The sequence below is a fragment of the Arachis hypogaea genome, chromosome 7 (assembly GCF_003086295.3).
Source record: "Arachis hypogaea cultivar Tifrunner chromosome 7, arahy.Tifrunner.gnm2.J5K5, whole genome shotgun sequence".
Taxonomy (NCBI): Eukaryota; Viridiplantae; Streptophyta; class Magnoliopsida; order Fabales; family Fabaceae; genus Arachis; species Arachis hypogaea.
The window spans coordinates 16,254,999-16,327,087 of NC_092042.1; the positions used below are offsets into that span (position 1 = coordinate 16,254,999).

General features: G+C 33.1%; 4 protein-coding genes and 1 long non-coding RNA gene across 8 annotated transcripts; 3 read left to right on the plus strand and 2 right to left on the minus strand.

Moving 5' to 3' along the window:
* The first annotated feature begins 1,719 nt into the window (after positions 1-1,719).
* LOC112702634 (anthranilate N-methyltransferase) lies at positions 1,720-4,703 on the plus strand. Its single transcript, XM_025753764.2, has 4 exons — positions 1,720-2,357; positions 2,866-3,179; positions 3,438-3,502; positions 4,220-4,703. Exons 1-4 carry the CDS (start codon positions 1,930-1,932, stop codon positions 4,514-4,516), a joined length of 1,104 nt encoding a protein of 367 aa, XP_025609549.1. The 5' UTR covers positions 1,720-1,929; the 3' UTR covers positions 4,517-4,703.
* Positions 4,704-22,763: 18,060 nt separating this feature from the next.
* On the plus strand, positions 22,764-28,648 carry LOC112702635 (nibrin homolog). Of its 4 annotated transcripts, none has more exons than XM_025753765.3 (14): positions 22,823-22,982; positions 23,169-23,222; positions 23,759-24,023; positions 24,203-24,285; positions 24,786-24,916; positions 25,630-25,676; positions 25,812-25,920; positions 26,221-26,307; positions 26,817-26,988; positions 27,070-27,536; positions 27,782-27,843; positions 27,961-28,063; positions 28,151-28,203; positions 28,318-28,648. In XM_025753765.3, the coding sequence occupies exons 1-13, from the start codon at positions 22,946-22,948 to the stop codon at positions 28,199-28,201; spliced, it is 1,668 nt and encodes a 555-aa protein (XP_025609550.1). In that variant the 5' UTR covers positions 22,823-22,945; the 3' UTR covers positions 28,202-28,203; positions 28,318-28,648. The 4 variants fall into 4 exon arrangements, with proteins under 4 accessions (XP_072055330.1, XP_025609550.1, XP_025609551.1 ...); XM_025753766.3 differs by having other exon boundaries at positions 28,272-28,408; XM_072199229.1 differs by having other exon boundaries at positions 22,764-22,982; positions 28,151-28,648.
* A 4,440-nt stretch (positions 28,649-33,088) lies between these two features.
* On the minus strand, positions 33,089-34,457 carry LOC112702636 (NDR1/HIN1-like protein 6). The gene has a single exon (XM_025753768.2). The coding sequence runs from the start codon at positions 34,175-34,177 to the stop codon at positions 33,404-33,406; it is 774 nt and encodes a 257-aa protein (XP_025609553.1). The 5' UTR covers positions 34,178-34,457; the 3' UTR covers positions 33,089-33,403.
* Positions 34,458-38,194: 3,737 nt separating this feature from the next.
* LOC112702638 (uncharacterized protein At1g65710) lies at positions 38,195-40,874 on the minus strand. The gene is made up of 2 exons (XM_025753769.3): positions 39,525-40,874; positions 38,195-39,281 (listed from the first exon to the last, which is right to left on the minus strand). The coding sequence occupies exons 1-2, from the start codon at positions 40,872-40,874 to the stop codon at positions 38,406-38,408; spliced, it is 2,226 nt and encodes a 741-aa protein (XP_025609554.1). The 3' UTR covers positions 38,195-38,405.
* Positions 40,356-41,528, plus strand: LOC140174465 (uncharacterized). Its single transcript, XR_011863781.1, has 2 exons — positions 40,356-40,495; positions 40,572-41,528. It is a non-coding gene; the product is annotated as an uncharacterized lncRNA (long non-coding RNA).
* Positions 41,529-72,089: the final 30,561 nt, after the last annotated feature.

The following is a 72,089-nucleotide window of genomic DNA, read 5'->3' on the forward strand; positions in this document are numbered from 1 at the left end:
TTTTTTCCACTTTATTTCTTCTTTTATCTGACTTTAGAAGTTTTTTTATTTCTCAATTTTCATATGTCACCACTTTGTTCTTAGCCTTTTATTTTGATGTCTTTCCTCAATTTTTTACTCTGTAAAAATTTATGATAAACACTCTACGTTATATTGATAAATTCTTTTTTGTAATAATTTTACAGTTAGTACAAAATTTTTAATTAACTCTTCATTTTTAATAAAAAAATCAATTTAAATATTTGTCACGCCATTATTATTATAAGTTATAAAATATTTATCTCCCTTCTTAAAGCAAGTATATATTTGTTATAAAAAGATCAAAAATTGAAGAATAGCCCAAAATAATTTTACTCTCAAAATTGATGACCCAAAAATTATAGTCTCTATGAAGTCTTGTATATCAATTCACATTCTTTTTTACATGATCGTTTAAATCTCTTTCTAAAAAAAATTTATCTCCCAATAATTTACTTGGATTAAATTTTTTTAGTTCCTTTAAAAATATTTTTTTATAATGTTCTTCTAAACTTTCTTGTAGTGCATAGGTGTTAATTAATCAGATAAAAAATATCTTTTTTTTTTCAGTACAAATTTTATAGTAAAAATCTGATCAGTTACTTTTTTGACATTATTTACCACATCATTCTTCTATTATTTATCTACAATAATGCCTACTTCATTTCTATTTTATATTTTTTGTACACCATAACTTAAATTCAGAAATATCTAACTCTTTTGTCTTTGTGCTCACCCACTTCATTTTTTAGGTATATAATATTAATCTTTCTTCTTGCATGTTGTTCACCACTTCTATATATAAAGGTTTTTCTATTAGTGTACTTACATTGTTGTATGTTTCAAAATACAATTTTATGTTGTTTAGCTATATTTTTACGTTTTTTTGGTGCAGTTACTTACCCTAATTTGTTCATGAAAATGTGAAAACTTTAATTTTGCTCGTTTTGCACTATATTTAGGTATCAATACAGTAATTGTTACTCATTTGACATTATACTCGAGCCATTAATGCATTACTTTTAAACAATAACCTAACTTTAAGGCAATAACTTATTTGATCTATGTCAAAATTTTATCTTAGTTATCAAAAGGGTAACACAATATTCTTCTTTTGTTGGAGTTTGTGATCAGCTATATAGTATAAGTGGAGTTTAAATATAATTTCAAATAAAATAAAATAAAATAAAATAGATATAAAAAGAGAGAGTGTACATATAATAACAAATTATAAATTAAAAAATTAATTGAATTTGATTATAAAAAATTAATTTTTAATTAATCTCTTTGAATTTGTATAGTTTTAAAAGAGTTCTTAGGTATGGACTCTCTCTCTCTAAATTGAAAGATATTAATAATTTTAAATTTATAAAAAAATAGAAAAAAAATGAGGTAGAGATCTGAGTATCAGTCAGACTAATTTGATTCACACCGTTCAATTCCACATGACAAGTGAAACGCATAAATGATTGTTAAACAATTTGAATATTATATACTCTAAATTCTTATAATGGTATTTAATTAGTTAAATCGTGCCTCACGAGTTATACGGAACAAAGTAAAATATAGCAATCATTGACATCACTTTATATATATATTAAACTAATTTTGGGTTGACCAAGAATCGAACTTTTAACTTTTCGGATCTAGTGCTTTAATACCAGGTCGTGATACTACTCATCCCAAAAGCTTCAACTAACAGAAAAATATAACACTAATGGTTATATCTCTAATACTCCATAAACCTCCATTGTACAAATATTCGATTGGCTCCTCGTACTTTTCCATAATATATACAAACGCCATCTATCATGAATCAAGCAAATCAAACTGAGTTCATAATACACATTTAAAACTACCATAAGCCACTTACACACCACCATCTAGTTTCTCTCCTTTCCGAATTCACATATGGGTTTTGTTGCATCAAGCGATTTCGATGTGAAACTTGAGAAACAAGAAGAAGATGGCTTCTTGATTGCAAAAATGGCATGTTCAATTGTGGTTCCAATGGCTGTGAGGACCACAATAGAGCTTGGTGTATTTGACATCATGGCCAAAGCAGGCGAAGGTGCAAAGCTTTCAGCAAAAGACATTGTGGACCACATTGGAGCCAACAACCCTGAAGCAGCATCAATGTTGGATCGTCTTCTTAGGCTTCTTGCAAGTCACTCATTACTGCGTTGTTCTGTTGTTGAAGATCCACAAAACCCTAATAACTTGCATCACAGGCTGTATAGCCTCGCACCTTGTTCCAAATGTTTTGTGAGTGATGCTCATGGTGTGTCTTTGGGACCCTCATTGTTGCTGTCTCTCGATAAAGTCTTCTACGAAAGCTGGTGTGTAGCGAAAAATTTATAGTAAATATTAATTAAATGAAAATGCAGTCAAATTTATGTAAAATTGATAGTTGAGAGTCGTTAAATAATTTAACTGATTTGACTGAATTTTTGACTCTCAATTATCAACTTTACATAAAATTGATTGCAGTTGAATTTTTATTATTTAATTAATCCTGTTAGGACTAAATTAAAATAGCTATCAAAATTAATTATTAATATAAAAAAATATATATCAAAATATAAAATATATATTAAAAATAAGTTAAAATACATATCTATTTATACTCAAATACATAATAATTAATTTTAGTGGTCAATTTTTTGTACAAATAATATTTTTATATTTTAGTGTTTGTTATATTATATATATCTTACCATCAATAATATATAACCAAAGGCCAGGTGAATTAAAGTATTTTTAACAAAAATAGTATTTTAATCTACATATCTATCTATGGGTAAGTAAATAGGAAATTGTTTGTGACTTTGTGGTTTGTATCATCAGGAATGAATTGAAAGGAGCTATCCTTGAAGGAGGAACACCGTTCAATAGGGCTCATGGCATGCATGTCTTCGAGTATGCAAAGGTTGATGGTAGGTTCAACAAGGTTTTCAACAAAGCAATGCATAACTCCTCCACTGTATTAATGAAGAGGATTCTTGATGTCTATAAAGGCTTTGACCACATCAATAAACTAGTGGATGTTGGTGGTGGGGTTGGGGCAGTTATCAAATTGATCACTTCCAAACACCCTCATATCCATGGTATCAATTTTGATTTGCCTCATGTCATAGAATGTGCCTCAGCCTATGATGATGGTATGTGTGATACTTTATTCTTTGTTTGATTTTAGCCTACCTTTTGTTTTTTTTTTTTTTTTACTTTTATTCTTTATAAAGATTCAATGATTCTTTAGATATTGATTCGTCTAAGATATAGACAATAGAGAAAGCAACACAGAAAGAAGTATATATAATTGTTCAATTTAATTTATTATATTTTTTTCCTTTTAAAGGAAATATTCACAAAATAATAATGACAATAATTATATTTTCTAATAATAATTAATGTTGCAGGTGTGGAGCATGTGGGAGGAGATATGTTTGAGAGTGTTCCAAATGGAGATGCCATTTTCATGAAGGTGTGAGGAATATATATTATTATGTGTTTTGAGCTTTTCATTATTTACTTTTCTATTAATTTGTTTATTATTTGACGTAATTAGTCCTAAGGATTTAAAATCCACTCTAGAAGAAAAATGATTGGGAGTTCTAATATTTTAATTATCTTCCTAACTTCTAAATAAAAAAAAGGTTGAATTTTTTTATCCTTTTTATGCTTTTAAAAAAAGTATTAAACTATTAATGTTTCGCGTACAAGTATTTTTGACTATTAAATCTAATCAAATTGGTCTAATATTAACAAAAAATCATTCTCATCATTTTTACTTACTCAAATTTTATTGTTCAACTTCGTTAGATCTGGTTGACAAAAAAATTTATTATACATGTAACAGTTTTTCTTTAAAAAATAATATATATTTAAATTTATTATTTTTTAAATATTAAGAGAATAATGAGGAGAATGAATTAAAACTTTCTATTATTATTATTATTATTATTATTATTATTATAGATCTAAATTGAACCCGCCCTTTTTTAACATAACTACATATAAACTTAAAAACTCATTGTAATCATTATTAGTTATATGGTAGAATACAACATCCACTTAAAATAAAACGTCATGTTGTATAATTGGCAATAAACACACGAAAAAGACAAGTACACAAAATTGTGATTCACATAAACAATAATTATCATATTATCAAATATTTGTTGAGCCAGAAATTTTGCAGTGGATACTTCATGATTGGGGCAATGATGATTGCTTGAAGATATTAAAGAATTGTTACAAGGCTATTCCCAACGATGGAAAGGTGATTGTGATGGACACAATTCTTCCTACTGTTCCTGAGGACACATCTTCTGCCAAGAACGCTTTTAGAAATGATGTTATCATGATGACTCAAATGCCCGGAGGATTTGAGAGAACCCAACAAGATTTCATGAACTTGGCAAATGGATCTGGATTTAGTGGCATAAAATTTGTGTGTTGTGTCTCTAGCTTCTGGGTCATGGAGTTCTACAAGTAATTCTATGCACCTGTACAACTATGTATTATATTATATATATTTGTATCTCAAATGTTGACACAATAATTTGTTTTGTTAATTAGTTGTTTCAATTGAATAAGTGTTTGTTTGGACCTCATATCTTTTTGTAAGAAATAATATTACATATTATTAATTGTTTTAGTATAAATTTTTGTATATAAATGAAGAGTGTTAGAAGTCAGCAAATTTTACAATTTGTACTCATTAATTAGTTATTATTAGTATTTTTAATGGTGTGAGATTTTGTCCAATAATATGAAATTACTCATTTTTCTTTTACTGATTAAGTGCTGGCCAAATTTTAATAAAAGTGTTACCCCTAAACTTTCTCTTTCACATGTTATTACTTCTTAACCATTCATCTTGTGTATGTTGTACGGCTCATAATATTAATATTTATACAAAATAAATGGCCAATAATGTTAATATTTAAATCTAAACATTTTTTCAAGGATATCGTTATCTAGATTAAAATGCATTTCAGTAAATTATTCAAACAGGTAGTTGACTATTAGGGGTGATGACAATATATATCTTACTTGCGAGTATCCAATTTAATCCCATTTGGTCGGGTAGAGTTGTCAATCTGATCTGCAATAGGTAAGGTAGGGTGTGGATAGAATTTTCGTGCAGATCGGGTAGGGTGCGGGTTGAGCCTTAACCCTATCCGACCAATCTGCACTCTATATATGTATATGTTATATACTTATATAAAAATATGTTTTAAGTAGATGTTGAATCAAAGACCTCTCACTAAATGTAAATGATTTTTAATCATTAAAAAAATCATTAATTGATAATTTATTTTTTTAACATAAAAATCAATTTTATTTTAAATTATCATCAAGTTAATTATATAATAATGTTGTATATTTTTTGTAATCCGCGAGTAGGGTCAAGTATCCATGGATTAAGAGCGGGTAGGGTTAGGATTGGGATATTCTCAACTCGCAAACAGGATAAGGTTAGGGTTGGATCAACAAAAAGAGAATTTTAAATAACATTTGTGAAATATAAATTTTTTTTAAACTAAAAATTATGAGTTCTCAATGTATACATTAGATAAAAAATTAATAAAATTTAAACCTAGTCTGATGTTGCTAGGCTTGGCTTATTTTAAATGAATTTAATTTAAATACACTGTCAATATAAAATTATTTTACACGTATATTCAATCACATAATGCTATATTAATAAAAAAACTACTTTTATATTATTCGCATAAATAATCATTCAAGAGAACAGTTATAATTATACAACATTACATCATAATTAAACTCATTTGAAATTTATTAAAAAGGTGGAAGTACTTACAACATGGGGTTAGAGTAGCACATTTAGAAGTGGCAAATGACATGTTGCTTAGTCCGTATATCAAACAAAATTGCATCACTACAAGAAAAATAACGTTGAATACTGTCGAATTTATCGTCGAAGGTTAGCGGCGAGTTTACTGGTAGATTTACCAGCGAATTTGGCAATAAATTTATCGGGTAAAAAGTTATCATCAGATTCAATTTTCTGACAGTAAATTTGTCAGAAATAATTGGAGGGAGAAAAGAAAAAATTGGCACGATTATTACCATTGAATTTAGGGGCAAAAAAATCCGACGGTAAGGTAATTAAATTAAACAAGCCGTTTTGGTCAAAGGTTATGCATTACCGGCGATAAAATTAACCCTAAATTCGAATTTGTGAGTCCTTCCCCATCATTTGTGCAACATCGCAACCTCATTTTTCTCTCTTTTCTCTTTGTCTCTCGCCGTCAGTCCCATCGCCACCATTCACCACCGCCACCGCCACCCTCACTCACTCTCATTGCTGGTCATTGTCACTCAGTCACTGTCGTCGCCTCAACGTTGTCACATCCTGCACCGCCCTCATTCAACAGCATTGGCACCTCCTGTTTCACGCTTATTCATCACCATCGCGGCCTCTTTCAATCGATTTTTCCTTTCTCTAATTAATTTATTTTTTCTTAACATTTGGAGGTTTAGGGTTTGTTTAGTTGTTTGAATTTTTTTTGAAATTGTTAATTTTCTGAGTTTATATCTTTGTTTGTTTTTTTTAAGGTTCATTTAACTATTTTATTTTCTGTGTTTGTTTGTATATTTTTTAAATTTTGTGAAATTTATTTCCATTTTAAATTTGAGAAAAAATGCTTTGTCTTTTTTTGAATAGAAATATTTTGAGTGTTTCTATGGTTGTATTGAATGTGTTGGCATTGCACATAAGCATATGAGTTACGTGCTCACTCGGTAATAATTATTAGTTAACATACTCTAAGTGATATTTTTATTAAACCAATTATAGTTCTATGGTTAGTATAATTCAAATTGTGTATATTAACTACAAGATTAAGACAAAATAAATATAATTCTTGTACTTTGTTGATGGTGGTATATTATTGAGTAAAATACATTTTTGTTATTGAAAAAGTTAATTGTTTGATCTATCACTTATTCTACTTTTGAAGTTTCAGTTTTTGCTATTTAGTGATTATTGTGCATTTGATTAATAAGGCAGAACTTTCAATTTTAAAACAACTTATATGAGACTTTAATGATGCAAAAAATTGAAAGGAGAGTAAATTTAGAAGTAGCTATATTTAATGGGTCATATTGTATACTATATTTTACCCTTTGTTATAATATCATGGTCACTAAATAAATTTTTAGCATATTATATACGTGTGTGTGATTTATTTCATTCTTATTACAACTTTTGTATTTAATATTTTAGAATAAAAGTGAGATTCTGTTAGTGGTTCAAGAAAATTTTTAGAGCCTAAGAAAGTGGAGGTACGTTTTAAATATATATATATATTAGGGTAAAAAATCCAAATGAGCCAAGAAGAGCTCAAAATTACCTGATTAAGCCAAATCAAAAATTCATACATGAATCAACCAGACGAATTATTATATAATTCGAATCAATATGATTCGAATTATATTTACATGTAATTCGAATTGATATGATTCGAATTACTAGGAAGGCAACAAATGAATGAAGTTCGAAACAAGTTGTTTCGAATTACCTCAACATAATTCGAATTTAGTTAATTCAAATTACTAGGAAGACACATTGTTAAGTAGTTCGAAACAAGTTGTTTCGAATTACACTTAGCTAATTCGAATGTAGTTAATTCGAATTACTAGGTTAGGTTGTGATATTACATAATTCGAAACATATAGATTCGAATTATATATATATAGTGTGAGCCAGGGCTGTATATATATGCTGTGAACTCATGTTGCTCTCAACAAAGAGGGGAGATGGCTAGTGAGGAGAGTTTCCTAGTTCTGGTATATTACAGAGGTCGATTAAGAGAAAAACTCGGTCCGGCGTGAAGTTCACTGATAAGGATCCCCTATGTATTATCGTGACGCCGACAACCACCTACGATGCACTTGTTAGCTCTGTGCTGGAGAAGCTGGGTCTTGAAGGCGTTAAAAGGGTCAAGAAGTTTTTCTACCGCATTCCAACAGCGGTGCTCCATGACACCGTGAAGTTTGATTGTTTCACAATCGGTAGTGACGAGGATTTGCAGGTTATGTTTATTTCTCGTAGGCAGTTTCCCGAGGTAAGGACACCAGAGCTGTTGGCAAAGTTGGTTGATGTGGTATCTAGCTCGGGTGGTTCGAACCGGAATGCCACTACTATAGCCGCGGTTGCCGGCTCGAGCTCGAGACCTGCTGTTGCTTCATCCTCTGCTCCTGTGTATGAGCCACCGATGCAGCCTGTTGCGTCCCCTTCGTTTGCCGTTGATCTGAGCGGCAATGTTGGAGACGAGGTTCGGTATGGGGAACATATTCCCACCGAGGTACATTGTCCCACACCGGCTGTTGTTGGTGATGGTTTGTTTGATGATCCAGATGACGATGACGTGGAGCCGGATATGATCGCTGATGAAAGCGGCGATGATGTTGGAACTACTGTTCCGACAAGGGCTACAGGTGGATCTAGTTCTGGCACACAGCAGTATCCACCCCATTTTTCCTCATTGGACCTGGATGCCATGCGGCAGGACGACAATGCTCTGCAGGCCTCAGGATTTGGTGCTAGAGATACCGAGGGGTCTGCCGGTATGAACGAGTTCCAGGTTGGCCAACAATTTCAGGATAAAGATGAGGCGTTGTTGAGTGTGAAGACGTATAGTATCCGCCGAGGGGTCCAGTACAAGGTCGTTGAGTCTGACTACCGCAGGTATGTGGGAAAGTGTTCTGAGTTTGGGAATGGGTGCACATGGCTAATTCGGTTGAGTCTCCGACAGCGGAAGGGTATCTGGGAAGTGAAGCGATACAACGGACCGCATACATGTCTTGCCAGCTCCATCTCCAGCGACCATAGGAGTCTGGACTACCATGTCATATCCACCTTCATTATGCCGATGGTTAGGGCTGATGCAGCTGTGAACATCAAGGTGCTTCAAAATGCCACGGCCGCACACTTTGGGTTCAGGCCTACGTACAGGAGGGTATGGATGGCGAAGCAGAAGGCCGTTGCCGTGATATATGGGGACTGGGACGAGTCGTACAATGAGCTCCCTAGGTGGGTTTTAGGAGTTCAGCTGACGATGCCTGGCACTGTAGCCGTCCTCAGGACTTGCCCTGTTCGAGTTGGGGGACAGGTTGACGATTCTCAGGTTTATTTTCATAGGCTGTTCTGGACTTTCCCCCCTTGTATCCAGGCATTCCGTCATTGCAAGCCTTTGGTGAGTATTGATGGCACCCATTTATATGGGAAGTATGGGGGAACACTGCTAGTCGCCATTGCACAAGACGGAAACTCGAACATCCTCCCCGTGGCATTTGCACTAGTTGAGGGTGAGAATGCTGAGTCATGGTCTTTCTTTCTTTCCCACCTCCGTGAGCACGTGACACCTCAGCCGGGTCTGTTAGTTATTTCAGATAGGCATAACGGCATCAAGGCAGCCCTCGAGGCTCCGGATGGGGGATGGCTACCGCCTGCTGCGTACCGGGCGTTCTGCATTCGACACGTTGCAGCGAATTTTGCCTTGACGTTCAAAGGAAAAGATGCCCGGAGGCTTCTTGTTAACGCCGCATATGCCAAGACCGAGGTGGAGTTCGACTACTGGTTTGACATTCTGCGCTCTGAGAATCCGGCAATGTGTGACTGGGCGAACCGAATCGAGTATTCGTTGTGGACACAGCACTGTGATGAGGGTCGGAGATTCGGGCACATGACGACCAATATTTCGGAATGTGTCAACTCAATCCTGAAGGGGGTTAGAAACCTCCCTGTTTGCTCGCTGGTGAAGGCCACATACGGAAGGCTAGCTGAGCTATTTGTCCGTAAGGGTAGGGAGGCCGAGGCTCAGATGGGTACTGGACAACAATTCAGTCAAAACCTCGTAAAGTGTATCGAGGCCAACCTGAGAACAGCCAGGCACTTCACGGTGACTGTTTACGACAGGGATAACTCGGAGTACACCGTTGCTGAGACGACTCCGACAGGCTCATTCTCTCTTGGTACGTACAGGGTCTCATTAGGGTCTAAGACTTGTGATTGTGGATACTTCCAAGCACTTCATTTTTCCTGTCCGCACGCACTGGCATGCTGTGCGTATTCACGGCTTACATGGCAGCCTTACGTCCACGAGGTATATCGCCTTAGCTCCGTTTTCGGTGTCTATCAGATGGGATTTGCCCCTCCCATTCCGGAGGGTTTCTGGCCACCTTATGCCGGGCCTACCGTTATACCGGATCCGAGTATGAGGCGTGCGAGGGAGGGTCCTCCTAGATCCACAAGAATTCGAACCAACATGGATGAAGCAGATCCGAACCGGCCAAAGAGATGTGGCCTCTGCAAGCAGCCAGGTCACACCAGGCGTAGTTGTCCACAAGCCGCAGGCCCCAGCGGGACTGCTGGAAATCAGTAGGCGATTTGCTATGTATGTGTTTGTTTGTTAATGTATTAGCACTTGTCTTCTATTTGTTTTTAACTTTTAATGTATTACAACTTGTCTGGAACTACTTTGTTTCGTATGTGTAACGAAACTTGTTAAATGTACCAAATATTTCTGTTGAATGTCTTGTAAATCATTGACATTTATAACTAGAACAAACAACATTATATCATGGTATGACTGATAACGAATAACATAACATGAAACTATAAATCATAACATAAAAGTAGAATACATCGACGTAAATGACAGAACAAAACATGAGAGTACATAACATAAAATCAAATAACATAATAAGAAAGTACATACCATAACAATGATAACCAACCAAAAAAGTACACAATATAAATATGACAACAAGACATACACCACTATCCATGAATCATCTAAACAGGTGCGATGCAGTGCCGCAACGTCGTGGCACCCGTGTCCGGTAGCCCCTACGAATAAGTGGCTCCTCATCCTCAATCGACTCGTCGCTGTCATCCAGAATTGGCTGTCTCGGGGTCATAGGCGCAACATGGACGGGTCTGGATGACGACGGGCCGGCAACTGAGTGTGATCCAATACTCTGCGCCGATGCTGGGGTCCCACCCATGGCAAAAGGATGCGCAGGAGCTACCGTGGCAGGCTCATTCAGATCAACGTCCAGCGGTGCCTGTGTCCCTGTCGTATGAACCCGTCCGGCTGCAGCCTCATCCTCCTGCATGATGGTCCGGATATCCTCAAGGAAATGTGGTCCACCAAACTCGTGCACAATGCCATCACTAGCTAGTAAGTCTCCAAACATCGAGCCAGGACTCACCCATGGAGTACTATCCTGAAGGGTATGATCATCACCGGGAACACCTACGAAGTAATCTCCAAGACCTCCACCACCAAGCCCAGCATCAGTGTGACTCGTGGGATCTCCCATGCCAGATCCAGGGGACCCACCATCATGCCCGCCCTGATGGGCCCTATCAACCCCCGCAACATGACCTCTCCCAGGCATCTGGGCACCCTGTCTAGCAGCACCAACCCTCCTCCTGCCTCCACGACCACGAACTCTCCCCCCACCCCTAACTGGGTCGTCTCCGGCATCCATAGCCTGATCTACCCAGTTCCACTCACGCTGGCTACGACGTGTCCCAACTCGTGCTCTCCTCTCAATACGACGTCTGTCAGGAACATCCTCGACCCGGTCCATGTCTGGAAGTCGGCCTGCACCCCTCTGCGTCGCCTCATCTGGAATAGGAACACCTCTCGGATCCCCCAGTAACATCTCCGGCGACAAAAACCTCTTTCCGTGCTGATACCACCATGTCAAGAACTCATGTGACGGTCCGGGGTCGGGCACGATGTCAAACTGTAGAATATGATCAGCACGCTCCTGCCAGTGAAGATGCCACTCAGGGTACTGTGCCGGGAACCAACGGTCACCTCCTCTCCCGTCCTTCGACATCAGGAAGTCGATGTTCAAGGCGGGAGACGGTATGGGCTGAACGCCGCCAAACTGAGGTAAAACTCTATCAACCTGATGCCACTCGACAACCGCAAAATAAATCAGGGACGTCCTGCATCGCCATAACATCGTATGCCGAGGCTCCAACACCTCAGGATGGACAACCTGGATGACGTCGACTGCGCTATAGGGCATCCATATGAACTGAAAAAATCAAAATCAAATCGTTTGTACTTTCAGTTAAGTGATATAAACTGAAACAATGACTTGAGATACACAAAAGTTCTGCTTACTTACCTGCTGAGGCTGTAACAAGTCGATCTTCATGCGAGCCATCTGTACCCGAGGTCCCTTGTTGCTAATCCCAGGGTTGTAACCAGACCATCTGCATACAAGAAAACAGAAGAATATAGGGCATAATTACAAAATAATAACAAATAGAATATCTAGTACAAAACAATAACGGTACCTCGAGGCAAGGGGCCAGCTGATCTCATCATACCCAGATGGTCTAAGTGTGGGAAACCTCCAGAAGATCCACGACTGTAATAACTGTAACGGGCCAGCTAACTTCACCACATGTCTGTTGGCGACTCGGCACATGCACCTGTACAGCCATGCTAGTGCCGCCGACGCCCAACTGTAGCGACCCATCTCCTCAAGCCGAGCAACATATGGTAGCCATCTGATGTGTATACGATTGCCGGACTTGTCGGCAAACAGCTGCGTACCCAATAACATCATGATGTAGGCCCGGGAAAATCGCCTAACTGTCTCCTCATCTGCCCCATCTGGACACTCTGCGAATGTCTCCTGAAACCAGGTGCAGTTGACTGCGAATTTCTACACCTGGTTCTCCGGAGGTAAAACACCGAGCAACTCATGGAACCACTGCCAAGCAGGTCTCCCACCCTCAATGTAAAGGTGGAAGTCCGTAAGGCAACCACTAACATAATCTCCGTCGACTGGCAACCCTAGCTGGTATGCGACGTCCTGAAGCGTGATGGTGCATTCTCCGAACGGCATGTGGAAGGTGTGCGTCTCAGGCCGCCACCTCTCGACGAATGCGCTGACTAGGGGCTCGTCTAGTCGGAACCATCTGTCGTTCAGTCTCGCAAGATGGTAAAGTCCCGCCATCTGCAAGTACGGGACATACCTCTCATCAAGACGCATCCCCTGTTGCCGCCTAACGCTGGATATGCAACGACGAGGCTGGCCAGTACATAAACCGCATAATTAGAACAGATGCACAAACCACTAACATAACCGATATATTTTATAAGGAACCAGGAAATAAATCATGATGGGTAAAACCATTAACAAAAACCATCAACAAAAACCATTAACAGAAATCATTAACAAAAACCATCAACAAAAACCATTAACAAAAACCATTAACAAAAACCATTAACAATAAACCATTAACAAAAACCATTAACAAAAACCATTAACAATAAACCGCTAAAACAAAACCATTTACAAAAACCATTAACAAAAACCAGCAACAAAAACCACTAGCCTACACTATTTTCCTAAACCATTAACAAAAACCATTAACAATAAACCGCTAAAACAAAACCATTAACAAAAACCATTAACAAAAACCATCAACAAAAACCACTAGCATACACTATTTTCCTAAACCATTAACAAAAATCATTAACAATAAACCGCTAAAACAAAACCATTAACAAAACCATTAACAAAAACCATCAACAAAAACCACTAGCCTACATTATTTTCCTAAACCATTAACAAAAACCATTAACAATAAACCGCTAAAACAAAACCATTAACAAAAACCATTAACAAAAACCATCAACAAAAACCACTAGTCTACACTACTTTTCTAAACCACTATCCTAAACCACTAACAGTAACATAAACCATTATAAAAAACCATTAACAAATACCGTTATCATAAATCGCTTTCATAAACCACTAACCTCATCGTTGATCACACCGGCGATATGAGCTACTCCATCCAAACGATAAAGCCTTCCCGGATCGTCCCCCATCGACAGAAACAGCCGCTCTGCTCGCACTCGTACTGAACGTTGGTCTTCTTCTCTGGGATTTGGTGGGGTTGGAGAATGAGAAAGTGATTCGAATGAACTTGGCTCGAACTCCTTTTATAGCCGAACTCCTTGTAATTCGAATCAAGTTGATTCGAATTACTATGCAACTCAAATTTCACCTAATTCGAATCAAGTAGATTCGAACCTCCCTAAGATCCACTTCTCCTAGTAATTCGAATTAAGTAAATTCGAATTACGTTGATGTAAATCGAAACAAGTTGTTTCGAACTTCATTGGATTCTTGCCTTCCTAGTAATTCGAATCATATCAATTCGAATTACATGTAATTATAATTCGAATCATATTGATTCGAATTATATAATAATTCGTCCTGGTTGATTCATGTATTGATTTTTCATTTGGCTGAATTAGGTAATTTTGAGCTCTCCTTGGCTCATTTGGGTTTTTTACCCTATATATTACTGGTTCTTAAAACTTGATATACAATAGTAAAAAATTTTGGTATCTATTAATTGATATGGTTTATAATGATGCCAGAAATTGGTTATATATTGAATTTTGTTAGTTTATGTATGATGTTATTAAAATTTTGAATTTTATTAATATAAAAATTATTAAATTTAAATATTTAAATTTCTCCACACTTTTTTTCTTATTTTCTGTAGACGGAAAAATCTCATCGTGTTCTGCCCTCGGCCCTTCTTCCATGCTTACAACCTATCGCTCCTCCCTCCATCCAAAATTCCGAAAAATACATAGAATATATATATATTGAATTTTGTTAGTTTATGTATGATGCCATTAAAATTTTAAATTTTTTTAATTTAAAAATTATTAAATATAAATATTTAAAATTATATGTTAAATTTTTAAATAATTTTTTTAAATTAAAATTTAAGTTTATCGTCGAAGTTACCGTCAATTAAATCCATCGATAACTATTAATTTAATTATTAATAATAAATACTATAATATCGTCGGATTTATCGGGAGAAAAATCCGATAGTAATAAGCTCTAGAATTTCGTCAATTAAAAATTTATATCCGCCACTAAATTCGTCAGTAATTAGTGCTGGACAAAAAAATCCGCGTATAAATAGTTACCGACGAAGTTTTACTGTCGAATTTATTTCACTGCTAAATCTGACTATAAATTCGACGACTTTCTAGTAGTGCATGCCCTTTCGAAGCTTTTTTTAATAAACTACTAAAATAGTAATCGAAAATTTACATCGTTGACAAAAAGAATCCTACAAATATTAACGAAAAACAAATTATTGAAAAATTCAAAAACGCGACAAAAGAACGAGATATTAAACATATATTCTAAAAAAAATACTTTAGAAATAAAATTTTAATATAATTTTTGCAATCATTAGAGAAAAATAAAATTTTCATTCTTAAAATTTGATAATTTTATTTTAAGTGATTTTTTAAAAAAAATTGTATTATAAATTTTCAATTTTTTAAAATAATAAAAAAATCTAAAGATAAAATTTTGTTTAAATTTTTTTTGTATATTTTTTAAATATTAGTAAAAGAGTGAGATGAAATGAATAAATTATTTGTTAAATATAAAAAAATTTAATTATAAAAAATATAATAATTATTAATTATTTTTATTACATTTTAAAATCATTAAACAACTATTTTATCGATAACATCAGAATTTATTTGTAAGCGCTAACACTATATTTGGTTTGATAAAAAATAAATAGAAAGAAAATGAATGAAAAGAAAATGAATAAAAAAATGATATTTTTTGTTTGGTTAGCAAAGAAAAAAAGAATGAAAGAAAATTTTTGTGCAGGTTCCACTAAAAAAATTTTTTTTCCATCACAAGCAAGAAATAAAAAGAAAAGTACTATAATTTTATATTTCCAATATTACCTTTAAATTATATTATTATTGACAAATATTAATATAAATTTAGTTTTAATATATTATTATAATAAAAATTTATATTTAAACATTATATGTATTAGATAAATAATTTAAATCAAATATATAAAATTATAATATTTTATAATATTTATAAAATATAATAAATATGAATAAATAAAATATTTATACTTTATTTTAGGGCAATTTACTTATTTAAATAGAATGGGAGATTCCTTTACCTAAATGTGCAAAACTGTTTGTTGTTACGTGCATGTGCAAAAAGCCATTTTTATGTAATCCGTGGCAACCCACCACGGTTTTAGAACGTGCATAAACCGTGGCAGGTTCCAACGGTTTATGGGCAAAAATTATAGAGTGTAAACCGTGGTAAGTCACCACGGTTTACGAAGGATAGATGGCATGCATAAACCGTGGAGAGTCACCACGGTTTATGAGGAAAGTTGATTGCACATAAAACCCGGTAACCCACCGCGGTTTATGTGTGTGTAGCTATATAAGTAATCCGCTGAAGGCAGGGACGGATCATTTGAGACAGCACAAAAAAAAAAGGAAGTCGTTGTTGTGTTAAGAGGATTTGGGAAAACTTTGAAGGTGTGAAGGAGGAGTGGGTGGTGGAGCCAATGGAGGATGAGGATCGCTTGTACCGACTAAATGGCGTCGCTCACGTGGCAGGATATATCGACGAAGAGGTTAGTTACTATTATTGTTATTATTATTGTTATTAAAATTCATACTAATATAGCAATTGATATTATTAGGAATATTGTTAGTAAAAATATTTTATTATGTTTATTTGTATTGTTATTCTGATTAATGTTATTTACATAAAAATTGATATTATTATGGTTACTGTCAATCAAAATGTGAGGCGTTTATTAATATTGTCTACGTAAATGTTAATATTATTATCGGTATTGTTAGTAATGCAAATTTTATCATGCTTATTTATCTTGTTAGTCTGGTAAATAGTATTTTTGTAAAATATTTTATTATAAATGTTAATATTTTATTGAAAAATATTTTTTTCTGTATTTATATTGTTATAATGAGTGCATAGTATTCGTAGCTTCACTGTTTATTACACAATAAGAGCATCAATGAATTTAATGTGACGAGTCTAATAATTTTTACGAAAATTATGTTTGGTGTTGTTTGTAATGGTTGTATGTTAAGGGATTTTGTTACCCACGTTTTGCAGCCTAGTAGGGTTATTAGCGCCGTTAGGCGGCAGCAGAATATGCCCTTACATGACCGGATTATACCGTATCTGGAGACTGCGGGCTTGTATCATCTGGCTAGGCTAAACAGTCAGTGGTTCTGGGTTGATGAGTCTCTCCTTAGCACATTTATTGAGCGGTGGCGTCCGGAGACCCACACGTTCCATATGTCGTTTGGTGAGTGCACCATTACTTTACAGGATGTTGCGTATCAGCTGGGTTTGCCGATTGATGGTGCGCCCGTTAGTGGGTGCTTGACTGAGTTTGAGAATCTGATGGAACACGGTAGACCAGCATGGGTGTGGTTCCGGGAGTTGTTCGGGGAGTTACCTCCACAGAGTAAAGTCAAGCAGATGACAGTGTGCTACACATGGTTCCACGAGAGGTTCCGGGTTCTCCCTGCAGATGCTACTGATGAGACCGTGCGTGTATACGCACGCGCTTATATCCTGATGATGTTGTCGTCTCAGCTGTTTGCGGACAAGAACGCAAACAGGGTACACCTTCGCTGGTTGCCTTATTTGGCATCATTGGACGACTTGGGCAGATATAGCTGGGGCTCCGCTGCACTGGCCTGGTTGTATAGGTGTCTTTGTCGTGGTACAAACAAGAACGTCGTTAACTTGGCTGGGCCGCTACAGCTACTACAGTCTTGGATTTTCTGGAGGTTTCCCACTCTGAGGCCCACTGGTTTTGACCAGTTCGGGTTTCCTCTTGCTTCCAGGCATGGTTTAGTATTTTCCGTTCATAAATTGTAAAAACAGCATGTGTTATGGTTTGTTTTGACATCATTTCAATTAAAATTGTAGGTGGGCTGAGTTTGTGCCGAGGAACGATGCAGGGGCACAGAGATTAGTTTCCGCACGCCTTGCACTGGATCGACTGCGTGTCCACGATGTGAGTCATTTATTTATTACTGATACTTGTACTAGTTTTTCTTAAATGTCACTGTCTCATCAAACTCTTACTGTTTCTATGCAGTTTGTGTGGGAGCCTTATTCTTCTGTTGATGTTGCTGCTGTTATTCATCCGGAGATACTAGCTGACGAGCACCGACGGCTATGGACGGCCGTCACTAGTCTGATATATTTTGCTGCGATCGAGTGGCACCAGGTCGATAGGGTTCTACCCCAGTTCGACGGTGTTCAGCATCTCCCAGAGGGAGCTCTGAACATAGATTGGCTACATGCGAAGGATGGTAGGGGTGGGGACCGGTGGTTTCCTACATATTATCAAGAGTGGCACCAGCTTTGGGAGGACAGGCTTCAGTCAGTCATATGGGTCGATCGAGTCCTCGACCCCGGTCCATCAACAGATTACCTAGAGTGGTGGTGCCGTATGGCGCACAGGTTCCTATCCCCAGATGTAGCATTTCAGGATCCGAGGCCGATTATGTTGACTGAGGAGGCGTCATAGAGGGTCGTCCCAGGCACCTCCTAGAGTGCACGTTTATGACAGACCAGATAACAGACGAGTCGATCAGTGTCGCCGTATAGGGACCCGGACCACCGATCGCGAGTGGAGGGAGTTTGCCGACCGTTTGGAGCAGGACGTTCCTGGAGCTGACCCTGGGGATGCAGTGGACTACCGTGTTCCTCGACGTAGAGGTAGACGGCCACCTGCGCGGCCTAACCGTCGAGGTGCGCCTGATAGAGGACCACCCGAGCAGGGGGACAGCACTGATCACGTGCTCGGTGAGCTGTTTGGGAACGTGAGCCCACATGCTTTTGCTGAGTTTACTACCGCGACTGTCGGGATGGACAGTGCTGATCCTGTTACTGAGTCCGAGTTCTACAGGGACATAGCAGACATGCTTAGGGATGATGATGATACCCATTATAGGCCACAGATGCCTGAGGAGCATGCCCAGTTTGCTGATCAGCAGCCACGTAGTGACGATGTTCAGGCTTAGTTGGCAGTTGACCTCAACGAGCCTGCAGTATCTCCGTCTGACCCATGGTTTGCATTAGGAGGGACACCTGCCTCTGCTTTCAGCGCGGTTCCCGCACAGCCCTCAGCACCAGCGACAGATCACAGACCTAGGCGGGTGAGGCGTCCTCCTTTGTGTGGCACCGGAGGTCACCTGCTTGGCCAGTTCGACGATGATGACAGTGACATCATTGAGGATTCTGATTAGTTATGTTATATGTTCCTGTCCGGTAGGGACTTTGTTAGTTTATGTATTGAGCATGCTACTTAGTATTTATGGCTTTCAGACTTATGTTAAATATTATTTATCTTTTGACCAAGTAGTTTAACCGGTTTCAGATTATTTGATATGTTCCTCTACGATTTATATTATAATGCACAATATGAAAGATGTCCAAAGTGGTTTAATCAAACAGGTAAAATAATAGGAGTTTATTCATCTGAGATTTTTGTGTTAAAGAAACATGTTGACAGTCACATACTTAACCAACCATACATTACTAAGATTATCTAGACCATGAAACAACTGAAACAGCATAGACGGCATGTTACACGACATGAGATCTACGCATCCCCTCCACCACTTTGTCTTCGCTGGTGACAGTTTCTCCGCGTATGCCCAAGTTGACGGTATAGTCCACAACGCTTCGGCTGATTCTCCTGAGACTGATCCATACTTCCGCGGATCCTGGTTGCCTTTGGACGACCTTCCTTTGCACGCCGCATATTAGGGTCAGGAATGATGGTTGGCCCAGCATATGGAGGCCATAGTCCTTCAGGGATAGGTGGGAGAAACCCCTGGTTGTAAACGTTGAACACCTCACTCATACGATACACCTCGTGAATATATGACGCCCAGTTAAGCCGGGAGTAGGCGCAACACGCAATGGCGTGGCAACAAGGATAATGCAGCGCCTGGAAGTGGCCACAGTCGCATCGGTGATCTTTAAGGGAAACTCTATAGCTACCCAGTGAGAAGGTCCCCGTTGGTGTTGTCTCAGCGACGGTGTACCCGGACTGATGCCTGTCGTATAATGTCACAGTGAAGCACCTAGAGTCTCTTAGGTTCTGATCAATAGCCTTGACCAATGCCTGACAGAATTCATGGCCAGATCCGAGTTGTGCCTCTGCTGTCTGTCCCCGTACCACAAATAGCTGAGCAAGCCTCCCGTAGGTTGACTTAACCAACGATGTGACCGGCAGGTTGCGAGTTCCCTTTAGCACGGAGTTCACACATTCACTGATGTTTGTGGTCATGTGCCCGAACCGTCGACCAGCATCCTCATGTTGGGTCCATTTGTCATACTCCATACGGTTGGCCCAGTCACACATTGCTGGATTCTCAGTCCGCATGATGTCGAACCAGTAGTAAAACTCTGCCTCAGTCTTTGCGTAGGCAGCATTCACCAGCATCCTCCTTGAGTCCTTACCTTTGAACGTTAGGGCGAAATTCGCAGCCACATGCCTTATACAGTAGGCCCGAAAAGCCCGAGGAGGCAGCCATCCAGTCTCAGGTGCCTCAAGCGCTGCCTTGATCCCATTATGCCTGTCAGAGATAACAAGGATACCCTCTTGAGGAGTCACATGCTCTCGGAGATTGGACAAGAAGAATGACCACGACTCTGCATTTTCGCCCTCCACAAGGGCAAATGCTATCGGGAGGTGTTCGAGTTCCCGTCCTGAGCTATCGCCAACAGCAGCGTCCCTCCATACTTCCCATACAAGTGGGTACCATCAATACTGACGAGGGGCTTGCAATGCCGGAATGCCTCGATACAGGGTGGAAATGTCTAGAAAAGCCGGTGAAAGTACACCGTGGACTCATCAACCCCACCACCAATCCGAACAGGAGACGTCTTCAGCACCGTGATTGTTCCCGGCATTGTCGCCTGGATCCCTAGCATCCAACGTGGCAACTCCGCGTAAGACTCCTCCCAATCTCCGTATATTTGTGCCACTGCCTTCTGCTTAGCCATCCAAACCTTCCTGTAACTAGGCCTGAAACCGTAATCAGCTTCTGTCGCTTGTTGAAGTACCTTTACCGTAACCGCAGCATCGGCCCTAACCATAGGAAGAATCCTCGCACATATAACGTGGTAATCCAGCTGACGGTGATCACTTGAAATAGAAGTTGCGAGGCATGTGTGTGGCCCGTTGTACCTCCTAACCTCCCAAATCCCCTTTCGTGCACGAAGCGCTACACGAATCAACCAACTACAACCCTTGCCGAATTCCTTGCATTTTCCATGATACTTCAAATGATCTGATTCGATGACTCTGTACTCAACACCTCGCCGGATGCTATAGTCCTTTACACTCAGCACAGCTTCATCTTTACTCTGGAATGATTGCCCAATCTGAAATTCTGTAGAGGATCCCCCCACTTTGTTACCACTGTCTTCCTGTTGACCAAGAGCTTCCAAATTTAGTGTGGAGAAGTGTGGAGGGTACTGATGAGAACCAGAACTTGAAGGCCGATGCTGCGCATCTGGATCGCCACCTGTGTCATCGTCGCTGTCACCATCGATATCAACAGGCTCCTGCTCAGACTCATCGTCACGCATTGCATTCTCTACTTGATCAGGTCCACCAAAGTCTTCGATATAAGGTACAAGGCCACCACCGGTGCCCACAACATGGGGAGGCTCAATGACTGCTGCATTCTCCAAAGGTACAGAACCAACAACCTCCGTTCGGTCTAAATCAGCCGCAAACGAAGGTGATTGAACCGACGGAAGATACGGTCTGACCGCAGGCATCGAACTAGATGCACCACCCGCAACAGCTGGGCAAGGAACTGGAGCGGATGCCCCAGAACTATCGACACCAACCTCCAACTTCGCGAACAACTCATGGATTCTGATCTCCGGAAAACTCCTTACACAGTAGAACAGAACCCTAATATCTTCATCAGCCTTAACCGCAAAGGTTTCATACTGAACACCGGTCGAGACAACCGCCATGGGAATCTTGTAGAATAGTTTCTTCACCCACTTGCTACCCAACACGCCAAGCTTCTCCAAGATGCTGTTCTTCAAATCTGACAAACTCATCGACGAACTGATAAAAATACTTAGTGGTTCTCTGTCGGTAAACTTCACACCTTGGCTTTTGCTTTTTTTTTTCCCAGAGCAATGCACTAGGGCAAGAAAACTCTCTTCCTCACTAGCCATTGTGAGAATGATCTCTTATGGAGCTTGAATCACCCACATATATATAGACTTCCCGTCATAGTAAACCGTGGGAACCTACAAGGTTTTCTGGCCATTATTTACCCTACATAAACCGTGGTAACCCACAAGGGTTTATGTGCAACCATCTTTCCTTCGTAAACCGTGGTGACTTACCACGGTTTACACTCTATAATTTTTGCCCATAAACCGCTGGGACCTGCCACGGTTTATGCACGTTTTGAAACCGTGGTGGGTTGCCACGGATTACATAGAAATGGCTTTTTGCACATGCACGTAACAACAACTAGTTTTGCACAATTAGGTAAACGATTCTGCTATTCTATTTATTTAAGTAAATTGCCCTTTATTTTATGACAAGGGTATTAATATAAATTTTATACTATTATGATTTTCTTTCTTCTCACTTTTCTTTCCATTTAAATAAAAAAAAATTTCTTTATTTTTTTTCTATCTATTTTTTATTCATCCAAACAACATATAAATAACTTCATTTTTTTTATTTTCTTTCCTCTTATTTTCTTTCTACCACCCAAACAAAGTTCAAATCTTACCAAATTGATGGTTAAGTTTTTTTGTTTTTTATTTTTATGAAAAATTCGCCGTAGCCTTTTAAGCTTAATTAAAAATAAAATTCTTAAGTCACCAAAAAAAAAAATTCTTATTCTTCTCCCTATTGTTCCACTTCCGGTGACAGTGATTCACGAAGGGGCGGTTCACTTCTTTTCGAAGGGTTTCAAAGAAGCTAAGAACTATGGTGTGGGGACTCTTCCCCAATGATCCTCTTTCTGGTACTACTTTCTTTTCTTCAAACTTTTCTCTTCTTCTTCTCCTTCTTCCGACGAAGCACTGTGCATGTGATTTTGTGTTCATTCCATAATCGGATTGACAAATAGTACTTTGCATCTTAGCATTTAGGGTTTATTAGTATATTATGGTATTCCATGGGTTCTTTTCTAATTTACTTCTTGTTGCAGGTGAAGATAAGTACTACATTTTCAAAACTGGAACTTATAAAGTTGGTCGAAAAGGTACTTTTTTTTATGGTTCCTACTAATTACTTTTGGAACTGTTTTTTGACCAAGTATTTTTTTAATCTCTTTGGCACAAGTTTTTTGTAAGTAGTTAATGCTTGATGCATGGAAGAAAGAAAACGCAAAAATGTAGAGATACACTTGATGTTGAGCTGAATTTTCAATTTTGTTGTAAATTAATTGAGTTGTCCTTGTCCAACTAACAAACATGGGATAGGCTCTGATGTTATGTTGAAATCCATGGTTATCAGATAGAAAAGAGAGAGTTGAGAGAAGGTCGGAAGAATGAAGATTTGATAGAGATAGAAATTAGAATGAGAGAAGTTGATGTAATACAAGTGATATTGGTTTATGTTAGAGTAGCTAACTAGTAACTAATCTTAACTATCCAACTAAGACAATATTATCTCTAATGATGAGGATCACAGTCCTGAGTAGTTGATCAAAGTGATTCGCATCCAATTTCAGAACTTCAACCTTGGGTTTCATCATTTTGTTTTCTTAAATAAAAAGTTGTTGGTATTTGCTTGCAGGTTGTGATGTAATCATCACTAAAGATAAAGGGGTTTCTCGGGTTCATGCAGAAATAATTGTTAATGCGATGAACCTGTTAAACTCTTTACCGAATGAACGTTCTCTTATGTCACCAAATGTACAGATCAAAGATTGCTCCAAATATGGGACATTTATTAGCAAGAATAATGGACACAGGAAGAAAGTTCATGAGCTTCCAAACAAAGAAACAGCTCTGGACAATGGCGATCTTGTCTCGTTTGGTACTGGTAGTGCTACCTACAAGTATGTTAACTATCTAACTGTTGAAGTTTTCTACTCCTTTTGTTCTATTTGCTTTTAATTAAAATCCTTGCAATGCTTTTGTAGATCTATGTCATATACCTAGATGCAATCTCATGACATCTAACTGTCTTTCACTTACATGCTCTAAAGTCTTAACACTTCTAAATTTACTCTGGCAGGTTTTGCCATGTCCCACTTATGTTTTTCATTTGTTCCTTGGACAAAGTAGATCAATCTATTGAAGAGAAAATTTCGTCAATTGGTTAGTGACGAAAATCCTTATAAAGGTTCTTCAATTCCTATAGTTCATGAGTAAATGTGCTTTCAATTTGCTTTAACATGTGTACGCACTGCACATGATCTTGTTTTGGTATGGAAGAAAGCGCTAATATTTTTGCCAGAATCAGGGCTTGCAGTGTGAAAAGAGATAATAGGTTCTGAAAAGTTGTCACTAACTTGCTTTATCCCTATTAGTGATGCAATTTTGGTATTATCAAATGTTTAAATTTTGGTTGCTTCAAGCCTTGAACAAATATTATTAATTGTGGTGGGAAACTAATAAATATGCTGGTAATGGGGTAGAGTTTGCATATTGTTGATAATGACTTGGCGAAATAACTTATGTTATATAAATTGAAATCAGATAAGTCCTTGGCCAGGTAACTTATCTTGCTCCATGGTTATTACGTTAGAAGTCCTTTGCTTAATGAAGCATTTGCTTTGTCTCAACATGAATAGTGACCAACTTGCACTTTAATTCAGGTGCTGCTAGTACTTGTACCTTAAGTGAAGATTGCACACACGTTCTAGTGGATCAACTCATGCCATTGAAGAAGGATATTGTTGACGCTGTTGTAGCAAAAAAACATTGTGTTCTCAAAACATGGCTTGAGGTATAGAAGCATTCAGTGATTGTATTGATCATGTCAGTTTCCTGTTAAACAATTAATCTGTTACAGCCAATGGAACAATCATACTTGTCGAAGTGTTATAATACTGCTGCTTACTTGCTTTTCATAATCATCATATTCATATTTTCATGGTTGATGTTGATTATTTTCTGATGCATTTTAAACGAAGTGGCCTTTATGATTGCCGTAGCAATTTTCCTCAATAAAATGGGTGACTATGTAAAAAAGAGTTGACATATAGGGATACATAGCTCAAAACATCTTATGCAGTTTATACCAATGTAGCAATAACATATTTCAATTCTTGTTACCTTCTCAAACAGAGTGAATGATTTGCTATGTTTCTGGTTCTAAGCCTAATTGTAATTTTTCATTTAACTCGTGGAACCTTGTACTTTGTCATGAAGTCTCATGATTGCATCTATTTTCTACATTTTAGAGTCATGTCATGCACAAGGAGTACATGTTACATATTCATTCATTCTTCTGTGTTTGTCAGCTGCTTAGACCTTGCATTGTTAATCTGCATTTGGATTATTGATTATTCATAACTCAACAGCCATAACATACTATCTAACATATAGTCATAGACCCGAATATGAGATTCTTGAAGGATTTTAGTGTAGAACAAGATAAGCTGCTTCACTCATGTTGAAAGTTTCAGTTCTGAGTTCTGACCATTGTTTCCTTTATAGGATTTTGCAGAAAAGAATATTGTCACTGATATGCCTAGCTGTTATTCGTAAGTGTTCCTTTAACAGTTAACTTTGGATTTGGTATAGGGAGCTTGTCATTTATTGCTTTTTTACACCATTTAGGCTAACTAAAGATTCTTTCTTCTTTTCCTTTTGTATCCCTTTTGGTCCTTCTCAAGCAGATATATACCAACGGTGTCAGTGGAAGGAAGATCTATCAAAGTTGCTGACCCTAAAACTCGTGAAAATTGCTTGAAAGGATACACGTTTTTGTTAGAATCTGTGCATATGGTATCTATTTTCTAGAGCCCTTTATACTCACCAGTACTGCAACTTAAGCATAATGATTAAGAAATTATTTTTTTTTCAACACAAATTTCCGTTCTCAACAAAAAAATAAAAAAAAAGAACATGCTGGTAGATTTTCTATACTTCTTTTCTTGGATTTGTTTTGCCATTTTGGGTTCTCAAGTACTATGCAGGAACAGCAACAAACAAGTTTCCGAACCTATAAGATAAACAGATATTGCTACTTTTGGGCATAACATGTCTTTATAACCTACTTATTTAAGTCTTTCCTCTGCCTTACAGTACAAATTCAGGGATCAGCTCAAATCTTTGTTGGATGTCACTGGTGCAAAAACTGTCTCCTATGAATATTTTTGTTCAAATAGTCAGGTATGTTTTTTCATTCATTTTTTTTTCTTCTTCTTTATGTTTTCAATTTTGCAAATTACAAGGTGGAATCATCAACTCTGAAAGTGAGATAAGTAGGTTGAATAATGTACCTGCCTCTAACTCCGTGGATGTTTATATACATTCTATTCTATGTGCCCTAAATGAGCATTTGGAATAAATAAATAAATAAATAAAATATGTAGAATCTCTTGTCTTATCTATCATAGACAGGCATAGTTTACAGTAGGACATATTGAAGTGGTAGATCCATGTTGGTTACCCCATCTAGTACCATCTTTTTTCCTTCAGCCCTCTTTCTCATTCTTGCGTTAACCCAACTCACATATCACCATATAGCAAAAGTTTTCTTATTATCAAAAAGAAAAAAATTGCAGCTTGCAAATCTGATTTGCAATACTCGTGTTTAGACAATATGCTCTGGCCAATTATAATCTCTTATTAGAAAAGATATATACTTCATGATGGTAATTCTCATTTATTCCATGTAGGGTTCAGATTATGGAGACGATAATCGTTTGATTTGTGTCATCCCAGGCGTACCAGCATGCAAATCTGATCGCTTCAATAAATTAAGTTCTTTGCTTAGAGTGAATGAGATGGATGTAATATTTGCTGCTTTAAGTGGACATCTTGATCCATCGATACTGAAGTCACCATGCAGTAAGTACCGCTTAGATCTATCTATTTGATTAAGTTTGTACTTTACCGAGTTACTATAACAAACTGTGTGTATTGCTGCAGTACTTGTTTCATCTTCATGCTCCACAGACGAGACAGTGGTAGCAGATTCAGATACTGAAGTTGAAACAGCCACATCAGCCCATGCAACTGAGACATTCCTCAACGGAAATACCATACAATATGTTAAAACTGAAGAATTGGATGATGATTCTGGCAGTATGGATAATAAAAAACATGAGAAAATGGAACCATCCGCAGTTGATGTTTCTACCAGATCAATTGACATAAAACAAGCAAAAACAGCGTCACCCTTGGATGATTGTTCTGTCAAATTGGACACTCATGCTATGAGCTTCAGAGATGGTAGTGGTAGTATAAAAGTGAAGAAAGACAAGGTTGATGATTATGGAAGTGGAAATGCAGATATTATTTATAGTCAAGATCTAGTTGTCCGAGATGTAACCAGAGTAACTAACACGAGTAGTGCACAAAACAGCAGCATTCCAAATTTTAAACATTTTAGAAAGGTTGGTATGGTGCTATCTCTTGCATAATAATAGCTACCTTATGATGTCGAAGGTTGGACCTTGCAGAATTGAACATATTTTGGCTATCTAGTTCTTTTTTGTGACTTATCTGACCTCTAATTTCCAACATAGTTTTTTTGCTTCTCACAAGTCAACTTATTAAATTTTCATACGGTGTCATGGCTATTGTCACTTAATGAATCACATGCCTAACTATTCTGGTTTTCTTTGGAATGGAATTGCAGACACATACTCAATCTGGTAATAGTTTTGAAAGTCTTGTTCCGTTTGCAAAATATCCATACAAGTAAGGATGACACAAAATCTAATTTGTGTCTTATTTCAAATAAAATCTGGCTAGCCATATTTAATTGCTTTTCTCGTAGTAATAAGTTGTGTTATATTTCCTTGTTTTCTACCCCAGGGACTCTGATTTTGGGAATGATGAGGTACATGAGTCTGTGAAAGAGGAAAAACGGCGGAAGAAAATGGAAGCTGTGGCTGAAGACCTTTTTAATAATGAGAAGGTAAGTTTGATACTCTTTCCTTGGGTCCATATTTAAGCTTGGCTTGTTGTATCTGCCTTAACATCTTTATACGTGTTCATGCTGCAGGCAAGAAAGCGAGGCACAGCTGGTTCACTTCGTGGGATCCTTATTTCGTGAAGGTAATCTTCGGCATTTTTTTTATCTGTGTAAGACTTGGTAAATACTGATGAATCTTTATGTATTAAAGCACATAGTGTGTCGAAGTACCAAAATAATTTCAAATCAATTACCAGCCATATGACAGATGAGGATAAAAACCGGCAAGTAGGATCAAATTGTCATTTTGCAGGGCAAAGAAGAGAGAGAATTTACACTGAGGTCAATCCTAAATCAGTAAACTTTCCACTACTATTCCATAGATGTACCGGTTTTGTTTCTACATATTCTCTGTTGTCTATGTCTTTATCCCAGAATTAGGATGTGAATTATTTCAATGTTACTATTTTTCAGAAAAAAATGTGTATAAAATTAGATAGTGTAGAATTATGGCGGTCCGGTACCTTTGTTTTTGATTGATAATGAAGTTATTGGCATTTGAAATATATATGGTTTCAGTTGGTGTAAGTGTGTAACGTAATCTCTGCCTAACATTGTTAAGCACTCTTTTAGGGTATATTTTTCTATCAAGAATTACATCTCCGTTGCAATAACCTCTAAAAATTGATAAAAATTGGTATAATTGAAAATCAAATGTATTTAAACATATATGTCCATGTATATTTATTTTTGGCTGTAATAATATAGTTTATTTATTCATTCATTCATTTGAGAGTTATCATTAGCTTGTTGGAGAAACAGAAACTAAACCTACTGGACATTACCGGAAATATAGTGAGAAAATTGAGAATCTCCACTGAATATCCGGCCTAATAATTGTAGTAGTACTATTTTGTTCTTTTCAATTAAACATTTCTTTTTAAAACTTTATTGGTCTGAAGTCTGAAGTCGAACATTTTGCATCTGTTCCTCGTTTATTTGTTACTAGCATTTATTATGCCTGTGAAACATCTCAGGTTAATTCTCACAGGATCATCTATGTTAAAATGATGATTATCCAAATAATTGATTGTTAAAATAAATATAATTAATCTTTATTCTTTTCCAATTAATCTTAAATAAATTTCAGTTATTTTTGCTCAAAAAAAGGGGGGCAGATAAATCAATATTTGGGGTGAGCTCTATATAATTTTAGTTTAAATTCTATTTTAAACTTCAATTACACAATGCGCTATGATATTTTGAGGTAGTTCTTTACTAAGATAATATGAACTTTCTCTTTCACTATATTTATCATACGAAAAAGGAGGTAAATAAAACACAAGAATTAAATTAAATAGGAAGGATAAATTGAAATTGAAAATAGAAAAAATTAAAGGATAGGTTGAAATTGAATAAAAAAAATTATTTTACTTTTTATTCAATTTTTTGATGCAACAAAAAAGTGATTTACTCAATTTAACTTTGTTCACACTATAGTTTGAGAATTGAATTGAATGGAATTATTCAACTTTCTTTCCAATTTTTCGATGCAATAAGAGAAGAATTCGCTCAACCTTACTTGTCTACACTATGATTTTATCACAAAACTAAAAAGGGATATTTTACATCTCTAATCACTCTAGGGTGACTATAATAATTTAGAATGTATTTATAAACTCATAATAGGTTAAATAAAAAATCCTAAACCCACTAACGTAAAGCCCAATTTAATAACCAAATAAATAAAATCAAAATACATAAAATTAAGTATTCTAATACTTAAAAATATAAACTAATAACTACTAAATAATTCTTGAACTTTTCAAGTCTCGAACATTTAAAATACGTATCAATTTATTTTTCTAAAATTACTTATATATTTAATATTTGACCATGTTGATATTAATGAGGTTGTATAATTAAAATAATTGAGCGCGTTAGATAAAGAAAAAAATACGGTCAGAGATTCTTAGATAGATTTAGTTATAATATTAATTTGATCATTCAACATTTTTTATTTAAAAGCATATTTTAGATTTGGGGAAAGTTAGCCAGCTGGAAAGGACGACTACTCAATAGGGCGGAAAGACTTTGCATGATTAATTCGCTAGTGGCTGTTATTCCTACTTATCACATGCAAGTCTCACTGTTTCCCAAAAGGATAACGAATTCCATAGTATTTATGATGAGGAATTTTCTTTGAAAAGGTCAAACTAATGGTCGCTAAATCTTGTTAACCGGAAGGTACAGGTCACCCCAAAAGAGTTTGGTGGTATAGAAATTAGAGATCTGTTTTGTACTAATGCTGCTCTTCTTGGGAAGCTAGTTTGGCAATTTTTTTATCATCCCCACAAGCTGTAGGTTCAGCTGTCGGCAGATAAATATCGATTTTTCTTGAGTGACGATTTCATCCGTTCTAGGGATAATGAATTATATGTTTGGAGGAGTTTGTGTAAAACTTGGGATATTTTGAAGAATAGTTTTGATTGGTGCATTGGAGATTTGGATCAGAATTTTTGATTCTCTGAGTGGAAGAAAGAGAGGCCACCTTGTAATGAGATGGATTATATTCACATTTCTGATTCGGACCTCCGGATTTTAGATATTTGGTCGGCGGGAGAGTGGCACCTTAAGAATGTCTATTCTCCTCTTCAACAGTTTTTGCATGACAGAATTCTCTCCTACAACTCGAATGTTCAAGCAAGTTCAGTAGTAGGATGGACTTGGACTAGGGGGGCTAAGGTTTATGATGCTCGCACCGGCTATTGTTGGCTCAGCAAGAAGATGTTTAGCTGGGAGGAGAGAGGAATTAGCTTTTAGCTTTGGCGTCAGCTTGTTCCGGAAAAGATCAAACTCTTGGTTTGGCTTTGCTTGCGAGAGGCATTGCCCACTGCAATTTTGCATTTCAATAGAGGCATGTTGCCTTCAGATAGTTGCCCCAGTTGCTTGACTTGTCAGGATACAGTTTCTCATTGTATGCGGGATTGCCCGAAAGCTCAATTGGTTGGCCGCTACTGGGAGTTTCCTGTCATCCTCTAGATTTGAATAACTAATTCTTATCCCATAGCAAAGAGCATCCTTTTCGATTCTTTGATGGTCTTTGATGGATTTATAGAACGCGAAATAATGAGATTTTTAATCACTATGAGCCTTGGCTTCAATATAAAGTGGCTAGTATGGCTTTAGCCTTGGAGAAAGAGCTTTAGAATGTCTTTGAAGTGAATCAAGTATCTATTCCTTCTTCGATTAGTTGCTTTTGGGTTCCCCTTCAATGAGTATTTTTAAGATCAATTGTGATGCTAGTTATTTAAGATCTGGTAATCAGATGAATTTTGTCTGTGTTAGTAGAGACTGGAATGAAACTTGGCAATGAGACTGTTTGGGAACAATTGAGAGCAACAATATTCTTCAAGGAGAGTTATTTACTATTTGGAGAGATTTTCTTTTAGTTTGAGACTTGGGACAAAAAGACGTGATTTGCGAAACGGATTGTCTAGAGACTTTCAATCTTGTCACTAATTTTCATGATAATGTTGGTCATGTAGATTCATTGGTGCTTAACGTTAGAGAGATCATGACTTGGAAGTGGCACGTTGATATTCGTTTGATCTTAAGGGATGCAAATATAGTGGCGGATACCGTGACAAAAATGACGATGATATTTCATTTTCAGTATGTAGAGCTTCCAGTGCTTTAGAAGGAGTTTGAGAAGAATATCCAACGGAACTGTCCTGCGCCTTTTTAGTCTCTTGGGACTCTGTTTTTCTCTTTCTGTTTAGTTGTTTTTCTTACTTTCCCGTCACAAAAAAGCGCATACTTTAGATAAAAAAAAGTTGAATTAGGTCTCTAATTTTTTAACTCAAATATAAATAAATCTGTGATTAAGTAATAATACAAAAATGTTCATCATCTTTTAAAATGTGAAACATTTAAATTCATTCGTTCAAAATATATAACAAATAAATTTTTAAAAAGATTTAAATTTTTTGCTTTTTTAAAAAGTGATAGATAATTTTGTATTTTCAATTAAAAAAAAATTTATTTGCCTTTAAATTAAAAGTCAAAAACTTATTTATTAAAGACTCTTTTTAAGCACCAATGGTAGCAAAATTAGTTGTTCCAATTAATTATTTTGGGTTGGAGTAATAAGTTAGATGGTGTTGTGACTGAACCTATCGAATTTAGATCTTTTAAGGTTAAAAAATTGATAAAGTGATAAATTAAGAGATTAATTACCATTAAATTTGTAACTTTTATAGAATATGTGCTTTACTATTTTAATTTAAAAATGATTAACTCATTATTTTATTATTTTACCAATTTTTTTATTTTAGAAGATTTTGATCCGTACATAGAAATAGGCACACAGCGTGAGTGAGATTTAAAATTGAAAGTATAGTTATTAACGGAAATATTGCTTCAATCCTTTGTCTCCAGAAATTTTTATTTTTTATGCTTCTATTTTCTAGAAATACTGAAAGAACTGAAATTTTGTATCCCATGACTAAAATTTTAATTCTAATATTTGGTTACTAAATATAATACTAAGTTTAAGTCTCTCGATTCCAATTTTAATCTCAAAAAATAAACACTATAATGATTACACAGGAATCTAATACTACTTTCGGTTTAAAAAAAAGGTGGTATTAAAAAAATTATTAATTATATATATGAATTAGTGTCGTCCAAAGGAAATAAAATTATTATTATTTCTTTCCACTATTTTCTCCGTATTTTAACAATAAAAAATGTCAAGGAAATAAAGAAAGGAGTCTGGTCTAAATTTTTGTTAACAAGACAATTATTTAATATAAAAAATTCAAACAGAACATTTATTTTTTTTTAAAGATAGTACTACTATATACATTTTTTTACAAAAATCCTGTAATTAAATATTTTGTTAGTATATTTTGTACCACGTTACATTAAAAATAAAAAAAATTAACAATAAGATATTAAACACACATATATATATATATATATATATATATATATATAGAGGATAGCATGTTAGCAAAAATAGTATAAAGGATATAACAATATAATATATGCTATAGCACGATCATTAAAAAATAATATGGACATGAGTAGTGGCAGAAAAATACAAAATTAAGAGTACAGAACTAAGAAAAATCCTAAAATGTAAATCTCCATCTGTAAAGTAAAAATAAAAAATAAAATAATAATCTCAATCCGAGACCATATAAAAAAAATGATAAAAAAATAGTATATAGTAATACATAGCAATATATATATGGCATATATTATACTAATAGTAATTATAATGAACAATAGTTATAATAAGCACCAAAGAATGATGATCTATAACTTGAGCCTGATCTATAACTTGAGTCTGAACTTGCAGCTACTGCTCTTGATTCTAATGGAGTTGTTAGCATTAAGATTATCCACAACAATCCAGCACCTAACCCTGAAGGTGATCTTGAATATCTTCAACTTCCCAAACTTAATCCTCACCGGTTGCTTCGCCTTCAACCGAAGAGGAACACTTCCACTTTGCTGCAGTTGTTGCGTCAACGAATTTTCCAAAGCTGTTGCATTTTCTGCTTCCCCTGAAAGAGGAATGTTAAGAACTGTAGTGTTATGGTGACCCTGGTAGAATTTTGGTAACGATCCATCACAGAGTTTCGTGCCATTGTAATAAGCACTAATGTGGCTTCCACCTCTGTAATCGATTCCAATTCTCTTGTTTGGATTCCGAGCTGTTATTGTCAAGTTGAATGTGACACTTAAGCTATCGTTGTTTGAAAGATCGAATCTTGTCACCCCAATTTCGTTGATGGAGTATTTCGGAAGCTTCGGCCTGAACACAAGATAGAGTATACCCACCGTTGCGCCGATCGCCACCACCAGGATAAGCAATATGCTTATAAACCAACAGAGGAATTTGCAGCAGCAACCTCTTCTTGATCTTCTGTTGCGAGCAGGAGGCAGCGGAGGAGGCGGTGGTTGTTGATTTGACAACTCCGGATCGCCTTTATCCGATCTGGACATGTTCCTTGGCACCAAAGGTGCCGATGGTTGTGGCGGTGGCGGCGATGGTGGTGATTCAACGTCATGATGAAGAGGGTGGATTCTCTGATTATCTCCCATATTTGGTACAAGTATATGAATGAATGTGATCTCAAATGAAAAATGGGGTATCAAGTTTTGTTACTTTTGGCTATGGAAGTGTATTTAATGAATGAAATGATCATGTCTTGGATTAGGTCATGGCATATATGAAGGGTTGGAAGATTGAAGCTTTTCCAAGTTTTGACTTTGATGGCACCAAATGAAAAATGTCACCTTCTATAGGTAAAGTCATGTTCTAAGTCACGTCATATGAAGTGCAAGATATTCAATTCAATCTTTGTGTCTTTATAATAAAAATGCCGCCGAAGTTTCTATTACTGCTTTCTTTTCTTTCTTTCTTTTTTTTTTCCTTTTCTTTTCTGGGGTCCTTGCGTCTCTTATTCGAGCATCCTTATTATTATATGCTTTCTGAAATTCTTGAATGCCATCAAGAAAAGTTGGTTATTATATTCGATATATACCATTTCGTTATAACCATGAGTACATATAAAAAAATCACTCATTAAATTAAGGTAAAATTGACTTCACGTGAAGTTGATAGTTGAGAGCTATTAGATAAAAATTTAGTCAAATAAATTATTTAACGGTTTTACTTATTAAGTTCACGTGAAGTCGACCGCACATAAGTTTCTACCTTAAATTAATTATATGTATAAAATATATTTTAAAATATTAAATATATATTTAAAATAAATTAAATAATATTATGTTTATACAAAAATATATAATATTAAATTTTTTATGTGCACATAGTATTTTTATTTTTTGGATTTATCTATCATGTATTCTAAAGGCATAAGTCAAGATTACAAATTAAAAATTTTTTATTGAAAATACACAAAATTTACATTTTCAATGTATTAAATTTGTATTTATTAAATAAAAAAATTAAAACCTCGACTAATGATAAACTTATCATGAATCCTATAAAAGCACATATTAGCTAAACCCTTTTTTTTTATAATACTTAAAATAATGGTAATATTGATAAAAATAAATATTTAACGAAGACATACACGAAAATTCACAAACAATATTATTTAGAGGTTAATAGTGATACAAATATGGGATTTTTAGTAAAAGTAATAGATATGCATTTGAGTTATTCATTGTAATTTATTGTCAATAGACTATTTGAGTAGTAAGTTACATCACAATTTTCTGAAGTTGGACAATAGTATTATTACTGTTACTTGCTTAATTTACCATATTTACAACCAATATCCTCTCCAAAGAAAAGAGATGCTTTATGTTCAAAGCCAATGTCAATTGTCAACTTTTTTAAAAGGATAATTTTGGAAGAACAACAAAACAATACCTAATAATAGCTTGCCAACATAAATCTTGAAGATGTGATTTTAAGATTTTGAATAATGTATAATTTTTACCGATTTTTCTTACTTTTCTAATTTCTGTTGTCCTCCTAGCAGAACAATTTTTAGAAATAAAAGTATAATGAATGTTATATAACCCAGATTCTCAAAAGTAATTTCCTAATTATTATTATTATTATTATGTGTGTGTGTGTAATATAGACACCCAAAAAAAATGTGTGTAATATAACGGTTTTCATCCCACAGAAAAACTAATGTAAATGCAAAGGCAATAATAGTCAATTTGATTGAAAGATATTATATATACTGGAAGCAATTCACCAATTCCCTTGTTTATAAGCCGCTGTCAATTGAGAAGAAGTTGTGCACTCAATCTTATATAGTTTGAAACGAAACATCATTTAAATGTTTCATAAATAAATCTCTTAATTTCGATCCCTTATTTTTTAATTATCTCTTAAAATTAAGATGCAATCCTGTAAACTTAGCTTACCCACACCGTGTACATAACTCTCAAACTTTGGTAAGTAGGTAAACAAACACGTGCAATACATAAACAAATTCCTTTTTTTTTTTTTTCATCTTTTGAAATTGGTCTATTGAGTTACAAAACAAAAAGAAAAATCCATGGATTAAAATGAAACTTACTCCATGACAATAATTTATGTGAAGAATTTTGAATAAAATCCCTCATGATATACCAGTATATATCTAGAACATATTATGCTGACACTGAATTCATTTATTTTTCCCTTATTTACTTTGACGAAAAGCTAAAATCTCAATTCTCAACAAGGTATTTCGCCACATTTTGCTTACTACTAGTAAAAAAAAATATAAAACGTTGCATTCACACTTTAAGAGAAGGTTTCACCTTAGAAGATTCTTTCATGCGTGTGCTTTTCTCCGCCTCTAATACAGGCACTGGGACTTGGTCATGGCCGTCGCAATTAATTAATTAATTAATTGTATCACACAAGTTCTAAATCAAATTAACACACAATTAATAGATGAGTTTATCAATTTTCAATTCCACTGTGTTGGTGGCTCACATTGGTCCTTGTGATATCATTGATGGCATCACATCTCTATATACTATAAACTATGATTATATTAAAAGAGTCACTAAAGTTAAAGTTAACCATCAGCATAAAACACATATTGAAATATAAATATAAATTAAAAATAAATTAAATTACATATATAATTATATATAAATATATTAATAATTAATTTTAATAATTAATTTTAGTATACCAATAATATTTTTTATTATTCTATTATACTATTATGCACTCGGTAGAAATTTTTTTTTTCTTTGAGAGATTACTTGCAAAATATTGTTTATGTATTTTTGGTGAAATTTTTTATATAGATATTTAATTTTGTGATATTATATCATTAAAATGTTTGACTCGTTTATAGATTAACTTATTCATCTTTCATAATACAAGTGTTTAATGAAATAATAATGAAAAGATAGATGACTACTCATTTACACGAAAATATTTTCGCATAAAATTAGTATTTAAGATATAAATCTGCATCATAATAAATAATTTAGCTAAAATATATCTATTTTATATTGGACAATTACTTCAGTACTTTTTGAAAATTAGAGAATAAATAACTTTTTTTATATATAAGCATAATTATATATGTTTTAACGTATAAAATAAATTTTTTTACGTGTTTTATTATAAAATATTTTAAATTAAACTTTAGATAATTAATTTATCGCATCATTTTCATTGTTATAAGACTATAAAACTTATGAAATACTTACAGAATCTTGGATATATTTGATATATGTTCCAAAAATTTATTTTTATTGAAACTCTAACTATGTTTGAATTAGTTAAACCTTAAACATAATTATTTTATATGTAAAAATTAAAGCATACAAAATAGGCATATAATAATACATGAAAAAGTGTAATTCACTTTTTAGCTTTGAAATGATATTGGAACGGTTGTCTTTATATTATTAGTGCATAATAGAGTAATCTCAAGCAAATAGAAAAAGGAATTAAGATAAGCATAGATTGTCACATAAGAAATGCGTTGGGATAAATATACACAGAAATACAAGTTGAATAAGTTATCTTTTAAATTAATTTAATTAAGCTTTTGTTTTTCATTGTGCCTCTTTTTTTAATTAAAATTTTTTGTTATTAACTTTTAAGTTATTGAACTAACTTAATTAAATTTAGTTACTAAAATAATTTGGTTATGTACACTTAACAATAAAATATAAGGTAAAATATATTTTTTATTTTTAAAATTTGTTAAAATTTTTAAAAATATTCTTAAATTTTATTTTATTTTAATTTTATCACAAATTTTTTAGAATTAAATTTTTAAAAAATTTTAAACTGATCCAATAATAATATGACAATTATATCTAACTTGCTTGTGTTAAAAATTATTATTGTAAAACTATTACTAAATTTGTCCTAAATTTTTAAAAAAATTAATTATCAGGAGATTTATTTAATGCAAATAAAATATTTTTAAGATAAAATTTAAAAATATTTTTAAAATTTTTAAACAAATTTTAAAAGCAAAAAGCATACATTACCCCCAAAATATATGTATTTGCATTGATGCTATGTAATGAGACTTAGAACATAGATGTTATATTGCAAGCAGCACATTGTGTAAGTCGGTTGGAAATAATTAGTTGAGTTGAGATGATTCAGAAATAGAAACTTGAAAATTATTGTAATTAATTAAACCATGACACAAAGCTGTTTTATCCAATCATAATAACAGCAAGTGTTTTCACTTCAATTGAGAATTAGCCTTAAATTGAAAAACAAGAAAGTGTTGCAAAGTATGCAACTTCAAACTAGATGAACTGTTGAAGCATATTCAACGTTACAAACAAGAAATCACCACAATTCCATCTGTTATGTTGATGCAACAGGTATACTGTTGTGGTGATGAAGAACTTTAGAAGAAGAAGAAGAACCACTAAGCCTTCCGCGCCCGATTCCGCTGCTATGTTGATGATCATCACACTCTCTTTTCTTGCAGTTCAATGCTTTTCTAGCTTCAGCCACAGCATCACTACCTTCCATCAACCTAGAGCTCCAACAATCTGTTGAATCAGCTGAGTTTGCATCCCATGTGTTTGATGAAATGCCCCAATGATTTTGCTGTTGTATTTGGCCACTTTGAGTGTTGAAGCTGTTGCTACCTGAAGATTCTTGGTCTTCCATGTCCACTACCCCACAAACTGAACCACCCCTCTTCACTGTCACATACTTGTGCAAGCTTGGTTCCATCACATCATCACTCACAACTACCTCGGATTCCACAAATGGCTCCACCCTCTTCTTTGCATAATGGTTGCTACTGTTATTCGCACCTAGTGATGGAGTTTTCTTGTCCTCAGAGAATGCACCAGCAGAGAAGTTTGGGCTTGTGGTGGAGTTGAGATCGGCAACAGCTTCGAGGATCGAGCAAGCTTTGGAGAGACAAGCTGGGAGAGAAATGGAAGGCTGTGTTGTGTTTGTGTTCTTTTGGTGGAAGTTTTGGATGTCTTCAAGAAGGAGGGAGGTATAGGACTGTGGTACAGGGTTCATTAGTGTTTCAGGGTTGAGATCTAAGTCCCTTGATCTTCTTGAAGACCTGCTTCTTGTTAGAGATTGGGGTTTGATGTTGTCAGCAACACCTGATGGCACCATTGTCTTCACCACAACATTGTCATTGTTCATTGATGCCGTTCCCTTGCACTCTTCCTCTTGTTGCTCCTTCACCTTGCAATTTGCAGTAACACCTTTCTGCAATGAACATGGATTCTGAATATTAGGAAATTATAGAATATCATCAATCCATTCTTCACATCAACAAGACAAAACAGAAAGAGAATGTGATTTTGAGTAAAATTTTTATCCACCATTGAAATGTCGACAATACGTCCAGTAAATGTTAGATTCAAATAACAATACTGAAACAGAAAAAATCAAATCTTTCTGGCTGATATAGATAAGAATACAGGATGGTGGATCAATTTAAATTGATACCTGATTAGCTTCTGCTTCAGCGTCCTTCTTGGGTCTGTTTTGCACCTTGTTGCTGCTGCTATTGTTGGCATTTGATTGTGGATAAGAAAGGGAATTAGGATCAATCTCATTCAATGGATTCCTTCTATAAGGAGACTGTTCAGTTTTCCTTGAAGAGTTGTTGCGGCTAATTGAAGGCTGTTGCTGCTGATTCCCTGCATTCCCATTGTTTCCTCTTGCAGGAGAGTGTGCTCTTGCAGGAGAGAGTGCTCTTGCAGGAGAGAGTGCTCTTGCGGGAGACTGAGACCGTGGTGATGCTGCACCCCTTGAACCAGCCACACCACATTCACCAACATTTCTCTTAACAGTTATCCTTTTGACACCTGTAGCGGCTGCAGATTCTCCTCCACCAATTCCATTGTTACTCTTATCCATGACCAGTGATGTAACAGTGGCAGGAACGGACACCAACTTCCCAGGCCTAGTAGAACCTGCACTATTGTGGTTGCCATTTCCATTGTTGCTTCCATTGCCATTGGCACCGTTTGTTGTCTCTGATGACCTTCTTCCAGGAGATCTACTCACCCTCCTCTCCCTGCTGCTGGACCTTTGATTCTGCTGCTGGTCCCGTTCCCTGCTTGGGGTCCTTCTCCTTGGAGAAGGCCTCGGTGACTGGCGGTTGCGCTGGCGGTGTTGGGCACGGTGGCGGTTCCCGGTGGCTACCCCATCATAGTCCTCACACAAATCACTGTTGTCAGTTGTAGTAGCATTGCCCCTCCTTTGGTCATCATCATTGGAATTAGCATCATTGTCACAGTGATCAAAATCAAAGCTTCTCTTTGAGCCTGAGTACTTTCTCCCACCAGAAGAAGAGGCAGCTCTTCCAGAAGAGCTTCTGCTGAGCCTCCCACACTGGATCAGAATTGCATCCACCTCTTCTTTTGTGCAGCTTGAGGTCCTCACACCACTAGCAGCAATGTTTGGTGTAGAAGGTGCAATTTTGTTCTTGTTGTTTCCCATTGATTCGGCAGATTCTGAGGATGACCCATCATTTGAATATGCTGACAGGTTCTGCTGAGCAGTGCAAGGTTGAATCTTGGAGCTCCTTTCATCGTGGCTCTTCCTGTGCTTAATGATAAAAATCTCTTTTTTCACTTGGTTTTCACCTTCATGCGCTGCTGCTACCACTACTGTGTCATGTTTCTCTTGCACTGTGCTCTTCTCATTATTGAGGTTCACTTCTGGGTTGGTGGGTTTGGATAGGGTGGCGGTGACACCACCATTTTCAGAATCCTTTAGCTTAGAAGGAACCTGAAAAGTTGCACCTGGAGAGGTAGTTGACCCTTTCTTCTTGCTCAAACATGCACCCATGGGACTTTGCAGTATTGCCTAAAAACAATAAACCAAAAAAGGAGTGGGAAAATAAAAAGGGAAGCAAATGAAATGGGCAAGGATGTTGAAGAAATTAAAAAGGGATTTGAATCAAAGATGTTAATTAACTAATAGAGAGAAAAGAAAGGTGAAGCAAGAGAGAAAAAGGGGGTGAAGGATATTTGAATTTCAACTATGATAAAAGAGCAGAAGAAGTAGAACGTTACCCAAGAAACATTTTTTATTAGAAAAAAATTGTTACTTTCAGAGTTAATGAGAGAGATAGAGAAAGGGGGAACAGAATTCAAATTTTGGTGAAGAGGGCGGGCTTCTCTTCAATAGTTCAAGCTAAAGCTTAATAAGATCCGTTGGATGGGGATCTAGTTGTGGTTGTTGTCTGACCCAGTTGACCCTACAGCAGCACTAACTAAAATTTCATGACCCTTTTTGAAATACTCCAACCATTATTTATGCAAAAATAATGTGAATTTTTCGCCGTATGTGGAGACAAAACAAGTGAGTTATTTATATTCCCTGTAGAATTATGTTATATATACAAAAATAATTATTGCGTAGAGAGATATATATTTGGTATTTTATAAAGAAAAACTTATTGTATTACTATAATTACGTTTAATTATTCATTTAACAAATTTAATTATTTTATTATGATAGATTTGATTATTTTAGTGGTTGATTATTTAATTGAAAATGTATAATCAATATCTTTAAATATATACAACTATAAAGTGACTAATTTTTAGTGTATATAGAATATTTTTGTTCATTATTTATGTATATTCGGTTTATTTTTTTGGGTAAAATTTGAGATTAACATTTGTACAAGATGTATTTTGTGTTTTATTTAACAATTTAACAGTGTAAATAATTACACCAAAACATTTATGTATCTCCAATGTGTCATTTTCTGTATATCTGTCCTTGTTCTCTTCTGCCAGGATTCAAATTTGCCCTCAAATTTGTACAACCGTTGAACTTGATTAGATCCACAAAAGGTTAATTTAAAAGTTACCACAGGTCTGGATATTGGTTAAACAAAAAGATGGGTAACGGCTATATTCGTTTGGATTCTCCTTGGTATTTTCAATGGAATATTTAAGCCATAGACGTGGACGAGAATGTTTATACTTACTCATATGAAAAGAATTTAGTGTTGCCAGCACGTTACTCTGAAATTTTATTTTATTTCTCTTGATTTGGATGCATGTTCCATGACATAACCATAAGTCCACAACTAAACTAAGATGAAGGAAAGGACAGTCAAACTACAATGGGAGACTAGAATATTCATCTGGCAGCATGGATTTGGAGTATCTTGAGAAGTTGCATTGCACAAAATTAAAATTTTGTACTTCCAAAGTTCAAAGTTCAAACTGATTTGCTTCCGGGAAAATAATCCTTAGGAATGGGAAAGTGTTCATATGTTTTCTATAAATAGATACGAAAAAATATTCTCCAAAATGTCTAGTTTAAATTTTGTAATGAAAGTAAAATTGGTGATTTATGCTGATTTGAGCATACAATATAATTACGATATATTTTGACATCATGTGCATATTAAGGGGATCGGTGAGTAAGGGTGGCAAAGCCGGTCAAACTCACTTAATCAACATTCAACCAGCCAAATCCATTAAGAAAGATGAACAAAGTTAGTATTTAGAACTTACCAAATTAGTATTGCCAAACTCCTAGGTTTTAAATGTTTTTCCATTAGTATTTCAAAAATATATACAAAAATTAATAATTACCACTTGTTTTTATTACAAAATTATATTTCTATTTTTAAGGGATAAGTATTGTTTTGGTCCCTCACGTTGAGGGTCGGAATCGAACTCGTCCCTGATGTATATTTTGATTTAAAATCATTCTTAACATGTTTTTTTTTTATTAAAATCGTCATTTGTAAAAAAAATTTTAATTTTATTCCTAAAATACCCCTAGTTTAATAAAAAAATTATAAAATAAAAAAAAAGAGAAAAGAGCACGTTTTGGGGGGGGAGGAAATGCGTTTTTGGGGGGTGGGGGCCGAAAGGAAATGCGAAGGGGGGAGGGGAGGGAGAGGGGGAAGGGAAAGGGGGGAGATGGGACGGCGCCGGCGAAGCTTGGAGTTGCCGTCGCCGTCGCCAGAAGAAAGAAGAAAGGAGAGGGGCTGCGACGGGGGTGAAGAGAAGAGGGGAAAGAGAGAGGGAGCGCCGGTGGATGGGAGGACCGTTCATGCATGCTTCTGCCACCGTGGAGTGCGTCGCCGGAAAGAGGAGCACGACGCGAGGAGGGCGGTGCGCGAAGGAGAGAGAGAGGGATCCGAGGCTGAGCTGGTCCGCGCATGCTTCGTCGCCGGTCCGCGGGTGATGGGTGGCCAAGGAGAGAGAGGGATCCGAGGGTGGAGTGCGTCGCCGGTCCTCGGACGCTCCGTCACAGCCGCTGGGGATGGGTGGCCAAGCGCCGGTGGTTTTGCATCTGCTTTTTTTGTTTCTTTTTCTGCTGCATCTGCTTCTTCTGCTTCTCCTTCTGCTGCATCTGCTTCTGCAGCTTCGGCTTCTGCATCAGCATCTTCTTCTTCTGCATCTGCTTCTGCTTGAGTTTCTATTTCTGATTCTATGACTGCTTCTGCTTCTGCATTTGTGACTGCCTCTGCTTCTAATTTTGATTTGTTGTTTTTTTATTTAGTTGTTGAATTTGTTGAATTTTGGTTTATTTGTTGAATTTTTTATTTTTGAATTTGTTGAATTGATTTTTAAATTTGTTGAATTTGTGAAATACACTGTGGTTCTTGCAGGGGAATTGGTTACCTTCTACACTATGAGACCTTTGTTTTTGTGTGGATTTTGATTTGAATGGGTTTTTGTTGTGTTAACTGGGTTTGCTTTCAGTGTACTACAAGTGTAATTGTTAGGTGTTTGTGGAATTAGGGATTTCAAGTGGAATTAGGTGTTTGTGTAACTGGATTTGCTTTCGAAGATGATTGAAGATCATGATGATCGTGGTAGTGAAAGGAGAAGAGAAAGGTTGAAGAAAAGGTGCTAGTGGTAGTGGAGGACATTTTTGTCCAGAAAAAATTAAAAGGACGATTTTAATACGAAAAAATACGTTAAGGATGATTTTAAATCAAAAGATACATTAGGGACGGGTTCGATTCTGATCCTCAACGTGAGGAACCAAAACAATACTTATTCCTATTTTTAATTATCATTTTTTTAAACTAATTTTAATTAATTTTATTAATCATCTCTTTTTTAAATTAGACTAGCTAGGCTAGCTCGTCGGTCCGTCAACAAATTAGCATTTTAAACATGTTTTATTTTGATGAGACGAGCCAATTCATTTTATTTTTGACAAATTTTGACGGAACAGGATAAACTACTTGCTTTAGCTTTACACCTTTCAGTGAGTCATGATTGTTGTTTCCAAACTTTTTACAAATCTAAAGTTTATAATTGGGGATCATGTGTCTACCATTCCTTTACAGGTATTTTTTTTTAGTAAATTATTATTTTTATCCATGAAAATTCTAAATACTTATAAATCTACCCGTAAAACATAGAAATTGAAGTTGTATTCATGAAAGATGAACTCCTTATAACAAAATTATTCAAATCCTAAAAAATTACCTAAAAGTTTTAAATTACTCTTCTTCTAATCCTAATTTCTCTTTCCCTTATTCCCCTCTCTTTTCCCGCTGCAAATATTACAAGCAACACAATCAATTTCATGAAGTTGTCAAAGATTTGAAAAAAAAAAGTGGCGGTGCTGGTAGGGCTAGGAGCAACCATCATCGTCATCATCAAGCAAGGGAGAAAAAGTGCGAGAGAAGGTTGAGACAGAGAAGGTGAGAAAGAATGAAAAATGTGAGGAGAGGAAGGAAATATTGTGTTGTCACTGTCGGAACTTCCCTCGCTGTCACTACTATTAGAGCTGCCGCCATAGGAGGACTTTGCCTTCACCGTCGTAGCTAAAGGCATAGAGAACACAGAGAGGGAGAGTTCGAATTAGCCAAAGAAAAAGAGGAGAAATGCGATGGAAGAGGAGTTGTTTCGTCACCGTCAAGTGCCTACTATCACCGTCGACAGAACTCACCACTGGAGGCACTGTCCTTACTGTTATTGGGCCGCTCCATCGCCATTCTTTTGTCGCCGTTGTTTGCTAAAAATTGTCGTAATAGCTACTGCCAAATCACCACTGTCGTGACTCTATTTTTGCCTCTATTGTGGTATTAGAGGAGGTTTTGTATGCTGGAGTTGCTTTTTTTTTATTTTATTTCTTTATCCTTGAGGATGAATTTTTCAGAGAAGCTAAGATTTCATCATTGAAGAAAATGGGAGGATGGTGGTGATAAGGAGAAGGAGGTGACGGTAACGGTAATTGTGGTGAGGTAGCATTGACGGTTGTGGTAGATGTGGATGAGATTTGAAGAAGAAGAATTTTAGTGGTAGTAAAGTCATAAAGAATTAGGGATTATAATGGGTTAAGTTAGGTTAAGAAAGGTAATTTAAAAATTTTGGATAATTTTATCGTATGGAACCGATCTCTCACAAGTATAACTTTAATTTTGTTGTTTCACGGATAGATTTTTCAGTATTTAAAATTTTTATGAATAAAAATAATAATTTTTTTTAATAATTTAATGATATAGTATGGATTTAGTTAATAACTTAATATATTCTAAAAAAGTATGTTAAGATTATTATGGGTAAATATTTTTAAATATTTTATTTTGATAAATATATAATAAAAATATTGAAAATTAAACTTTGAATTTTTTATAATAATTTTTTTCATTGACAACAAAAGATATATGTTAGTTTAATTCATACAATATTTACTTATTCTTTTAGTATGCTCTTAATCTAATGGGTACTAGACTTAAGGAAATACAGTAACACAACTAAAATTTAAGGATGAAAAAATAATAAAATTAAATATTTTAATTATTTTTAGATAATAATAAAATAATATAATTATGTGAAAAATATTACAAACATTAAAATTAAAAAAGAGAAGTTATAACATTACACTTAACAGTTAACACATTCACTAATTAAGTTTAGATAAATATTAGTTGAACAAATTATTTTTATATCCAAATTTAATTATTAATTATTTCGCTTTTCAACTCTTACACACCTAGCTTCTCTATTTCTCACAATCTCACTTATGCCACTCTACTTTTTAGGCACACATTGAAAATATATATAACCATGGCCGTGAAGAGCGTAACTAATAAATAACTGCGTTTATATTTTGAGGTTATTAAAAAAAATTAATGTATTTTAATAAAAGGTTGTTAAAATATTTAATTTTTTAATAAATCTAAAAGATAAAAGCGATAATTATTTTAAAAGAAATGGAGTATCACACTTTGGTTACTTATAATATTTGTTGCTTTTTTTTTAAGATGCTAATTTTTATTATTATTGTGAATTAGTCTACCAGTAAAAATAGAAATAGATTAGATCAATCTGCAATAGAGTTAATTGTTTAAGTTTAACATGCAGTTTGTTATATAATTTTTTTCAAACACTAAGTCTAATTTAATATTGAGTCTAGTCTAGTTTGAAATATATTAAAAATTTTGATAATCTTTTATTTATAAAAATAAAAATAAAAATATATTATTTAAAATGACTATTTTTAAATAAAATTACTTATATGTAATATATTAAATTTAATCTTTAAAATATTTAAAATATATAAAAATATTTATTTATATTTTAATATGTTCAGACAAACTAACATGATTAATTTATTCAGACAAGGGGGTCATGACCCCAAACTTTTATTAAAAAAATTAGTAATACTTTTTCAAAAAATAAAAAATAGTTAAGTTGGCTCAAATATTTTATTATAACTTAAAATATCAAAGTTCAATCTTCATCTCTTACTTTTATTATACAATAGTTTTTAGTTTTAAACATTCAAAATATGTTGGATTTAGACTGAATTGAGTGTATTCGTATTTCGCAACTCTCTATTCAATAAGCAACACTCCCTCTACCTTTGAGTTCAAATATAAAAAATTATATATTTTTTATTTATATAATTTAATATTTTTTATATTTGACTGTTTATTTAATTTATTTTTTTATATGATAAAAATAGGGCAATCTACCTAATTAAATAAATTCTGTGAATTATTTACCTGAATACACAAAAGAAAAACCTCTTACGTATATGTGCAATTTCAATTTTATGTAAATCGTGGGAGCTAACTACGGTTTCTAGTTTGTATGTAAACCGTTGGAGGCTACAAGGTTTTATGGTTGAAAAAGGTTGGGCATAATCCGTGACTACCTACCACGGATTATGAAGGAAAAAGCTAAGGCAGCCCCACGGTTTATGAAAAGGAGGACTTAAACGAAAACTCTCATAGGTTCCCACGGTTTACATGCAAAGTATAAATTATATGATCAAATTTTTTAAAAACCAAATTTTTTTATTTTTTATCTTTAAATTATATGATCAAATTTTTTTATTTAAATTAAAAAAATAAAATAAAGTCCAGCTATATCTAATAAAGAATAGATCTGTAAATTTATTATTTTTTACTTTTTAAACTAAAAAAAATAAATTTTTTTCTAATATTAAAAAAATAAAAAATTCTAACAATATACAAAAAATAAAAAAATTGAAAAATTTAAAATTTTTAAATTAATTTATTCTTAATTTGTGAACAAGTGCAGCTAAAAAAATTAATTGTCCGGGTGTAGATCTATTATTTACTAGATATTGATGGACTATATTTTATATTTTTAATTTAAATAAAAAATTTAAACATATAATTAAAAATCTTAAAAAAAATTAGTTTTTTAACATTTTTAATTTTTTAATAATATTTTTTTATTTTATTATTCACCGAATAATGCTACACCCAGACAGTTGACTTTTTTTTAACTGCACCTGTTCAAAATTAAGAATAAATTGATTTAAAAAATTTAAAAATTTAAAATTTTTCAATTTTTTATTTTTTGGATATTGTTAGAATTTTTTATTTTTTTAATATTAGAAAAAAATTATTTTTTAGTTTAAAAATTAAAAAAATAATAAATTTATAGATCTGTTGTTTACTAGATATTGGTGGATTTTATTTTATTTTTCTAATTTAAATAAAAAAATTTAATCATATAATTTAAAAATTCAAAAATAAAAAATTTAGTTTTTTAAAATTTTTAATTTTTTAATAATATTTTTTAATTTTTTTATTTACCGGATAATGCTACATCCGGACAATTGATTTTTTTAGCTGCACTTGTTCACAAATTAAGAATAAATTAATTTAAAAATTTTAAATTTTTCAATTTTTTTATTTTTTGTATATTGTTAGAATTTTTTATTTTTTTAATATTAGAAAAAAATTACTTTTTTAGTTTAAAAATTAAAAAAATAATAAATTTACATATCCATTATTTACTAGATATTGGTGGACTTTATTTTATTTTTTTAATTTAAATAAAAAAATTTTGATCATATAATTTAAAAATAAAAAATAAAAAAATTTGATCATATAATTTAACTTTGCATGTAAACCATGAGAACCTATAGGGTTTTCATTCAAGTCCTCCTCTTCATAAACCGTGGGAAGCAACCACGGTTTATGCTATAGCTTTTTCCTTCATAATCCGTGGTAGGTAGCCACGGATTATGCCCAACATTTTCCAACCATAAAATCTTGTAGCCTCCAACGGTTTACATATAAACTAGAAACCGTGGTTAGCTCCCACTTACATAAAATTGAAATTGCACATGTACATAAGAGGTTTCTCTTTTGTGTATTCAGGTAGACAATTCACAGAATTTATTTAATTAGGTAGATTGTCTATAAAAATATTAGAATATTCAATAAGTATTGATACTATCGTATTTATATAAATTGATAAAAAAATTCAATAAATATTATAAATTTTAATATTTATCCTTCTAACTTATTTTTTACATATTTTACAGAATATATATTCAAATTTTTATATAAAATAATTATGAAAAATTAAAGAATTGATGTATTTTTTAAGAAGAAGATTAATATTTAAGAAAAAGAACATATAACTTTTACAATAATATCAACACCTGTAGATAATTCTTCTATTTAATTGAATCACAAAAAAAGTGAGATACAACCTTCAAAAGTTCAAAGAGTTACATCTGATTAGTTTGACCTTAATTTTTTGAAATGAGACCCTGAAAAAAGGCTTTAAATTTGGTAATATCACCCAAATCAGAAAAATAGGATTAGACGAGCTTATTTTAAATAAGGTCTATATCAAAAATATATTAACAATTATTTTTTATTTGACCATCCAAAATTTTATTTCAAACTCTGCCACATTAGACGTAGTCTATTTAATAATAAGTCAAATTAGATTAGATCGAATACATGCGAGATTATAAACTCTTGACAGCTAACTTATTTTTACTATCATCTGTCACCTACCATTTGCTATTACTAGTATTTTTAAAATGTATGAAATATTCTCAGACATTTAATATACTTATATATATATATATATATATATATATATATATATATATATATATATATATATATAAGAAAGTGATCTAAATATTATTCTACAAGATAGGATATTTAGAAATAAAATTGTCACCTTAAATAACTCTCATTTGAGTTATCAATTTGAAATAGAAAGTGCCTTTCTCTTCATGGCAAGACAAAATGTATGAATACTAATGTACAACCTTTTCAATAACTTGTATATCTTCCAGATTTAGAGTCCTGTGCTACCTAAGTTTGAAGTATTAGGACATGTATATTTTGGATTGATATTAAATTATTATAAAATTATGAGAAAAACAAAAAACAAAAATTTAAAAGAATTATAAAAGCAAAATATTCTTTTAGGATTAATATTTTAACAGGCGAAAGTATCTTTTTTAATATTAAACTTATTTAATTTGAATTAAAAAATTAATTTAATTATAAAAAATAAAATAAGTTTGTAATTAATTTTAAAAAGACAAAAGTATTTTTTTAAGATAAAAGTTGTTTGATTATTTTAAAGATTCAAAATTTACATTTGAATTTATAAAATTACTCCTCGAGATTATCTAAAAATTTAAAATATTTATCTAAAGATTAATTAAAAGGACAAAAATATTCTTTTGCTATTAGTGTTATTTAAATGTATTAAAACAAAAGACCAAAATATCATTTATTTTGTGTAAGCATATTGAAAGGGACAAAAAAACAGCTCTATGCCATTAGTCACTTAGATATATTTATAAATTTAACTAACTTTAAAAATCTAAATTTATATGTATACTTTTTTTTACCAAAAATAGAAAGACTCAAATCCACAACTTTTAGATGAATATAGAAAAATTATGTCATTTGAGTTATAGCTCGTTAGCAATTTATATGTATACTATCTAATGTAAAATAAATACTTTGTACAAATACTTTATTTGTATAAAAGAATAAATTTAATTATTGTTTTTTCTAATTTTAAAAATTAATTATCTTAAAAATTTTGTATCTTAATTTTAATTATTTATATTTAGTTCATCCCATTATATCAAAAATTATTTTTATTATACTATACATACTAAAGTACACTTATGTTGTGATTTTTTTTCCATTCTCTATACATTAAATATCAATTCATAAAACTAAACATAAATATATAATAAAAAATATATTTATTTAAGTATTATAAAAAAATATTATTTACAAAAATAAAAACTATTCATAAAATTATTATTAAATTTTGAAGAAGACAATATACAAGATTGAGACAAAAATATTTTTTTAAAAAAAATCTAGAAATTATCACTAACTTTATTGTAAAAAATTAAAAAAAACTTTAATTTTTATAAAATATTTTTTTTAGTTTGGAACCGATATGACCTAATTATCTTATATGTTAAAAAGTAAAAATATAGAATTTATATAATTTTTATCTAACTCTATTCACACTACAACCATCATTCATCTATTTTTTTTTTCGTTGTAGATTTTTTTCCTTTTTCTTAAAAATCTTATTCTAATTCGATATTCAAATCAATGCAATATGAGATGATTGGTCCAAGTTTAGCTACAAAAAAATATATTTATCTAATTCATTTTAAATTAATCAAATTTAGTCGGTTCAGTTATCAATTTCTTTCAAACCCAAGTCAATTCGATTACACCCTAACTTCATGAATTAAACATTAGAAGCAAGTAGCAACAACTCTAGTTACGAGTCTGACGGCAACTAACACTATTCTACTCCTTAATTTACGACTACTTATTAAAATTATTTCTAAATTTAGTTTTAATTATAAAAATTTAAAATCATTCAACTAATAACCTAAAATAAAAATCACCAATAAAATCTAAAAAAAATCTTATGGAGTGCCTTAATGCATTTAAATTTGTCTTCAATATCTATGTTTTGACAAATTAATTTAAAACAACACTTTATAAGAGAATGTTAATTTTGTTCCTAATTCTGTTCCTAATTAAATGGTAATGTCATAATATAGTTAATCTCTAAAATCACGTTGCTATAGATGAACAAAAGAAAGTAGATGTATGAATTTAATTTTGATCCACTATTAGTATAAAAACAGTTTTACACGGGCATCTAATTACGTAATACCACATCAGTAGAAATAATTATCTTTCACTTTGATTGCGTAATGGTCATCCAAATGAACGGATGTGATTATACGAGTATGTAAAATATTTTATACTGTCAATACATTAAAATTAAACTCGTAAATATATAAGATAAGTTTTATGAGATAAAGTATAATTTCAAATAAATAAAAAAAATTTCAAAGGTAAAAGACTTTATATAATGTTCAATCAAACAAAATCATGATAAGTGTCTAACTCATAGGACATATTGAAATTGAAAGATTGGGAATCTCTTAAAGGGTTATTTAGCACTAGTAGATTTACTAGAAACAAAAGAAAAGAGTAAAGTTGCTTAGTAAAAAAGAAACAGAAAAATATTTAGAAAAAATCAGAGTTGCTAACTTGAAATTTTTTGATACAGATTTATGGCAGACGTTGCTATAATTTATGGGGGTACCCATAGTGTAAATCTCGCTAAAATCAGTAAATAATTAGTCAATAAAATAAATTTTAATTAGGAATATTAAAAATATAAATCTAATATCAAAATAGGATAGATCTCTTCAAAACGAGAATTTTGACACCAATTTTAAAAAATTTAGTCCAAAATTAGATCGAATAGACCAAACTGGTTGAATTGGGACCAAAATTGGGCTCGTGGATCCAACTAGAGCCATAACTTATAATGAGCAGGGGCTTCTCCTTCCCCATTCAGCAATTAGAACGCTGAACAGATTGGGGAGAGGAGAGCTTCCCTAACCCTCATCAATCCTTTCATCCACCGTAACTTCCCCATTTGAGTTCCGATCGCTGCATCGTTTGTGGCCACACATCCAGCGCGTCGAGCTTTACGTTTTTATCGGATCAATTTTACAGGTAAGCCTCAAGTTTGTCTCAGATTCTCTACCCCCTTTCTATTTTTGAAATTGAACTCTTGTGATAAAATCTCGCCAAATTCGATGTTTTAGGTTCGATTTAGCTTCTGGAGCTTATTATATAAAATCTGAAATTTAAGTATATATGTGTATTAGGTGTGAATTAAGTATATAATTATGCATTGAAACTAAATTGTGGGCATTTGGAAGTTTGGTGGTGATTGGTGCTAAGATTGTGGTTGATTTCTCAAGCTTGTGGGGGCTGTATGTATAGCTAGTGTGGCTGCCTTGGACCAAACGCGGTGATCGGCCAAGGTATGGTTTAGATTTCGCGCGTTTAATATATAAAGTTTTGGTGAAAACTTAGGCTAGAGCATTATAGAATAAGTTGAAATGGTTAAATGCATTAAATGATTAGTTTTTTTTTTATGTTGATGGATAAGAGGATGTTGAGTTTGTGTTGAGGAATATGGATAGTTTATGATATTTCTTGAGATTTGGTTATTATTGAATGTGGACATATACATATACTAGTATAGTGATGATGGATGAAGGATTGATGAATATGGCAATGTAAAGATATGGTTGTGATTGAGTGGTGTTTATTTAGATTTGTTGGTATTGACATGATGAATAACGTTGTAATGATGGTTGAAGAATTTTATGATGATGATAATATGTGCATGTATAGTAATATGTTGGTTTGTGGCTAAAACTTGTAAAATTGGGTGAAATATGATGTTATCGAGCTAAGGTTGCAAGAATTGTTGTGCTATGGTTAAGGGCTGGTTATATTGATGGTTATGGTATGTTAAGTTGAGTGGAAATGAGTTTTGAGAGGAAAATGAGGTTTGGGTGTAATTTGGTAAAAAGTGATTTTTTGATGAACTTTGGTAGTCCATAACTTTCTCTTCGAATTTTGGATGGAAATGCGATTTATTTCAAATGAAAGATTATTTTGCAAGCTTTTGAACGGTATAAATTTTGTGAAAAACAAAATTTTGTAGAGAAAGTTATGGACGATGGAAGTTTGGCGTGAAATATGTGATATGCAGGTGACTATATTCTGGTTTTGCAGCTTTGTGGGCAATCTGTTATTTTTTTGGAAAAATGCACATCCAGGTGTACACGTGACCCACGCGTACGCGTAGCGTGGCATTTTAAACTATGCTTGCGCGAGTAGCCCATGCGTGCGCGTGATGAGCCAACATGCATGACCACGCGTACGCGTGACATGATGTTCTCGTCTACGCATACGCATGGTTAGGGAATGCGCGTGCGTACTAGCTTTTCATACTACCACGCGCACGTGTGACCCCTGTTTCCTGCAACACTGACTTTTTATGTTTTAAACCAGATTTTAGATTTCTACACCTCCATTTTCATTCTTTTAGACATAGGGTATCCTACTAAATCCAGTAACTAATTGAAGCTAGGAAAATAAGGGTGGATTATAACTTGCTAATTGTTGTACTTGTTATATATATTACTTGTACGTTATTTGTGTTTGCCTTGTTTATTTATTTGTCTGTGCAAACTAATTGGTATGGAGGAGCAGAAGAAAAGGTGGATTGGTTAGGAGTTAGGTTTAAAGTAAGTAAGATTAGGATACTTAGACCATCTACCCTTTTTTTGCCTTCTGCTTAGAAATTAAGTTTTATAATTATATGATGGAGTTTTAGGATTGCCTCTGGCATTCTCAAGATCTTATTTATTATACGCGTGGCACCTTTACCATGCTGAAAACCTCCGGTTCTCACTCCATATTGTGTTGTTATTTTCAAATACAGGTCGAGATGCTTCTCGTTAGGCATTTGGATTTTTCTGAAGCGGAGTAGTCCCCGGGTTATTTTGGATTTTCAGTTTGTATATATATGTATATATGTTCTAGCTTGCTCTCCAGGAAACTTGATTATTTTGTTCCTCAAAGAGGTTACAGGAGAGTTAGGGACTTGTTTCTGTATTTTGGGTAGTTGGGGTACTTATGTAAATATATGTAAATATTCTCCGGCCAACCTTGACTTTGCAGGCTGAGTCAGGAGCTAGTTTCACTGTATTCTTGACCTTACTCTTTCGCTTATTCATATCTATATTCTTTAGATTTCTTCAGACGCAAGTTATTCCATTTCCGGAGCATTGCGTTTTTTATTTTGCGCTTTTGTTTTACCCGTTTCAAAGGCTCCTAGTTATATATATATATATATATATATATATATATATATATATATATATATATATATATATATATATATATATATATACTTTTAAAGGTCGTAATACCTTACTATCTCAATCTTATGACTTAAGCATAAGATTAAGTGTGGTAGGGTGTTACACATAGTTGCTCAAACACAAAGTGATTCATGACTTTTCAAATCCACCAACAGACACTGGCCACGAACTCGATCACCATTCTTCTCCCTTGTTGTTGTTGGCTCGCACCTTTCATTGAGACCCACCAATCCGAGAAGCTATCGAACTGCAGATTGAATGGAAGGTGCCTAATTGGTATTTTTGTTCCTGCCTCTCTTGTTTTCGTGCATCTGGCCAGACAATGCACAATAGATTCATCTTCATTATTACAGCAGAAGCACCACGAAGAAGTATTAGAGAATCGGCGATTGAATGTTTCCATGACTAGGAGCCGTTCGTATAAAGCCTCTCAAATAAAGATCTGCACTTTATGAGAAGTCTTAATTTTCACAATTCCTTCCAAATCTCTACTTGTTGCACTTTTTATAATTTTTTTATATTCTAACATTATTCTTTAAGACTTTATATGATTTTATTTTCTTAATTTTTAATCAATTTTTTATATTTTGTTCCTAAAGAGGTCCTATAAAATAAAAAAGAATTCTATCTATATAAAGTTGTTTGAAGTATTTCATTCAATTTTTTATGTTAATTTTAATTTTTGTTCATTATACTAAACGATATTTAGTATTTTATTTTGTAGACTTTGTAAGTCCTTCGTTTCTTTTGATTAAAAGGTAATAATAATTTTTTTCTTCTTTCATATTTTGCATTTTTATTTTATTTTATATTTTTTCATATTCTTTGCACAATATATAAAATATTATTTTTATCCTGCTATATTTAGGTTTTTTATTTTTCTTTTGTCTGAATTAAATTTATAACTTATTTTTTTAGGTGTTATTGAGATTAAAATTTATTTATTTTTATTCTTCATTCTTATTGACCTTATTTATATAGATAATTTGAAAAGATTCGGTGATATAGAGAAAAAGTTTATGTGGTATATATAATCTAAAATTCCTAGCAGAAAAATTAGATATTTATTTTAGATTTTTAAATATTGTAGTATTCTAATTTATTATATAAATAAAAAATTTTATTTGTTGAAGCTTTCTTTTTCTTTAGTTTTAATTTTTATTTGTTTAACCATACTTTGAAACTACAATGATTGTGATTATGAAATTGAACTTATATATTATGATTGATTTATTGAAAAAAAAAAGAAAATACAATAAAAGAGCTTGTAAAATTAAAAATTTATCATACTCGATAATATGCAAAGTTAAGCTATATCTTACGAATAAGTAGTTATTCCTTAATTATTTAAATATCTATATTTGTATATTAAATATTTTTATTATTAATATAATTTTTTACTTTAATAGATCATGAAAAGAGTGAAAGTCAATCTCTTAATAAAATTAGTTAGTATAGACAAGGTAGTTAGTTAAAGCTAATAAAAAGTATCATAAAAAATTGAGAAAATTAAATAAATTTAATTAACAATAACAGAAAAAAACTACAACTAAAATTTTTTTTGTTCGAATATAAAACTTTTGGATGTCGAATTGGTGATAAAGTTTGTTAGAATAAAGAGACTTAAAAAATTAGGAGAATTAACTTAATTATTAGTAAAAAAATATTAAATCAGTCAGCTTAAAAATAAGAATATTTAAATTGTGGTTAAATTTTACTAATTATATTTCTAATCCAATGAATAAAAAGTATATTTTATCTTTTTATAAAAAAATTATGTCATATTTAAATACGAAAATCTGTTACTTTTTTAAATATATTATTACAGGTAAATTATTAAAGAATATATAATAATTAGTCAATTATTATAATCATATTTAAAGTTATTAAAGTAATTTTCATATAATCAAAGTAATATGCTTCAAAAAATATTTTTATATAATTTACTAACAAATATATATGCTATTTATCATAATTTTTATTTTTATTAAAAATATTATTATTTTAAATTGATATATTTTAAAAGTGTATAAATATACTTTTTATTTTAAAAAAATTATAAGATATTAAATATTATTTTTTTTTAATTTTATCCTTAATATTTAATTTTAATGTTACCATTAAAGTTTCAATATGTTTCAATTACACTAGTATGGTGAGCAATATTAGTTATAAATAATTAATTATCTCTTTTGTATCTCAGTTATTATTTTTATAATTTTTTATTTTATTTATCTTTATTTTGCCAAAATTTTCTATGATTTTGTTTCATGTTATTTTTTTATGTATTTTTATTAAATAATTCTTAAAGGTATCACTATTTTGTTTCTTAATATTTTAAATTTTTCGTAATATTTTTTTACTTGATTAATAAATTCTTTTTTATAATATTTTTTTAATTTTTTAATAAAAACATTCTCGATAACATAAGTTATATCTTAAAGATAAATAGTGATTTCTTAATTATTTAAATATCTGTATTTATATATTAAATATTTTTATTATTAATCTAATTTTTTACTTTAATAGATCATAAAAAGAGTGAAAGTCAATTTTTTAATTGAATTAGTTGGTATAGACAATATAGTTAATTAAAATCAATAAAAGATAAAAAATTGATAAAATTAAATAAATTTAATTAACAATAACAAAAAAAAACTACAACTAAAATTTTTTTTGTTGAAATATAAAACTTTCGGTGTTGGGTGTACATAGACAAAAAAATTAGGAGAATTAGCATAATTATTTGTATAGAAAATAAAAATTTATTAAATTATACTACTTAAAGATAAAAATATTTAAATTTTGTGGTTAAATTTTATGAATTATATTCTAATTTAATAAACAAAAAGTATATTTTTTTTTATACAAATTATATTTTAGGTGGGACTCGTCCAAATGAAATGAATGAAAACGAGAACATAGTCATCCGTCCCATGGGTTGAGATGACAAAATATCTGCACTTATAAATCCTCACGGGGATTATTCGCGGCGATGAGGCTAATGGAAAATTCGTAAGATCTCTACAGAACAGGGACCTATCACGTAAATAAATGAAAATGAGGATAAAGATTGAGGTATTTGTTCACGAGGACCATAAAATCTTCACCAAAGAAAATTTAATTAAATGTTCTTATATATAAATTATGTAAGCAACTCTAATTCATTTTATTTTAATTTATATTTTAAAAAATTTATGTGTATGTTATTATATTAAATTTGTGTTTGATTAGATATATTTGGTTGAACTGTATATAATTTTGTTATGATTGTGTTTATTTTTTTTTAAATAAAACTTAATAATATTTATGGACACTCGCCTCCCCGCTAGGAGAAATAAACGAGGATCCATGACGGGAATGGAGCGAAGACCGGGGCATTTTACTAAATAGGGGTGGGATTGAAGAGGGGTTCTCGTCCATAGAGACTTATTGCCATCCCTATCCATGAGACTCACTAAATCAACGCGCATATGAAATTATTGATTTATCCTAATCTATATATACATAAATTCATTAGTAACTCTAATTCCCGGCTCCAGTTTGAACCCTTCTTTTTTCATTCAAACTCATTTTGAGTCTCGATTTTGGATCTCTCTCTCTAATTGACTTTTTCTATCTCTCAAGTTTGTCATTACATCGTTAAGTCTCGTCTCAAAAAATTTTGTTCTATTGTTATATTGTAAGCTTTTTTTTTTTAATTTTAATTTTCATAATGAATATATTATGAATTGTGTTGAATTATATTAAATTAATTATTTTGTGATTATCATATTATGATTTCTTTTTTTTTAATTTTCAAAGAATATCAATAGATACTTGTGAATATATATGTTTTTTGAGAGGATAATTGCATAGAGATTTGAGACGAAGATGAAGATGGAACGAGAGACATTTTTTTTAAAATAGGAGTGAGGAACGAAAAAGGAGACCCGTCGCGCTCCCACGAATATTCATTGTCATCTCTAACTAGCAACGAAGATCTAATATGGGTTGATTTAAGATGGGACATGTGGAATTTATCTGTATCGGGCCTTAAGATAATGAACCTAAGTCGTATTTAGGACCCTAACAATACTCTAGGTTGATCTTGCTCGCTTGAGGATCTTATTAGGCACAAATATACCTTTGATTAATATTTTGAGTCATTACTGTAACAATTAGATATATACTATTAAATTTTATTGCATTTAGTATATATAAAAGTTGGATATACTTGCAAGATATTTTTCGATTCAAATAAAAAAAATCTATTTTTTTCTCTTTTAGTTTTAAATATTATTTACTAATGTAATAAAAAATGAATAACAATAATAACTCACATAATTAAAATATATTATCTTGATATATAGGACATTATATATATATATATATATATATATATATATATATATATATTATTGGAATAATACACCATTTTTTCTTGAGAAAATATCTTTCACAGAGAAATAAAATAGACATAATCACAACACAAGAATTTAACGTGAAAACTCCAATTACTGGAGAAAAAACCACGGCCGTTGCCAAATGACAACCAGAGAATATCACTATGTGAAAATTGTTACAACACATAGACTTCTTTCTCTCTAACACCGGCACCCCAGTACACCACACTCTCAAAGCAAATATTTAACTACACCTCACAACACTCTCTAATCAAAAGGTATAGAGGAAAAAAAAGTCAGATACAAGTTTTAAGTATTTCCGACTGGTGCAAAAAATATGGAGAACTTAGCCTCATATTTATAGCCTAGGCCACCCACTCCATTTGCTATCCTAAGCAATGTGTGACTAATTCAACCAAATTCTAACAATCTCCACCTTGATTAAAATAGTCACACATCTTCAGCTTCCATAGTCAACACCGACAATTCTTTGCTACCATTGTCTATACCGACAATCATAGTTCAGAGAACTATCATACTCCACCATAAAAGTATACTCACTTGGAATTAGACCACTCCAAGCATTTCGCCTTGGTACAGATCGAAACCTTACTGAAAATTCATGGTGCAACTTTCAAATTGGCTTTTCCTGGAAGTTCTTCAGCCATCGACATAACTCCACCACACACCTTGCATCTCAACGCCAACCAATGCCCGTGTGCAATTGTGGACCCGATTGCTACAATTTATCCTTATCCATGGTAGTACGGCAATACCATGAGGATACTTCTTGTCTTCTAAAAAACATCATCTTCTCTTATAGAGAGAGCAATATTGCAAGTATCAGATTGAGAGTCTTTTTCTGAAACCGCATTACTTGGACAATTTCTCTTTACATGCCCTTGTGCAAACCTGATTGTATCAACACATCCTTGACTTGTATTTGCCACAAGGCAAAATTGATTCCTTCATCAAATTTCTCTATTTCAAGGTTCATAGCACTTGAATATCCTGACATTGTTGCAACCGTATATTGGAATAGTATAACTCAATTGTAGACCGTGCACTAGGAATGGTCCCTAGGAAAGAGAGGTGGGTCACAATGGACACACTTAAATACCAAGTCTTTCCTTAGCCAGAACCTTTTCAAACTACACTCTCACAGTGTTACACTGCCTTCCAGCAACAACAACAGCAACCAAAGATCAACCTCAAGCTACAAGACAAAATTTTTTTCTGATGTGGAAGGTCAGACTAGGCTGCAACCACAGAGCATACTAAGAATAAATCCCACAGAACCGAAGCTCTGATACCACATGTTGGGAATAATACACCATTCCCCCTTGAGAAAATACCTTTCACAGAGAAATAAAATAGACACAATCACAACACAAGAATTTAACGTGGAAACTTCAATTACTGGAGAAAAAACCACAGCCATTGCCAAATGACAACCAGAGAATATCACTATGTGAAAATTGTTACAGCACATAGACTTCTTTCTCTCTAACACCGGCACCCCAGTACACTCACACTCTCAAAGCAAATATTTAACTACACCTCACAACACTCTCTAATCAAAAGGTATAGAGGAAAAGAAAAGTCAGATACAAGCTTTAAGTGTTTCCGACTGGTGCAAAAAATTTGGAGAACTTAACCTCATATTTATAGCCTAGGTCACCCACTCTATTTACTATCCTAAGTAATGTGGGACTAATTCAACCAAATTCTAACATATATCAAGAATTATTATATATAATAAATAATTTTTTTATTTTTTGTAAAAAAAAATTATATGTAAATCAACTAATCTTTATAATGTATAATTTATTGCATAATTTTCTCCTCTCAATATAGGTAATTTAATGAATTTAATATATAAAATATAATTTATATTATTTAACATACAAATTAAGTAATTTAAGCCATCATCTAGGACAATAAATATAATAATACAAATGCCTACTTATTTATTAATATTAAAAAAAATATAAATAGTATAAACCAATTTTTTTGGTAAAAAATCAATAATAAAAGTTATTAATTAATTTAATTACATAATAAAATTATTATGAATAACTTCTTAAATAATAATAAAAATGAGATCATTATTTTTACATACTATAAAATTTATAAAAAAAATTTAAATAATAAATCAACTCTCAATAAATTATACATTAGTCATGTTAAAAAAAAAATAAATTATATATTAGATATTATTATTTACGTAGTAATATATATATATATAGTAAAGTATCGTTTTTGTCTCCAACGTTTGGGGTAAATCCTATTTGTATCCCTAATGTTTAAATCGTTCTATTTGTATCCCTAACGTTTGTGTAAATCATGTTGCTTGTATGCGAAGTTTGTATTCGTAGGTTTTGATGAATGACAAACCAACAAACGACATGAAAGACAAACCAACAAACAACTTGAATGAACAAGCATGTTGAAAGATCAACCAACATTCAACGTTGAGGAACGAAGAGTTGAAAGCAACACAACAACAACAAGAAACTCAAGTCCACAACATTTGAAGACAAGTATAGTGTCTTAGGACTTAGGTAACTTCTTGTTAAGAACCAATTGCTAAATCTCTCAACACACACTCACAAAATGTTTTGATTATCATATCATATGCACATCTTGCAATTCGATGCTAGCCAAATGGTTTAAAATTTGTTTTCAAAGGTACAAAAGCATAGGAATTGACTCCAACAAGTTTGAGATCAATCCTAAGTATTTTAAAGTGATTTTAAGCCATTCTTTAAGGTTTGCATCGATGCACACTCATCTTGCATCGATGCAAAGCATGCGACGACTTGTTGAATCGATGCAAAGATGTTTGCATCGATGCAACCTAGCTGAAAATTCAAATTTCAGCTTCAAAGACACATTTGCATCGATGCAAAGTGTTATGCATCGATGCAAATGATTCAAAAACATAAAAAACGGCTAGTTTTGACAAAAAGGCTCCATCCCATTAACTCCCCAACGTTTCTAAGGTTTGGGGAGTCTATAAATAGATGGATTGAAGCCTTATTTCAGATGCTTGAGTATTTGCAAACTATCTTGTTCATATTCTTTCATTCTACACATTTTTAAGGTGTTATAATACACAATTTGAGAGAGCAATATCAATTGGTTCAATAGTGCTAAACTTGTAATCATACACTCTTCTAGAGAGTACTCATTTCATCTTAACAATTCTTTGAGAATTGTTTTCTTGTACACTTTGTAAATTGGAGTGTGATCTCCAAGGTTGAGTCAAGAGCTATAAACACTATAGTCGGTGAGGATACCAAAGAGGTATACTAAGTACTCAAGGCAAATCTTAGAGAAGGTATCTCTAAGTGGAGTGGGTTAGTATACGAGTGGTGATCATATACCGTGAGGTGTTAGAAACTAAGGACTCAGATTGTAAAAGGTTTTGCGCGAGCACCTTGAAGCTTGGCAATAGTGGAACTTCTCAATTGCGATTGAGAAAGAAAGTGGACGTAGGACAAGGATTGTGCCGAACCACTCTAAATAGCGTTTGCATCTCTCCAAACTCATCTCTTCAATATTATTGTCTTTTACCTTTGAGCAAATAAATTGTGATCGAAAAGTAGCTTCGTAAGTACTTAAGGAGTAGCTTAAGTCCGATTGGTGAAAAGATTGATCAATTTATTTGAGTTGGTGTCTATTGGAAAGTAAAAGCTCCTTATAAATGCTTAGCAATTGAGTTAAGCTCTTGGAAAAATACTAGTACAATAACACTTTTGTATATTGTCTTTAACTTTCGCAAAAAGATTCATTGTTGTTGCAATACTCAATTCACCCCCCTCTTGAGTAATTGTGCATAGGTTCTACAAGTGGTATCAGAGCTTAACCCTTTGAAAGACTTAACCGTCTAAGGGAAAAGATCATGGCAAGCACAAGCTTTAACAACAACAACACTAGCGAAGGAAACTCAACCGCTAGACCTCCTCTTTTTAGCGGAACAAATTACTCTTATTGGAAAAATAAGATGAGAATTTGGATCCGTTCTCAAGATGTGAGAATTTGGAAAGTGATTGAGAATGGAAATCACATTCCAACAAAGACAACAAGCGCTAAAGAAGGAGAAGTCTCCGTCTCAAAGCAAGTACCGAAAGGAGAAGATGAATATAGTGACGATGATTGGAAGAAAGTGGCAATGAATGATAAAGCCATCAACTTCATTCATTGTGCACTTAACGAGCATGATTATATGAAGATCTCTACATGTGAAACCGCTAAAGAGATTTGGGATAAACTCCAAATCACTTACGAAGGAACCGACCACGTTAAAGAATCAAAGGTATTTATGTTGGTTCATGAATGGGAAAATTTTAAAATGAAAGATGAAGAGAGCATTGAAGAAGCTCTTGAAAGACTCTCCAAGATCTTCAACAATTTAAGCATGCTTGGCACAAAATACAATGATAAACAAATTGTGACCAAGGTGCTTACAAGCCTTACACCAAAATGGAACTCCAAAGTGAACGCCATTGTGGAAGGAAGGCTCTATGATCAACTTACATTTGATCAACTACGAGGTAATCTTCTCACCTATGAAATGACTAAGCTAAATAGACAAAAAGGTGAAGAAAGCAAGAAGAAAAGTCTCGCCCTTAAAACAACATCACTGCAAGAAGAGAGTGATGATAATGAAGAAGAAGGAGATGAAGAATTTGCACTCTTATTAAAAAGATTCAATAAGTTTGCAATGAAGAAAAACTTCAAGAGCAAAACAAAGGTACCAAAATGCTATGAGTGTGGAGAAGTTGGACACATCAAACCCAATTGTCCAAAACTTCAAAAGGAGACAAAAACAAGAAATTTAAGAAGAAGGAGAAATCATACATATCATGGGAGAACGAGGATGAATCCGACTCCGATGACGACGAGGTTGCAAATCTTTGCTTAATGGCAAGCGAAGAAAAGGTTAGTGATGACAACTCCACTTCTTTTAATTTACAAGATGAATATGATGCCTTACTTGAGGTGTACACAAAACTTACCCAAGATTATTCTCTCCTAAAGAAAAAGAATATGGATCTTGTAAAACAAAATGAGATGTTGAAAAACGAGAATATCAATCTTGGAAAATATAAGTGTAGCACAAGTAGTGATCCATACAAATCTTGTAAAATGCATGAAAATGAAATTACAAATCTTAAGAACACTTTAGCTAAGTTCAATGAATCTTCAAAGAATTTAGATAAAATGTTGAAAAACCAAAAGCATGTTCATAATAAGGAAGGTTTAGGTTTTGAAAAAGGAAAATTTAAAAATGCTAAAACTCCTATTAGGCAACCGCAAGCCCAAAAGGCAAGCATGCCTAAAAGGAATGAAGCCTTTAAACATCCTCCTCAACATGCTTCATTTAGAAATTATAATCACAATGCATATAGATCAAAAGATGTTGCATTTAGGAAACAACCTAGGCAACCATTTAGAAACATGCATAGAATGCATAATCCAAATGTCATATGTCATTATTGTAATAAAGTAGGTCATATAGCACCGGTATGCTTTACTAGAATTAAACATATAAACTTTCGTAGTCAAGATACGAGATGGGCACCTTATGGGCATTATGCTCATACTAACCATCAAGGACCCAAATTCACTTGGGTACCTAAATCCCAATTTTAATTATTTTGTAGGTACGTGTTAGAGCTAAGGATACAAATTGGTATGTTGATAGTGGATGCTCCAAACACATGACCGGCGATGAATCAAAGTTCACCGCAATAGAGCCTACAAACGGAGAAAACGTGATCTATGGAGACAACAACACCGGCAAAGTAATCGGCGTTGGAAAAGTTGGTAAAAATCCTTCTACCTCCATAGATAATGTTATACTTGTCAAAGGTCTCAAACGTAATCTCATTAGTGTTAGCCAACTTTGTGACAAAGGAAACTTAGTCACCTTTGATTCAAAATGTTGTTTGATAAAAAGGCAAGACACTAATGAAATTGTGCTAATTGGGCACCGTGTTGACAATGTATACATGATTAATCTAAATGAAGTTTCCTCAAATGATGTGAAATGCCTTGTTAGTAAAAATGATGAAACTTGGTTATGACATCGTAGAGTAGCTCATGCTAACATGGACCATCTTAGCAAGTTGGTCTCTAAAGAGTTAGTAATTGGCTTACCAAAGCTACGTTTTGAAAAAGACGTCCTTTGCGACGCATGTCAAAAGGGAAAACAAGTAAAGGCCTCTTTTAAATCCAAAAACATTGTTTCAACAACAAGGCCATTACAACTTTTGCACATGGATTTATTTAGTCCTTCTAGGACTATGAGCTTTGGTGGCAATTACTATGCTTTAGTTATTGTTGATGATTACTCTCGATTTACATGGACCTTGTTCCTAGCAAACAAGAGTGATGCATTTCGAGCATTCAAAAGATTAGCCAAAGTTATTCAAAATGAAAAGAATTTGCATATATCATCTATTAGAAGTGATCATGGTGGAGAATTTGAAAACAATCTTTTTGAAACTTTTTGTGAAGAAAATGGCATTGAGCATAATTTTTCCTCTCCTAGAACACCACAACAAAATGGTGTGGTTGAAAGGAAAAATCGTCATTTAGAAGAAATGGCGAGAACTATGCTCAATGAGGCTAATATTCCTAAGTACTTTTGGGCGGATGCGGTTAGTACCGCGTGTTATGTTATGAATAGGATTATCATTCGATCTATTCTTAAGAAAACACCGTACGAATTGTACAAAGGAAGAAACCCAAATATTTCCCACCTTCACGTCTTTGGTTGTAAATGCTTTATTCTAAATAATGGAAAAGATAACTTAGGCAAATTTGATGCTAAGGCTGATGAAGGAATCTTCTTAGGCTACTCTTTAACTAGCAAAGCTTTTAGAGTATATAATAAACGCATCATGACTATGGAAGAAAGTATTCATGTCGCTTTTGATGAAACTAACCGTTTTTGTGCTAGAAAAGATTTTGATGAAAATGTAGAAAACTTTGATTCACTAAATTTGAATGGTGAAGACAAAGAAAAAGATTTAAATGAAGCCTCTACAAGCTCAACAAAGGATAGTGTTCAAGTTGAAGAAATTGAACCATCACAAGCACAAATAAATGCACTTCCAAAGGATTGGCGTACTTCAAAGGATCATCCTCTAGACAACGTCATTGGTGATGTTTCGAAAGGGGTAACAACTCGATCCACTTTTAGAAATTTATTTGCATATAGTGCTTTTGTTTCTCAAATTGAACCATCTACCATTGAGTCCGCAATTGATGATGAACATTGGGCTATGGCAATGCAAGAGGAGCTTAACCAATTCAAACGAAATGACGTTTGGGAATTGGTGCCTAAACCAAGTAATCAAACAATTGTAGGAACAAAATGGGTTTTTAGAAATAAACTCGATGAAAATGGTACAATTGTTAGAAACAAAGCTAGATTAGTAGCTAAAGGTTATAATCAAGAGGAAGGCATTGATTATGACGAAACTTATGCTCCCGTAGCTAGATTAGAAGCAATTAGGATGTTACTTGCTTTTGCATCCTCTTATAACTTCAAACTTTATCAAATGGATGTTAAGAGTGCCTTTCTTAATGGTTTCATTCAAGAAGAAGTATATGTTGAACAACCTCCCGGTTTTGAGGATTATGAAAATCCTAATCATGTTTTTAAACTCAAGAAAGCTCTTTATGGTCTTAAACAAGCTCCAAGAGCTTGGTATGAACGTTTGAGCAAGTTTTTATTAGAAAAGGGTTTTAGAAGAGGGAAGGTTGATACAACTTTATTTATCTTGATTGAAAACAAAAATATCCTTTTGGTACAAGTTTACGTCGATGACATAATATTTGGTTCAACTAACGAATCACTTTGCAAGTTTTTCTCAAACCTCATGCAAAGTGAATTTGAAATGTCCATGATGGGTGAACTCAACTTCTTCCTTGGTCTTCAAATCAAACAAGGAAAAGAAGGAACTTTCGTTAGCCAAACCAAATATTGCAAGGAATTGCTCAAAAGATTTGGAATGGACAATGCTAAGGCAATGGACACACCAATGAGCACTACTTGCTACCTTGACAAAGATGAACAAGGTAAAAGCATAGATGTAAAGAAGTATAGAGGCATGATAGGATCATTACTTTATCTAACGGCAAGTAGGCCAGATATCATGTTTAGTGTATGCATGTGTGCGAGATACCAAGCTAATCCTAAGGAATCTCACTTAAGTGCGGTGAAAAGGATTATGAAGTATCTCATAGGAACATTAAATGTTGGATTGTGGTATCCGAAAGGATCCACTTGTGATTTGATTGGTTATTCCGATTCCGATTTTGCCGGTTGCAAATTGGATAGGAAAAGCACTAGCGGCACTTGTCACTTGCTAGGAAACTCTCTTGTTTCATGGCATAGTAAGAAACAAGTAAGTGTAGCCTTGTCTACCGCCGAAGCCGAGTATGTAGCCGCCGGTAGTTGTTGCGCCCAAATTTTATGGATGAAACAACAACTTGTGGACTATGGACTCATGCTTGATCACATTCCTATCAAATGTGATAATACTAGTGCAATAAATTTAACCAAGAATCCGGTTCAACATTCAAGAACCAAGCATATTGAGATTAGACATCACTTCATAAGAGACCATGTTCAAAAGGGTGATGTGGTTATTGAATTTGTCGAAACTAGTAAACAACTAGCGGACATCTTCACTAAACCTTTATGTAAAGAAAGTTTTTTTAACATCCGAAATGAACTTGGTATCTTGGATTCTAATCTAATATGATTTGTTTGAATTCATTGTATTTATATTGCTATTTTTGTATCTCTTACTAACTTAAGCATTGGAGATATCCAATTAGCCATTGTTTTGTAGGTTTATGAGTTGATGAATGAGTGATTAATCTTGAGGTAGATTGAAGAATTTGAAGATTATAAACAATGGAGGATCAACAAATTGAAGTTTATAATGGTTTAAGTGAGTATATACATGATGGAACTCAAAGGATTGAAGAAAGAACCACCAAAGGATGAAAATTTGGTGATTTTGGGCAAAATGATGCATGTTGCATCGATGCAACCAAGCTTTGCATCGATGCAAAGCACACAACGTGCTATGTGCATCGATGCAAAGCCTATTGCATCGATGCAAACACGACCAAATTGCACAAATTTTATTGCTTTATGTTTATTTGATTATATGAATTGTTAAACTAACTCCTAGTAAGCTAAGGATTTCTATTATGGTTTAAATACTTTGATTTTTCCTTCATAATTTTGTTTAATGATTAATGCTTGTATGCTTATTTGGTGAATAACTCAAAATAGGCTTGGTACCCCTATTTTAAGTTAATGTGCATGCTTTGATATATTTCACTTCTTTAGGGGGAATTATGCATGCTTGTTATATATAAAAAGAGGAAATCAAATTCTTTTTGAAAGGGGGAATATCTCATCCTTGAGATTAATAGAGAAATTGAACTTTAAAAAAATTCATTGTTTTATGCATGCTTCTATGACACATTTCAAACTCCTTTCTTTTTGATAATGTCAAAAGGGGGAAGAGAAGTTTGAGGATATTTGAAGTTTTGAACTTTTGAAAAAGAAGAAGTTTTGAGGATTTGAAAAGAAGAAATAAGTTTGCGAAATAATGATTTCAAAAAGACTTCCGCTAAGCAAAAACTTTGATATCTAAATCGTTTTCTTTGATAAACGCCCTTTAAGGGAACAAATGCACATATTTAGGGGGAACTCCTGCAAAAAAAATTTTTGTGAAGTCTTCTCCAAAGCTTTCTATAAAACAAAGTGCATTATTGTTGCTTTCAAAATCATTTATAAATGCATATCCTCAAAATTGGTTTGTCATTATCAAAAAGGGGGAAATTGTAAATCATGTTGCTTGTATGCGAAGTTTGTATTCGTAGGTTTTGATGAATGACAAACCAACAAACGACATGAAAGACAAACCAACAAACAACTTGAATGAACAAGCATGTTAAAAGATCAACCAACATTCAACGTTGAGGAATGAAGAGTTGAAAGCAACACAACAACAACAAGAAACTCAAGTCCACAACATTTGAAGACAAGTATAGTGTCTTAGGACTTAGGTAACTTCTTGTTAAGAACCAATTGCTAAATCTCTCAACACACACTCACAAAATGTTTTGATTATCATATCATATGCACATCTTGCAATTCAATGCTAGCCAAATGGTTTAAAACTTGTTTTCAAAGGTACAAAAGCATAGGAATTGACTCCAACAAGTTTGAGATCAATCCTAAGTATTTTAAAGTGATTTTAAGCCATTCTTTAAGGTTTGCATCGATGCACACTCATCTTGCATCGATGCAAAGCATGCGACGACTTGTTGAATCGATGCAAAGATGTTGCATCGATGCAACCTAGCTGAAAATTCAAATTTCAGCTTCAAAGACACATTTGCATCGATGCAAAGTGTTATGCATCGATGCAAATGATTCAAAAACATAAAAAACGGCTAGTTTTGACAAAAAGGCTCCATCCCATTAACTCCCCAACGTTTCTAAGGTTTGGGGAGTCTATAAATAGATGGATTGAAGCCTTATTTCAGATGCTTGAGTATTTGCAAACTATCTTGTTCATATTCTTTCATTCTACACATTTTTAAGGTGTTATAATACACAATTTGAGAGAGCAATATCAATTGGTTCAATAGTGCTAAACTTGTAATCATACACTCTTCTAGAGAGTACTCATTTCATCTTAACAATTCTTTGAGAATTGTTTTCTTGTACACTTTGTAAATTGGAGTGTGATCTCCAAGGTTGAGTCAAGAGCTATAAACACTATAGTCGGTGAGGATACCAAAGAGGTATACTAAGTACTCAAGGCAAATCTTAGAGAAGGTATCTCTAAGTGGAGTGGGTTAGTATACGAGTAGTGATCATATACCGTGAGGTGTTAGAAACTAAGGACTCAGATTGTAAAAGGTTTTGCGCGAGCACCTTGAAGCTTGGCAATAGTGGAACTTCTCAATTGCGATTGAGAAAGAAAGTGGACGTAGGACAAGGATTGTGCCGAACCACTCTAAATAGCGTTTGCATCTCTCCAAACTCATCTCTTCAATATTATTGTCTTTTACCTTTGAGCAAATAAATTGTGATCGAAAAGTAGCTTCGTAAGTACTTAAGGAGTAGCTTAAGTCCGATTGGTGAAAAGCTTGATCAATTTATTTGAGTTGGTGTCTATTGGAAAGTAAAAGCTCCTTATAAATGCTTAGCAATTGAGTTAAGCTCTTGGAAAAATACTAGTACAATAACACTTTTGTATATTGTCTTTAACTTTCGCAAAAAGATTCATTGTTGTTGCAATACTCAATTCACCCCCCCTCTTGAGTAATTGTGCATAGGTTCTACAGTTTGTAAAAGTGATTCAATGTTATCCTGCCGTCAATTACACATCATGAACGCTTTAGTTTGAGTTTTAAAAATCTCTTCTTGAAGTTAGAATACAAATATCTAGGACAGAATCGATGATCCACTCCGAAAAATAGCTCATCAAAAGTTGAAACTAATTCCTACAACATTTACATGATTCACTTTTCTAGGGACATAATTGAATCTAAATACAAATAGTGGGTATAATATTAAAATCGAACACATTCAAGTGAGACCTAATTGAGAATGAATATATCCAAGTAAGAATAATTGAAAAATATAATCTGATTTGTTAGTATAATTTATAGTAGGATAACATTGAATCACTTTTATAAATATTAGAGATACAAATAAGACGATTTAAACGTTAGAGATACAAATAGGACTTACCCCAAACGTTGGGGACAAAAACGATACTTTACTATATATATATATATATATATATATATATATATATATATATATATATATATATATATATATATATATATATATATATATATATATATATATATATATATATTATCAATTATTAAATTATAATTAATTTCTAACCTAATTTGGGGTAATTAAAATTTAAATGATTAAAATTATTAAATACTGAATATATATTTTATACATAACTAATTTTTTTTGTTATTGACATTGAAAACGGGTGAATTGTTAATTAATTCTGAATTTAAATTTAAATGTATAAAAAATAAAAGAATTATTTTAAATTTTATCTCACTAACCAGAATTAATTTTAAAATTAAAAATTATATTGCATATTATATTATAGGATAATGTAGTTATATTTTTTTAGGATAATTATTATCAAATAATATAGTGTAAGAAATTAGAGAAAAATGTATTTACCAATTTAGGGAATAATAATTCATTTTTCAATAAAATAAATTATATATTGAATAACAAAAGTTATTATAGTTTCTCCTCATACAAACTAGTACTCAATGATGGTATTTTGGTAATATTACTAAGGAATATTAATCAATTTAATAGTTTTTATAATGGCATAGGTCTATAAATTTGAAAATTTGAAAATCATATCATAAAATATGAAATTTTAACTGGTATTAATGTTGACCATATTGTTTTGATTTCAAAAATGAATATGATAGTAATAAATAAAACTATCACAGGTAAATTTCAACAAAAACAAATCTTTATAAATATTGCTATTAATGAGAAATTATTCTATTTTAAAAGCAAATATTTTTTTTTTCACGGTATTTTCTAACTCAATCAAGTCCAGGACTAATATACCACAAATTGAAATTCTATTTATTGAGAGTCTGCGACCAGGGAAATGGATGCTCTCCAATGGGAAAAAAAACACTTGAGAGAATAAAGTGTGATCTCTCACCTTTAATTCAATAAGTGGAACCAAAATTAAATAAGAGAGAGAAAGCAATGAAAGGTTAGATTCAACACTTGACATCATTTAGTTTTTTTTTTCACTAGAGAAGATCCACTCCCTCAATAAATTATTACATACACTACAGAAGATTCAAATCCTTAATACTTACTTTGGAAATAGATTATCTCCAGTTTTTTTAATTTTTAACACTTGAGAAAATGAAGTGTGATATCTTATCATTAACTTTATAAGTGTAACCAAAATTAAATATGAGAGAGAGAATAATAAAAGATTGAGAGATCACAATTGACACTATCCAATTTTTTCTTCACTAAAAATCTGCTCCTTATTTA

What these genes read in the sequence shown, in the direction of transcription:
- LOC112702635 (XM_072199229.1), top strand. Translation starts at nt 22,946, where the DNA reads ATGGTGTGGGGACTCTTCCCCAATGATCCTCTTTCTG. An exon ending in TTCTCAAAACATGGCTTGAG is followed by an intron (nt 24,917 to 25,629) that starts GTATAGAAGCAT and finishes TTTCCTTTATAG; the next exon opens with GATTTTGCAGAAAAGAATAT. An exon ending in ATTTTTGTTCAAATAGTCAG is followed by an intron (nt 26,308 to 26,816) that starts GTATGTTTTTTC and finishes TATTCCATGTAG; the next exon opens with GGTTCAGATTATGGAGACGA.
- LOC112702634 (XM_025753764.2), top strand. Translation starts at nt 1,930, where the DNA reads ATGGGTTTTGTTGCATCAAGCGATTTCGATGTGAAACTTGAGAAACAA. An exon ending in AAAGTCTTCTACGAAAGCTG is followed by an intron (nt 2,358 to 2,865) that starts GTGTGTAGCGAA and finishes TTGTATCATCAG; the next exon opens with GAATGAATTGAAAGGAGCTA. An exon ending in TGCCTCAGCCTATGATGATG is followed by an intron (nt 3,180 to 3,437) that starts GTATGTGTGATA and finishes TTAATGTTGCAG; the next exon opens with GTGTGGAGCATGTGGGAGGA.
- LOC112702636 (XM_025753768.2), bottom strand. Translation starts at nt 34,177, where the DNA reads ATGGGAGATAATCAGAGAATCCACCCTCTTCATCATGACGTTGAATCA.
- LOC112702638 (XM_025753769.3), bottom strand. Translation starts at nt 40,874, where the DNA reads ATGGGTGCATGTTTGAGCAAGAAGAAAGGGTCAACTACCTCTCCAGGT. An exon ending in CTGAAGCAGAAGCTAATCAG is followed by an intron (nt 39,282 to 39,524) that starts GTATCAATTTAA and finishes TGTTCATTGCAG; the next exon opens with AAAGGTGTTACTGCAAATTG.